This window comes from Pseudochaenichthys georgianus, unplaced genomic scaffold (assembly GCF_902827115.2).
Source record: "Pseudochaenichthys georgianus unplaced genomic scaffold, fPseGeo1.2 scaffold_442_arrow_ctg1, whole genome shotgun sequence".
Lineage (NCBI taxonomy): Eukaryota > Metazoa > Chordata > Actinopteri > Perciformes > Channichthyidae > Pseudochaenichthys > Pseudochaenichthys georgianus.
This window is the reverse complement of record NW_027263007.1, coordinates 131,293-183,792: the sequence shown is the minus strand read 5'-3', so window position 1 is coordinate 183,792 and position 52,500 is coordinate 131,293. Positions and strand designations below refer to the sequence as shown.

General features: G+C 40.8%; 1 protein-coding gene across 2 annotated transcripts; it reads right to left on the bottom strand.

Moving 5' to 3' along the window:
* Positions 1 to 13,329: 13,329 nt before the first annotated feature.
* LOC117442568 (ral guanine nucleotide dissociation stimulator-like 1) lies at positions 13,330 to 37,320 on the bottom strand. 2 transcript variants are annotated; one of them, XM_034078536.2, is made up of 17 exons: positions 37,037 to 37,320; positions 32,268 to 32,557; positions 31,207 to 31,251; positions 30,906 to 31,105; positions 30,639 to 30,790; positions 30,316 to 30,564; positions 28,455 to 28,558; positions 28,065 to 28,149; positions 26,470 to 26,541; positions 25,861 to 25,947; positions 23,564 to 23,596; positions 22,910 to 23,031; positions 21,242 to 21,331; positions 20,390 to 20,519; positions 18,030 to 18,329; positions 15,672 to 15,786; positions 13,330 to 15,585 (listed from the first exon to the last, which is right to left on the bottom strand). In XM_034078536.2, exons 1-17 carry the CDS (start codon positions 37,058 to 37,060, stop codon positions 15,446 to 15,448), a joined length of 2,238 nt encoding a protein of 745 aa, XP_033934427.1. In that variant the 5' UTR covers positions 37,061 to 37,320; the 3' UTR covers positions 13,330 to 15,445. The 2 variants fall into 2 exon arrangements, with proteins under 2 accessions (XP_033934427.1, XP_033934428.1); XM_034078537.2 differs by lacking the exon at positions 26,470 to 26,541.
* Positions 37,321 to 52,500: the final 15,180 nt, after the last annotated feature.

The window sequence follows — 52,500 nt, the reverse complement described above, 5'->3', positions numbered from 1 at the left end:
ATGTAATTTTAAAAATACATTGACGCTCACAAGAAAAGGCCCCTGGCGTGTGAAGGCCTAAGACTCAATACAAAATCATATAAATAATATCCCTCAGCTCTGTAAAGTGCCTCCATAAACATCCATCTGTTGTCATCTTGCAATTTATTTATTTATCTAAATAGTTATCACATTTCATCTTACTGTACAATCTTTAAATGTACATTATTTTTCTTGTATCATAGTATTTACGTGTATATAGACTTTTGCACAATCTTTTATTTGCATTTTATTATATACGTTGCATTGTTGGCAAAGGAGCTCAGGTCATACGATTGTCATTGCCTTTTCTAAACTGCAGCTTATGTGCATAAGACATTAAAACCTTTGAATCTTGAAAAAGACAAACAATGGCTGACAACATTAACCCGGGTGTCATGACGACAGGTGGAGTTTAGAGCTCAGACAAACAGACGGTCGCCGAACACGCAGCCAGGAAAGCATCTGCGAGTTGTAAGAAAAGACGAGTTAAGCCGGGATTCCTCTCCGACTATGTGGGTCAGTGAACCCGTGACCTCTGGGTATTCAGACCCTCTCATAATGCTGCCATGACATTCAACACAACACTGGAGTGCTGCGTGACCTTCACAGAGGAATGATGTGAATATACAGACAGCATGTAGTGTTTCACTGGACAGTAAATACGTATATTTACTCACATGAAGTACTATTTTTCATCCTTTACTTTATACATCTACTCCACTACATTTAAGGTGCGGATATTGTACTTTTAATGCCTCTACTTAATTTATTTAACCCTTGTTACTTTTGACCTAAACACATGATGCTGATGATGCAGTTCTTTACCACTATGAGTATTTTAACTTAATTCGGCACCATATTGACAACGTTAAAATGCTCTTACATTCAAACTTAATAGCCAAAACCACCCTGTAGCTATCGTGCATACGACAATAAAGCCTTTTTACCTAAAAAGGTACTATTCTGCTACTCTTCAGGTTCATATCAGTATGTTGTGCCACTGTGACATGTTTCCCTGCTTTAATGTTTGTTTTTCTCACTGCCTGTGATTTAACCTCTAATACCCAATAGGGGAATTAGCTCAAATGGTAGAGCGCTCGCTTAGCATGCGAGAGGTAGCGGGATCCATGCCCGGCGCCGTGGGACATTCTTGCCCTCCCCCAATAAACACGATTTTTATTATTTATAAAAATGAAAAAATATATATATATTTGTTTTTGTTATAAATAAACTGTGAACTTTTATGCTACGATGTATGTGATTTCAGATAGTAACTAAAACAAAAAAATCGTAGGCTACGTCAAATAAATGCATGTGTCTGTTGTGATTTGTGATTCGTCCACATGTAAGGCAAGGCAAGTTTATTTATATAGCACTTTTCAACGCAAAGTGCTTTACAAAAAAAAAAAAATGAAAGACATTTAACATTAAAAAAGAACAGCTAATAAAATAAACATTAAGGAAAAATACATGGATAAAAGTTACAGTGCAGTTTAAGATATGAATAGTTCAATTAAAAGCAGCGACAAAAAGAAAAGTCTTCAGACTGGACCAATCACAGCATCACACGCACCGCCTATTCTGGATTTGTTTATTGTGCATTCAGTAGACTCCCATTTCTGTTTGAATTACAAAATGGACATCAGAAATTGGCTCAAAAGGTCTAAGGATTTATTAAAACGAAATAGCGATGAAAGAGCTGCAGCCGATGCAGCTGCTGGCGACCTGCACCTGCCGCTGCAGCAGCGCGCCTTATGTCACGAGCTGGACCTCGGCAAACCCCGGGGCTGAGCGAGCGAGCCCGAGCCTTGACTCATCAAGGCGGCCGCCACCAACGCTGTCCTCCGAGGCTCAGCTCCTTGTGCCCCTACCGGTGCCGGGTCTGGGGGATCGATGCCCGCAATTCTCCACAAAACTTTAGGGAGGCGGTGCCGCAGTGGATAGAGCCTTGGTGTTGGGCTCAGGGGGTCACAGGTTCAAACCCCACTGCAGTCAGCATGTCGTTGTGTCCCTGAGACCCTTCACCCCAAATTGCTCCGGTGGGGATTGTCCACAGTATTGCTTTGGACATGTTATGTAATGTAATACAGTCCTCAGTAAACCCACATTTCTAAGAATCATATAACCTTCCAGAAACACTTGTGGGATTCTTGGTAGAGCTGCTTCAGAGACAGCTCGTGATTAATAGCAGCAGCAGCAGCAGCAATATGCTTACATTGAGCTCCAGCAGACGCATTGCCACAGAGAGAGACATTCTTCAGCAACAGGCAGAGAAACATGAGAGAAAGCGAGTGAGGAGAAACAGCTTCTTCAGCTTGCTGTGTTCCAACTGAATCTGTGTTATTGTCATATTCTTAAAGCTGTTCGTACACTCAAGCGCACAGCACAACATTTTAATTGTCTGGTATTTGTAACAACATTCCCTAAAAGGCACGGCTAAAGGGTCAAGTACAGTACCGACGACTAGCTAACGTTGTAGCAGAGTGGACAAGTTGCTGTTAGCTGACAGTGAGGCACGGACCCAGGGCCCCTCCTTACAGGCCACCACGCAGGCTGCATGGGGCCCCCACCCCCGCTGACACGCGAGAGTGAGAGGTGACAAGGGGAGCACGTCTGTAACCCGACACCGTTGCAATGAATCGACATCTGACCAATCACGGCTTTGATACGGCCACTAGTGCAGGTGAAGAGATGTCGGTGAAAAGACCGTTTCAGTCCGGCGCAAAAAACAAAACATGAAGAAACTAGAGCATCACTCGAAGGTGGGTTATTGTATGAGTCAAATGTACAACTTGTGAATGTTGTATAAGTCAAATTGCAATATTATTAAAACATCAGCTGCAATTCACGACATGAAGAAGGCAGTCTCTGCAGAGCATACAGGCTAATGGAGATGCAGTTATTTCCAGCATCCTTTATTTACCGTTCATTCAAGTATGTGATGCCTTTGATCTGCTGATGTACAGGAGGAAGAGTGATACACTGTCTGTCTATTGGCTTACATAACAGTTAAAGTTTACAGCCTAAAAAACATGGAGCATTTTCCCCCCTTTTATTCATTTTTATGTCAATTTGCACATTTCATGGTGACGCTCAGCCTCTCCCCTTAACTCCTAGTCATCGTCATGTCAACCACAACACAGAGAAATACTGAGAGAAATGTGTGTGTAGTTGTTGACACATTGCTGACAGAGGGAACTAGAATACAGATTTAAGAAATATCAGTTTTTGAGCATGTCATAAGCATGTTTTGTCTTGACTATATTACAACTATATTATAATAGAATAATATAGTATTTATATTATTGAATTGATTATGATTATTATGATTATTAGAATTAGTTTATTTGCATTAATTATATTGTAATCTTTTTGAGGCTAGTATTTGGCAGGAAATGCAGACTGAACGACATACATGCACATTTACCATTTACCTCACTGTATAAAAAAGTAACTGTTGATAATATTAATAATAATAATAAACAGGAATTATATTTGCAAAGTAGCCTACTTTGTTTCCAAAACATTTTTTTTCACTCCTGTCGGTTGGTGGGGGGGGGGGGGGTGCCTCATCTCACAATGTCGCTTCGGGCCCCAAGTTGGCCAGGGGCGGCCCTGCACGTACCTGTCCATCAAAGTGACCACGCCCTAATTTATGCAAACAGTTTAAGTCCTAATATAAATAAAAGGGTTGCGTTATAAAACAATTCACTCAACAATTAATAATCATTAAGGTGGAATCTAACTACCCGAATGATTTGTATTGCATCCAGGGGGTAGAAACATATTTATTTCTGCTGTAAAGTTGGGCATTTTAACATGGGGGTCTATGGAAATGCATCCTTTCTGCAGTCATCGCCTATCGGCCAATAGATGAACTGCAGTTTGGCACTTCCTTATTGGCCTCCCGGCTCTGCCCCAGAGTTTGCCGCTTGATCCTAACGTTAGAGTTTTTAAATCTGGACATTGCACTTTTGCTTCAACTATTCAAAAAGTGGTGTTAATATGTGAAACTTAACCTGTATAACAAAATGGTTAAGTATAAAAGTCTTGTCTGAAAAATACCAAAATAAAATGGAAAAATCATGTTTCCTTTCGATGCTTACTTCCAGGTCAGATACAAAAAGACGTCATCCCTGCACCACTCCTTAATATTTTCGTGTGAACAGACAAGACATGCAGAGCTGAGGAAATAGATGGGCTTTTGGTAGAAGATGAAGGGAAAAAAGCAAGACCAAGAGAGAGAAGGATGGGAAGGACAGGAAGAGCATGTGAAGGCAGGCAGCGTGATGTCCAACAGCCATGTGCTCTGGCCAGTGTGTGTGTGACAGAAAGTGTTTTACGTCACTGCATGACTCACACAGGAGGAGGCTCCACACGTACTCCATTCACACACACACACACACTAATTCATCCATGAAGGTAATGTGTGCAAGGACGTCTAAAAATAGACAAGCAGGCAGGAACATACAATGTACTTAACACACACTTGCAAACACACTCAATACTGCGAACAAGCAGAGGAATCGAGGAATCATTAAGATCTCCTCGGAAGAAAGGAGGGAATGAGGCCTCTGTGTTGAAGTCTCTCCTGATTGGCCAAAATATAGTTGAAGTCAAACAGGTGTCCATAAAGCCTCCTCTGAGAACCGGACAAAATTGTATTGCCATTTTTTATATACAACTTATAACAATGACCTATACAGAGTGGTGCAGGAATGAGTCATAAAACCCGGAAATGAGTCGGCATTTATTCACTTCCTGTTCGCTAGTCTCAAGCTTTATGGTTTTCTGAGTGTGTTTCACTTAGATGCCTGAAACAAGCTCTGTCTTTATTAAAAGCTTAAGAGGTTTTCAGGTTTTGATCTACGACAGTGTTTCTCAAACTTTTTCATACCAAGGACTTAACCAATAAAAAAACACTCGCGGACCACCTAACTCCACAAATAACCAAAATCACATCGTTTTTCTAGAACAGATTACAAATCGCCTGAAAATGGTACAAACAAGTGGCAACATGTGTGATGAAGGTGTTGCGCTGGGCTATATCAAACAATTGAAACTTGAAACTTAAGCTCACTCCATTGCGGAGATATTCCCGCGAGAGTGCGGAAAACATACATTTATTTATTTATTTCAAATGTGAAATTTTACCAATATACTCGCGGACCACTAGGGGGCGCTCACACTTTGAGAAGCACTGATCTACGACATTAAATACAAGTAAATGAGAATACTAAACGGCGAACATTGGCCACCTTTAGCTTAGCGGTGGAGACTTGTGACTGCGTTGTATAGCCTAACGTTTTACTTTTTACTTCTGGAGATTGCATTTACGCTTCAACAATTTTAAATGTGGAGATTATCACTGTGGAGAAAAGTAGAAGGATAAAATGTCCACTAATGAAAACCTTATTTTTACTTTTATAAGGATCTGCCGGAAACGCCTCCATGGGACTCCTTTGTTTACTTCCTGAACGTAGTGACATCACTACGTAACACTCGCGCTTCTATTGGCTAACGCTCCAACACATTGTACGTGATAGGCTAAGGAGCGGGACATCTCTAAGTGGTTGACCAATCACAACAGAGCCGGCCAGCTAACCAATCAGAGCAGACTGGACTCTGGTTTCAGACAGAGGGTGAAAAGAGGTGCTGCAGCACAGGCAGAGACTACATACTGATATACACCTGAACATCAGCAGGAGAGGACTCTTTAAAGTAGAGACACTACATACTGATATACACCTGAACATCAGCAAGAGAGGACTCTTTAAAGTAGAGACACTACATACTGATATACACCTGAACATCATCAGGAGAGGACTCTTTAAAGTGGAGACACTACATACTGATATACACCTGAACATCATCAGGAGAGGACTCTTTAAAGTAGAGACACTACATACTGATATACACCTGAACATCATCAGGAGAGGACTCTTTAAAGTAGAGACACTACATACTGATATACACCTGAACATCAGCAGGAGAGGACTCTTTAAAGTAGAGACACTACATACTGATATACACCTGAACATCAGCAGGAGAGGACTCTTTAAAGTAGAGACACTACATACTGATATACACCTGAACATCAGCAGGAGAGGACTCTTTAAAGTAGAGACACTACATACTGATATACACCTGAACATCAGCAGGAGAGGACTCTTTAAAGTAGAGCCACTACATACTGATATACACCTGAACATCAGCAGGAGAGGACTCTTTAAAGTAGAGACACTACATACTGATATACACCTGAACATCAGCAGGAGAGGACTCTTTAAAGTAGAGACACTACATACTGATATACACTTGATCATCAGCAGGAGAGGACTCTTTAAAGTAGAGACACTACATACTGATATACACCTGAACATCAGCAGGAGAGGACTCTTTAAAGTAGAGACACTACATACTGATATACACCTGAACATCAGCAGGAGAGGACTCTTTAAAGTAGAGACACTGCATACTGATATACACCTGAACATCAGCAGGAGAGGACTCTTTAAAGTAGAGACACTACATACTGATATACACCTGAACATCAGCAGGAGAGGACTCTTTAAAGTAGAGACACTACACACTGATATACACCTGAACATCAGCAGGAGAGGACTCTTTAAAGTAGAGACACTACATACTGATATACACCTGAACATCAGCAGGAGAGGACTCTTTAAAGTAGAGACACTACATACTGATATACACCTGAACATCAGCAGGAGAGGACTCTTTAAAGTAGAGACACTACATACTGATATACACCTGAACATCAGCAGGAGAGGACTCTTTAAAGTAGAGAAACTACATTCTGATATACACCTGAACATCAGCAGGAGAGGACTCTTTAAAGTAGAGACACTACATACTGATATACACCTGAACATCAGCAGGAGAGGACTCTTTAAAGTAGAGACACTACATACTGATATACACCTGAACATCAGCAGGAGAGGACTCTTTAAAGTAGAGACACTACATACTGATATATACCTGAACATCAGCAGGAGAGGACTCTTTAAAGTAGAGCCACTAGATACTGATATACACCTGAACATCAGCAGGAGAGGACTCTTTAAAGTAGAGACACTACATACTGATATACACCTGAACATCAGCAGGAGAGGACTCTTTAAAGTAGAGACACTACACACTGATATACACCTGAACATCAGCAGGAGAGGACTATTTAAAGTAGAGCCACTACATACTGATATACACCTGAACATCAGCAGGAGAGGACTCTTTAAAGTAGAGACACTACATACTGATATACACCTGCACATCAGCAGGAGAGGACTATTTAAAGTAGAGACACTACATACTGATATACACCTGAACATCAGCAGGAGAGGACTCTTTAAAGTAGAGACACTACATACTGATATACACCTGAACATCAGCAGGAGAGGACTCTTTAAAGTAGAGACACTACATACTGATATACACCTGAACATCAGCAGGAGAGGACTCTTTAAAGTAGAGACACTACATACTGATATACACCTGAACATCAGCAGGAGAGGACTCTTTAAAGTAGAGACACTACATACTGATATACACCTGAACTTCAGCAGAATATGTCCTCTTCAAATTAATAGCATACAAATGTTTATATAAAGGTAAGAAGTTAAAGTGTGCACATTGTACATCGCCTGTTGCTAAGCAGGCGAAGGAGTCAGTATAATGAAATAAACGTGTAGATCGTGTGAAATCCCGAGATAGAGCGATGTAACTGCACATGCTCCATATGTGTGCTTCCAGTGTGTGGCGGAGACAAAGGAAAGGTTAACAATCCTGATCAACGCCACACACCCAGAGAGGAGACCATGAATAACTCAAGTGGGAGGCGTCTATATGTGAGTTTAAATCGTTATGCAGAATGGTTATCTCCGCCTCAATGCAGACGTGTAAATGTCTGCATTGAGGCGGAGATCCAGCTCCTCGTGAATATGCACGTGTCTGCGAACATATGGCCCCGACAATCTGCCAGGAATACGTGCGGGTTCAAGAAGTCACGACCGTCACTCGCAGTGATTCAATGTTGTGTGAGTGTGAAACCAGTATGCTTCCTTCTCCGAGGTTATAAAATGCAATTTAACATCTGTTTTCAGCGCCAACAGGACCTCAAATTGGCTTTGTGAACCGCTAGTGTATGGATGCATTTATTTTCAGTATTGTTTGATAAATGTTTCACCATTCGTTGCTGTAAAATGTTAGAAAATAGCGACAAATATCCATTCCAGTTTCTCAAAGTGTATTTTTCTATCTCTTCCTTGAGGTCATGACCCTCATGTTTTTTCCTGACCTCCCTTACCTTTTGGTCTCTGATGTTTTCAAAGATTCAAAGGTTTTATTGTCATATGCACATAAGCGTAGAAATGGCACTGAAAATCTTATGACCTGAGCTTCTTTGAGATGTTTCATAACCACGCCGTGTGAGAGAAATGCATTGAGTATGATATAACATGTGTGTGGAGGTCAGTGAGTTACATCATTGTTTTCAACACCTATGACAATGTTACACATGAGCTAATGGCTGTAAAATCAATGACTACAATTGCAACGATTAGCTGAAGAGATTGAGATAATGTCTGAAGCTTTTATGTGTCTTAAAATCAGCGGTTACTAACAAGTGTCTAATAAATGAGATGAGAAGACTAAACGTCATCATACCGAACATTAGCCGCCTTTAGCTTAGCGGTGGTGACGTGCAGTCATGTGACCGTGCTGTAGTTCCTTTATAGCCCAACATTAGCCACCTTTAGCTTAGCGGTGGTGACGTGAAGTCATGTGACCGTGCTGTAGTTCCTTTATAGCCCAAAATTAGCCACCTTTAGCTTAGCGGTGGTGACGTGCAGTCATGTGACCGTGCTGTAGTTCCTTTATAGCCCAACATTAGCCACCTTTAGCTTAGCGGTGGGTGACGTGAAGTCATGTGACCGTGCTGTAGTTCCTTTATAGCCCAACATTAGCCACCTTTAGCTTAGCGGTGGTGACGTGAAGTCATGTGACCGTGCTGTAGTTCCTTTATAGCCCAACATTAGCCACCTTTAGCTTAGCGGTGGTGACGTGAAGTCATGTGACCGTGCTGTAGTTCCTTTATAGCCCAACATTAGCCACCTTTAGCTTAGCGGTGGTGACGTGAAGTCATGTGACCGTGCTGTAGTTCCTTTATAGCCCAACATTAGCCACCTTTAGCTTAGCGGTGGTGACGTGCAGTCATGTGACCGTGCTGTAGTTCCTTTATAGCCCAACATTAGCCACCTTTAGCTTAGCGGTGGTGACGTGAAGTCATGTGACCGTGCTGTAGTTCCTTTATAGCCCAACATTAGCCACCTTTAGCTTAGCGGTGGTGACGTGAAGTCATGTGACCGTGCTGTAGTTCCTTTATAGCCCAACATTAGCCACCTTTAGCTTAGCGGTGGTGACGTGCAGTCATGTGACCATGCTGTAGTTCCTTTATAGCCCAACATTAGCCACCTTTAGCTTAGTGGTGGTGACGTGAAGTCATGTGACCATGCTGTAGTTCCTTTATAGCCCAACATTAGCCACCTTTAGCTTAGCGGTGGTGACGTGAAGTCATGTGACCGTGCTGTAGTTCCTTTATAGCCCAACATTAGCCGCCTTTAGCTTAGCGGTGGTGGTGTGAAGTCATGTGACCGTGCTGTAGTTCCTTTATAGCCCAACATTAGCCACCTTTAGCTTAGCGGTGGTGACGTGAAGTCATGTGACCGAGCTGTAGTTCCTTTATAGCCCTACATTAGCCACCTTTAGCTTAGTGGTGGTGACGTGAAGTCATGTGACCGTGCTGCAGTTCCTTTATAGCCCAACATTAGCCACCTTTAGCTTAGCGGTGGTGACGTGAAGTCATGTGACCGTGCTGTAGTTCCTTTATAGCCCAACATTAGCCGCCTTTAGCTTAGCGGTGGTGGTGTGAAGTCATGTGACCGTGCTGTAGTTCCTTTATAGCCCAACATTAGCCACCTTTAGCTTAGCGGTGGTGACGTGAAGTCATGTGACCGTGCTGTAGTTCCTTTATAGCCCAACATTAGCCACCTTTAGCTTAGCGGTGGTGACGTGAAGTCATGTGACCGTGCTGTAGTTCCTTTATAGCCCAACATTAGCTTTTTACTTCCCAAATGTACACTTGTGCTTAAAAAAATCATCCCAATAGCCGCTTTCACACCAAGTACTTTGCCGTACTTAGTGCCCAGCACTTAGTTCCCCCATGGAACTAAGTACAGATCGCGTTCACACCTGAATAAGTTCCCTGATGGAAGATTACGCAAATGAAGCCGCTGACGTCACTTCTTCTTCTTCTGCTTTGGGTTTACTGGCAGGCCGCAAACCACTTCACGGCGTATACTGCCGCCCGAAGTTCCCGGCAGGAAGTCCCCGGGGTCTGCTGGGACTCCCAGCAGCTTCTACTGAAGCCTTCCGAGTAAATCGCCAGAACGCCGACACCTCCTCATCTCCACCGCTCCCATGTTTTTTTGTTGTGTTGCCATAAGTTAGTCTCTCTGCGTTGGTGCGCGGGGCTAATGCTAATGCTAATAATGCTAATGCCAGCAAATACAATGGCGGCTAAACAAAACTTTTCAGAGTTTTACGGGGCGTGGCTTGTAATTCGCCCAGCCAATCGAAATTGGTACTTCTTTCACCCCAGGATAGTCCCACCTCTCTAGCAGGCACTAAAAGTTCTCGGAACTAAGAACTCTTTTTGGTGTGATCGCAAAATTCCAGGCACTATCGGAACTAAACGGGAAAAGAACGGGGAAAAGTACTCCGGTGTGAACGCGCCTATTGGCTTTTTGTGGAGGCAGCTCTTGTGATGCTTACTTCTTGGTCCACCTTCAAAGATACACCACTACTCTATACCCTAAATCTGACGTCGTCACACCTTGTGCAAACACTGCAGAAAGAAGCCTTTGCTGTTGCAACTGATTGTAAAGACTAAGTACACTGAGCCTTGAGATTTAGATGACCTCATGAAGATCTTAATTTGACATTCATGAGGAAACAACATGTGGAAATGACTTCTGACTTCCCTCACTTTGAGAATGTGAGCAGGCGTGAACTGAAACGACTTCCTTTACACTCTGGGGTCAGCAGAGGTGAGGATCATCGATCTTATTGACAACAAAACCCCTCGTCTCATCAATCCTCGTTAGACTCCCGCTGCACCGATTTCCCGGACAAATCCAGATAAGACCTTGAACGCCTCACACATGGTTGTCTGTGCTGATGCAAAGTTAGCACTTCCGTGGGTATACATGCAGCACACACACACACACACACACGCACGCACGCACACACACACACACACACACACACACACACACACACACACAGTCGGACATCACTGGCATACATAATACATGAGAAAGTATGAGGTGCAGTGTCCTGTTTCTCCTCTAGAACTGCTGACCTGGGCATCTCTCTCTCTCACACACACACACACACACACACACACGGCAAGATCTAACCTAATGAATTCAAAGGCATATCCCTGCTGAGTGTGCGTCTACTGCAATGTGTACGCTCAATAAAGGATCCTCTTTAGGACTCTGCATTGATCACTTCCTTTATAATATTCTATTTATAAGACACAAGGTTATAACATCAGTAAATTGTGGCCATGGGGGTTTCAAGTTATGTAAGCATGTGATTGTGTCGCATGCATAACATCCAACTCCACAATACCTCTTTATTGTTTGAAACAACAATGGAGTTTACTGTGAAATATGTATAAGGAGCCATGTGTTCCGCAGAGTAAAGATATCAGTGTGAAGATGCTGCTGCCCCCTGGTGGTGTCTCTGTGTAAATACAGTTTACTGAGTCGTTAACTCTAACAGCTCTCTGGCGCCATCTGGTGGAGATAAGTATTGACTTCTACTGTGGGTTTGAGAGCATGAGGCGAACTTGGAGATGTAATTTATTGTATTACTCTTTGACGATACAACTTCAAGATGAGGACATTTTTATAAATTTAAAAGGTAATGCAAATATTGTTCCTTTTACTTAGATTTACAACAATAAGGCACAATTATTAAGAATATTCAATCAAAACCAAATTTGTGTTTGACAAATATTCTTTGGGTAAATACTACCTTGTGTTTCTTTATCACTATTTTCTTAATTTTTCAAGTATATATTTATATATACACTGTTGCCCAGGAAGTTGGAATACAATATTTGTGTACCTCTTATCGTGAAATGATTTTTGACAATGTGATTTATTCTTGATAGATAAAGTTTGTATCTTCTCAAAACGTTATGATCTATCTCTTCCAAACATATCACAGTGAAAATGAAACCATTATTAAAAGAGGAATGTGTCTGAAAACTAAAATTATTCCAACTTTATGTGCAACAGTAAATATATATATTTATTTATTTTTTGTTTTTACTCTGAATGTGTACTTTTTAAGCTATGAAAGCAGAGGTGGGAGAAGTACTCAGATATTGTACTTGAGTTAAAGTAGAAGTACTCAGATCTTGTACTTGAGTAAAAGTAGAAGTACTCAGATCTTGTACTTGAGTAAAAGTAGAAGTACCAGAGTGTAGGAATACTGTTAAAGTCCTGCATTCAAAATGTTCAAGTGAAAGTAGAAAAGTATTCTCGTCAAAATATAGTGAAAGTAGCGACAGTAAAAGTAGTCATTGTGCAGATTGTCCATTTCAGAATAATATATGTTTTAGATTCAAGTTAGACAACTAATGTCTGGGTTAGTGTTCATGACTTCATGTTTAAAGTTATCTTAATGCACACACATTTTCCGTGCTTTCCAATAGTTTAAAATAGTTGTATTCCACTGTTAAATAACCTGTTCAATACAAACATGCCACTCGTAAAAATTAAATAACATTTCTGTGAACTGATATTTGTTCAGTGAGCTTATTAGAGGATGTTCCCTGAAAGATTGTAAAATGTCAATGAAGATGTCAGACTTAGTATATTTGTTAATAACTACATACAGTGTGTGTGTGTGTGTGTGTGTGTGTGTGTGTGTGTGTGTGTGCGTGCGTGTGCGTGTGTGTGTGTGTGTGTGTGTGTGTGTTCCAAGTGAATCTGCGGCCCCCTGGTGGCCAGTGCATAAATGATGTGGCCCCCACCACCATCCGAGTTGCCCATCTGATCCAGATCTGTAAAGTAACTAAAGGTATTAAATAAATACATGTAGTGGAGTAAAAGTACACCACAAAGTAACAGAACATGGAAATACTCAAAATGTACTTAGTTACTTCCAACTTCTGATGAAAACATTTAACCCATGAGGGTGGCAGACAAAAAGGACCGATGAAGTATTTATTGGTACAGTGTGGGAATATTTACATGAAATAAGATTTTTCAAACCGTTTATTTCTTAGTTTTAATGACAGAAACTTCATTATTTGAGAAGCTGTTTCAAAGCCCCAGATCTGTTTCTCTGCAGGCTTTCGACTCAGAGGACTTTCGAGTGATCAAACTTGTGATTTTATCAAGTGTTTCTGTTCCCGTTTCTCTGCAGAAACTCCCTGCAGCGGGACGATCACTATCAGCTGTGCTACTACGGCAGTCTTGGGGTTAATTGACGTCATTGAAATGATTTTATCTGAAGGCCACGCGAGGCTTTAAAATCAAGCCATTTAAGCACCACTTACATCCAGGCTTCACAAGTCTGAATCACAACGTTAAATACAACAAACAAATCTTAAAATATTGTCATTATTTTTTTACTATTCTCAGAATTCGTCTGAAAAATTAGAACCGTAGTTATAAAATCTGTGTTAAAATAAAGTTTTTTATGTACAGTCAATAGATAGTTAAAGTGTTTTAAGATGGGGTTGTTTTTCTATACCAACATTTGTTCAGAAACCAGGGAATTCTGGGGGTTTACAGATTCATGTCTCACTTTGTACTGCTTTAGTCTGTAGTGGGTCATCTACTGTAGGCGATACACAGACTATGGAGAAGTACCTCATTCAACCCCATTTGAACACATCTGAATCATCCCTCTCAACACACAGTGAGTCGCCACAATGTGTGAATCAACAGTAGGTGCAATCAAAGTGGAAATAAATACAGAAGTTAATCTTACTATACTAACACTGAAAGCACACACTCTTATTATCTCTCATGTAGATTAGATATTTGCACGTGTAAATCCTGTTGACATCTCGTCGCAGGAATGCCGTTCCTCCAGTCGGGGAGGATGTTTCCGATGAGGTGACATGTTGGGACTCGCCGGGTACACAGTGGGTGCCTCTCACGGTTAAATGATTCCTTGCGTCCTTCACTTGTGTCGTTTCCCTACGACTAGTCCCTCCCACCAGGGAAGCATGGAGAGACGCAAGGAAACCACGAGAAGCAGGGACATGAGTTTTCACGTGAAGCCCGTTTGTGATGACGCTGCACCGCTGATCGTCTGACAGCAGCCAGATCAGTGCATGCGCTGCATCGTCCAATCAGTGAGCGATACACAGTAAAGGGGCGGGGCGAGTGTCTGAGGATTTCACAGGGGGATGGTCTGGTAGCTCCTCGATTATCGCTCCTCGATCCTCCGGCACAAATAAGGCCACTGCTGGGACGCTCCTCAAGATGGCGCAGACAAATCAACTTCCGGTGATACCGAGCCCGAGGAGCGAGGAAATGAAAAGTAAGAGAAGTGAGAAGCAGCCAGTGATCCAAAGTGAGAACGACCCTCGGATGGCACCAGGTATTTCATGTCGAGCTGCTGAGGGGCTTCATGAGTTCATCACCAGCCCTTCACACAATCTGACCCCATTCCCTTTTAACACAGGTTATTAACGGCACCGGCATTTACACAATGTTCAAGCTAGGTCACCGACACAGGCACGGTTTGCTCGAGCATTAAAGAGGCCCTGTTAGGCTTTTAGGGGTTTCCCTTTTCTGTAGTGCGTTATATAGGTTTTAGTGCATGTAAATGGTCTGCAAAGGCTAAAATCCCTGTGTATCACTAAGTAACACGCTTCTATTGGCTAGCGCTCCAACACATTGTACGTGATAGGCTAAGGGGCGGGACATCTCAAAGCGGTTGACCAATCAGAACAGAGCCGGCCAGCTAACCAATCAGAGCAGACTGGGCTCTGGTGTCAGACAGCCCCTTTAAAATCAGTCAGTGTTTGAACATGTGATCCAAATATCTCAGGAAGAGTCAAGGAATGGTTTTCTTTTTTAAGGATCCAAGTTTATTCCACAAGGAAATAAAAGATGTCCGATCCACATCATCTCCTTCATAAAGTGCGTCTGCATTATCTTCATTCCACATAAAAACCTCTTTGGTATCCAAGAAAAAAAAAAAAAAGGACAGACCATCTTAGAGAGCCCACTTTTCTTATAAAAATAATTGTTAAAAATTAATATAATTTTCAACGAGAGTCCCTTCGTCCAGGTGCAGGGTTAGCATTTCACTTAGTGTTTCGTCCCAGACTACACGTGGCCCTCAGAGGTTTCTTCTGGCCTTTTGGGTATTGGCGTAAAACAAAGTCAAAGTTTGCCGTTGTGGACATGGCGTAGAAGACGTTGGCTTTGTCCGGTATGAGCAACTCTGCAAACAGAAGCACAGGAAATCTGGTCAAAGTCAGTCTTATTTTCAGCACTTCTTTCATGGTATTTAGAAAGGAGAGTTCTGACCTCTCTCCGCGGAGATGAGCTGCGTCAGCGTGAAGTCCTGCCAGTCCATGAGCTCCAGGTGATGTTTCTCCAACGCTCTCTGGATCACGTGCGCCGTTTTATCCTGGCTCGTCAACTAGACAAATAAAAAAGAACACCGATTTAGTTTATCCTAGAGAAAGTCAATGTTAAGGAGCTTTGATGGATGCGATTTGTATACGACGTGTTAGGCTTATTTATTTTTTTAAGAAAAATCTTTCTAATTTTTAAAGTTATTGATTGATACATGTATTTCGAACAAGTAAAATAAATAATAGCAAAACTAAAAATGTTGCAGTGCATAGTCATGTAAGTGAAAAAACAACAAAGTGACATTTACAACAACAACATTAACAACATGAACAGTCCCACATCTAGTGTTTTAAAAGGAGTGAGAAGAAGTATCATTTATTTAATCTCACCCCCTTGTCCCCAATTTATTTATAATCTGTAAATAATTATCATTATTAATCTGCTTTACTTGTTGATTGACATATACACATACACACATGCATACATATACACATAGGCAAGGCAAGTTTATTTATATAGCACTTTTCAACACAAGGCAGTTCAAAGTGCTTTACAAAAAATGAAAGACATTAAGAAAATGGTATTTAAAATCAGTCATTAAAAAGAAAAGCTAATAAAATAAACATTAAAAGAAAAAATACATGGATAAAAGTTAGTGATAAAAGTTACAGTGCAGTCTAAGATATGAATAGTTCAATTAAAAGCAGCGACAAAAAGAAAAGTCTTCTTGCTGGATTTGAAAGTAGTCAGAGTTGCAGCGGACCTGCAGGTTTCTGGGAGCTTGTTCCAGATATTTGGAGCATAATAACTGAACGCTGCTTCTCCATGTTTAGTTCTGACTCTGGGGACAGAAAGCTGACCAGTCCCTGAAGACCTGAGAGATCTGTCTCTGGGGACAGAAAGCTGGCCAGTCCCTGAAGACCTGAGAGATCTGGATGGTTCATCATTTAGCAGGAGGTCAGAAATGTATTTTGGGCCTAAACCATTCAGTGCTTTATAAACCAGCAGCAGTATTTTGAAATCTATTCTTTGACACACAGGAAGCCAGTGTAAAGACTTCAGAGCAGGAGTGATGTGATCCACTTTCTTAGTGTCAGTGAGGACTCGAGCAGCGGCGTTCTGAATCAGCTGCAGCTTCCTAATAGATCTTTTAGTGAGACCTGTGAAGACACCATTGCAGTAGTCCAGTCGACTGAAGATAAAAGCATGGACAAGTTTTTCCAAATCCTGCTGTGACATTAGTCTTTTAATCCTAGATATATTCTTTAGGTGATAGTAGGCTGATTTAGTAACTGTTTTAATGTGACTGTTGAAACTCAGGTCAGAGTCCATGACTACACCTAGATTTCTGGCTTTATCTGTTGGTTTGAACATTGCAGACTGAAGCTCAGCGCTAACTTTTATACGTTCTGCCTTGGCTCCAAAAACCATTACCTCAAGTTTTATCTTTGTTTAATTGGAGAAAGTTCTGACACATCCAGTCATTGATTTGTTCAATGCACTTACTCAGTGTTTGAATTGGAGCATAGTCTCCTGGTGAAATTGGTACGTAAATGTGTGTGTCATCTGCATCGCTATGGTAACTTATTTTGTTGTTTTTCATTATCTGAGCCGGTGGTAGCATGTAGATGTTAAAGAGAAGAGGCCCAAAGATGGAGCCTTGAGGAACCCCACATGTCATATTTGTCAACTCAGATGTGTATTTACCGATAGAAACAAAGTTGTTTCTGTCCTTTGAATAGCCAACATACTGTCCTTATTGATTCAATTGTTATGTCCTTAAGGGAGATTTTTTGATTACAGTAGCAATAACATACTTTAACGTATTGTATATATTGTGCACGTTTTATTTGATATTTATTGTCATTTTATAATATCTTTAAATGCAAATGTTTACATTCAATCCTTTATTACATAGATATTTTATTTAATCTTTATTGCATATTTTAACAGTTTTCACTTAACTTCCTATGTTTATATATATATATATATATTCTAATTATTATAATATTAAAAATGAGTAATATCTGAGTTAAACTTTTTTCTTTTCAGTCTGAATATAAGTATGGTTTTATTGTTGTCTCGTGCTTTTACATTAGTTTCTTTTTGTCCTATCAGTTTTGTCTAAATGTATTTATGCTTCCTTTTTATATATATGAACTGATGGACAGCACTTTGGTTTTTAAATGTGCTATATAAATAAACTTGGATTGGAAAAAACAAAGTTGGAAAAGTCCCAACTGAAATAAGACGTTTACATTTGACCCGAATCCTTTTACGTCAAATCAGTGCTGAGTATACACTCACCAGGATGCTCTTGTACATGTTCCCGTTGCTCTGACCCAGCTCCACGCTGACCCTCACGATGCACGAGTCGTCCACCTGGCGGTTGTACAGCGGCAGCAACGTCATCGACACGGAGCGCTTGTGCTGGGAGGGGGGGGGGGGCTTCGGACGAGCACAGGTCCCACAGGGGGAGGAAGAGGAGGAGGAAGAGGAGGAAGGAGTGGATGAGCCTGGAGAGGAGGCAGCAGAGGAGCAGGCGGAGGACAAAGAGGAGCAGGGGGAGAAGGCTTCAGACACGTTGGTGCAGGAGCCATGAAAAGACTGGAGAATAGAGAAGAAAGGGGAGGGTGATTATTAATGAGGGTGATGGGAACTATTCTCCAATTACTTCTAATGTTTCATGAATTACTTCAGCAGAGAACGCATCCCAATGTGATCAGATTCACTGCACAGAGTACAAGACAACATGTCGTTTAGAGTTATTCAGTGGAGCCCATTTTCTTTTTTAAACTTCTAACATTTAGCTGAAAACCTATTTATATAATTTGGCTTATGAAATTAATGTCATATTTGTTATATGTGACCTGCTCTATCGAAAGCAGTCTCATTGACCCGAAGACACATTTTGAGTTGTATACACTGCTGGAAAGAGGAGATTCCGAGCTTTCTAATGATATCAGGATTGTTGTTGTGTTCCAAATATTAAGCGAAATATGTCACATTATATAATGACTGTCACCGAGTCATCACTTTGAGAAGAAGGCCTTCAAAGTGTCCTCTTCTCTGGAATCCATCGATCTGATTGGTTCTTAGCAAATGATCAAAATACTACGGAGGGAAGATATTTTCATTTAGATTACTGGTCTGGGGGAAGCGTGTGCGTGTGCGTGTGCGTGTGCGTGTGCGTGTGCGTGTGCCTCAGGAAAACCCTCAGGAGAAACACCGGCTGTTGTTTCGCCTGCTGTGACGTCAAGTTACTCCGTTCTCCGCTTGTATTTATGCCGAAGCTTCAAAGTTGTATTTATCTTCTGAATTTGCCGAAACAAGTTCAATATTCTGAAAGCCGAGACTTTGTTTATTTGAAATCAGATGAAAACAAACTGTCCCGGACCCTGCCGTGTTGTCCATGATCACTATACGCTTACATTCATAATTCCAGCGGAGGGAGGGGGGGCGGCGTGCGGAACAGCAGAGTGGCGAGGGAGAGCTGTCTTCTTCCTTTACAAGCTTCAAACATGTATTTATCGTTTGAATTTGGAAATAAAAGTTTCATATTCTGAAAGCCAAGACTTTGTTTATTTAAAATCAAACAAAACAACCGAACAACGAGTTTTTACACAACTCCACGTTTATTTTTAAATGAGCCGTTGCGACTTCTGACTGCTTTCGATTAGGGATGCCAGTGATTATTCGATTATTCGTGACAGTCTCCATAATCGAATATTATTTTTAAAAATCGATTTTATTTATATATTTTTTTATTATTATTTACGTTTGGTTTTTTTCTGGCTTAGTTTCAACCAAATTCGATCATCGATTATTATTCGCCATGGCTGCCGAATAATCGATGTTGATCATGGTCAGTTTCTGGCAACCCTAATTTCGATAGAGCGGGTCACATATATGTACTATATTATAACTATTATTATTTATTAAAATAATTTAAAGAAAAAATATACAATTTTGGGGGAAATCTGACTTTTATCTCAGAATTTTCTGACTTATTTTCAGTAAACTAAAAAAAAGAAATAGACATTTGGTCGGATCAAAAAAAGAAATGTCACACCGTAGAATAAGGACCACACTTGTCACACATTATTTTATTCGTATAATGTCCTGTTGATCTGTAAAGCCCACTGAGACCAATGTGTTTGTGACATTGCGCTTTGTAAATAAGATGTGATAACGGTCGAGGACGTGTTAGTTGTAGTCCTCTTCCAGGTGTGACATAAGTCCTTCAGTAATGTGGGTCAAAAAGGGCCGTTCAGAGCGTCTGTCGTTTCTACAGACGCCTGAAGCCTGGCGATTGTTTGTGATGTGTAAACAGAGGCTGTTTCTCTGAACACACGATATCATGAGATGAAGCGTGACTAACAGAGACGGCACTGTGGTGAGGACAAGACACCCACCATGTATACAGTACATCACTTCAGGGGACATTACATTGACTTACATGCATTTCCTGGAGACTTATCCTAATCTTAACCATAACCAACACATGCCTAACCCTAACCAAGTCTTCACCCTAACATTAATGATCCCCCTCATGGAGACCTCCAATTTGTCCCCATAAGGGAGGTGAGTCCCCACACGTGACTATGTAAACAGATTTAGGTCCCCACAAGTATAGTAATGCTAGACCACACACACACACAGTTTACCTGCAGCCCGATGGAGCAGGTGGAGTTTGGGCAGGACAGATCCTCCATCTCTGAGCCGCTGGACCCGGAGGAGGAGACGCTGATCTGATCGGCCGGCACCTTTTTAGAGCCGTCGCTCACTGTGAGGAGGCTGAGGAGAGAGACACCGTGAGAACCAGTCAAAGACAACAATAATAATGCTGCAAGAAAGAGCTGTGCAAACATACATCAAGTGTTGGTAACTTTTTTTCTCTTTTCTTTTTTACATCGAGTTTATTTACAATTAAAGTGTTCATAATGAAGCTTCAATGGTTTGTCTCTGTTTTTATTTAGCGTTATGACGCAGTGTATTTTTCTTGAACATAATAAAATCTTCAAATCAAGTCATCTTCAATATAAAGGTCGTTAAAGTGGATTATGAATTCACCTTTATTAATTCATTCAATTTTGAATATATATATCTCACATTTTTCCATTTTTTGATATCACCATATGGATGCCTAGATTTTTTCTTTTAATATTTGGAGTTGTATAAATATAAATATAATCCTAAGCACGACTAGGATCTAATTGTAAAAAATAATATAATACTGGTCTAGCCTCAGCTTCATCGGCAACTGTGCAGAAATATGGACTTTAAACAAAAGGGAAAATATTTAAACTATTCAGAACAGCCCAACTTTATCACAGAATACCTTTTCCTTTTACTGTGTGTAAACACTTCATACAACAAATCACACTCCTTAACAACAGATTACATGTTGCTGTAGCAACGTGAACTCTCTGCACCCACTGTGACTTTAGCGTTCAGCTGTTGTTTAAAGGTGTGTGAGTGTGTGTAGTGTACATGTTTGAGCGCAGCAGCGTACTCACGAGGAGAGTTTCTTTGTGAGCGTGCGGTGTCTCCAGGAGGTCGGAGAACACAGATCCACCGGAGGCTCCAGCTGCCTCGACAGGTCGTAGCTGGAACAAAAACATATTCATCTACTGAGGAAAATGTTCTTTTTAATGGGAACATTTTGACATTTTCATATTTATTTTTTTGTAAATAAAGTTATTTTCACTTCGCCAATTCTCTTATTATTATTATTATTATTATATCACTTAAAATTAAATACAAACACTAATCAGGAAAATCTGGGGTGACGATAGTGGCAGTAATAATTTAACAAAAGTAAAATAGTTGTTTATTTCTCACATTGTTCTTGTCCATTTTAAAACAACGTTATTAATAATAAATTGTAACTTCATGTATTATTTATTGTAAATGGACACTTCTACTATTTGGCATCGGTTCATAACTGCTCTGGTAATTATATAATGGAGGAAGGATGGCTTCTTCACGACAACGTGAGATCCTTGTTATCCACGGATAATAAAAACGATTAACTGACCAGACGCCATGACTCAGTTTAGCAGGACGCTTTGATGCTGCACCTATTCAATGGGAATGATGAAAGCACCGCGTTTATTCGTCCATATGGAGAGGTTTTATTGACAGCAGAAGAATTTTAAAACGCATAATTCAGATTACCGGTATGTAACTTTTATTGGGAATTTCAGCGGGCGTTCCCTCTGCTTGGGATCCGATCACAGGGGCATGATGGGAATATTAAACCACTTTTTATTGAAGCTCACCTCTCCACCCAACACTGAACGGGTTGTCGCGGGGAGGAGGTGCTGCCGTACTGACATTTATTGTTTATTATTGACATTTTAGTTTTAGCTGACTGGTTTTCTATTCATTTATTTGTTGTTTGTCTGTTTTTGTATGTCTGTATGTCTTCTGTCTGTGTGGGATTTTGTTTGGTATTACGGTACGTCCACACAGCAGCTTTAGACGAATCTTCCACCGCTTCTCTGCCCATTGACTTTGAATGGGGATGACGTCACTTTGTCTCGCTTTTCGCCGAACTGCATTGTGGGGGAGCGAAGCGAAGATTTCCAGGATTCAAAAGTTGAGCAATGTTCAACTTTTGAATCTGAGCTGGAAGCGCCAGCCAATCAAACACGTTTATGCAAATCTGACAGTAGAAGCGCTAGCCAATCAAAGCGCGTGTAAGCAGGGAGAACCAGACCGCAGTTCATTTCCTCATATTCCAAACAAGAAATTACGGTAGCAAATCACCCGGTTCTTTACGACCAGAACTATTAACGGGATACAAACCGGAGGAACCAGGCGTGGAGGGAGGTGGCAGAGACAGTGGGGGAAACTGGTAGGGTTTCGCTTGTTTGGGGAGTTTATATATATATATATATATATATATATATTGCTCGCATAAAATCCCCGGGGTTTTTTGCTTTGTATGTCGGGGGCGGGAGATTCATGTGATTGGTCGCAAAAAATCCCCAAGTTGTCAGACACGCCCAGCTCCAAGATTTTCAAGATTTCAAGCTGCTGTGTGGACGTACCGTTAAGCGGCATTTCCATTGTTACTCTACCTATTTTTCTATAAAGTGTAGATTTGTTTACCTACTTCTGATACATGCTGATAGAATAACTGTATGCTGTTGAAAAACCCAATAAACAAAGAAGCTCACCTCTCCAGGTCTGTGAGCAGCTTGCTTCCCCGCAGCCAGGCCGAGATTCTGGAGTGATGGGGCAGGTTGTACTGCGAGCAGGACATCTGCAGCACACGGATCTGAGACAAAACGTCAAACTCCTGCAGGGAGACAGAAGGGACAGAGGATTAAAACAGAATGAAGGGGATGTGAAGTGATCCTTAAAGAGATATGTAAATGTGTAAAAATGACACCTGGGCTCTGTTAAGTTCCTGTCTGTCATATTGCAATCTACTTGTTTATATAAAATAGCCATCACCGCAATAAACCGTATTTAATGTAGTCTTAATGTACATTATTTAATATTCTGTTCTTGTCATATTTTATTTACGTGCACTATTCTTTATTTTATTATACATGTTGCATTGTTGGCGGAGCTCAGGTCAGAAGATTTTCATGGCCATGTCTACACTGGCAATAAAACCTATGGATTTGAATTGCATTTGTTTAAACCTTTCATCATGTCCTACTGAAAAGACAAAATGTCCCCGTTTATTCTGACAATGCAAATATACCGCACACACCCAGCTCCACCACTAAGTCAGTGCTGACAGGAATGTACGCGGACACTTTGTACTTTGTTTAAAACTCAAAGTGAATACATAAAATATGGTACAAAGAGTTACCACTTACCCTTCTCCTCTTCTCAAAGTTTATGAGCCCACCCTGTCAAAAGAGAAAGAATGTATATTGAATACATAACAATGATTTATTGGATCAAGTAATAGTATAATTTGTTATCTTTTATTGTTTTTTTCCGAACATCCCTATTTATTATTAAGAGCAGTATATCTAAATGTCACTTAAAGGTGGGGTAGGTACGTTTGAGAAACCGGCTCGAGATCGCTAGAATTTGAAAATACACAAGAGGCTTCTCAATACTCAAATTTCCCCTCCTCGACTCCTCGACTCCTCGGTCCTCCGGTAGTGACCCGGAAATGAATTTCAGCGCGCCATTTTGAAGGACGTCTCATTTCTCTAAATGCACACTGAGGACCGAGGATCGAGCGTCGAGGAGGCTCTCTGGAGGAGCTATAACCGAGGATACACTGATGGTTCCTCCACGGCTCCTCAGCGGATGCATTTCCGGGAACGGTGGAGGCGTGACGCACGGCCGGACTTATCTCAGCCAATGACAGCTCTGCATGCATCCCCTGGATATTATTTGAGAACCTGCTCTCATCGCAACGCGATGTTTACAGTGAGAACAGCTGTGAGGTCCTGCAGAAAGCAGAGCAGTGTGTATAATATATATCACTCAGTATAACATGCCTACTCTCTTTATTTGCTTTAGTTTAGTAGATATCTACAAAGAGTCCATATTTTTCTAAAACCATTTAGTGCTTCACATAATAAAATACACAACGGCTGTAGCCTGATTATGCTTTAGCAGCTGTAGGTGTGTGTGTGTGTGTGGTACAGTGTGTAGGTGTGTGTTGTACAGTGCGTAGATGCGGCGGACAGACGGGTCTCAGTTGGTTTGATGTCCTTACTTTTAATACTTGCAAATACAACTTTTGGCCCGTAATTTCAATTCCCCATTTCAGCGACTAAAGAGAGGGGGGGGGGGGGGGGGGGGGGGGATATATCCAGTCTCTGATTGTGTTACGTTATTATGAGAGTGCTCTCATACTTTAAATTGCATATATTTATATAAATATATTTGTGTCTGTGTGTCCGCATCTGTAGCCTGGTATTGTCCAATGGCAATGTTCAGCTGATCCAGCAGAGATTATAAAATATGACAAAACACTCGACAGATGATGCAGCTGTTGCCACGTAATAATGAACGGACATCGCTTTAATACGACCGCTCAGAGGAGAGGAGTTCTCATTTCTTTAAACGTCTGCTGCTTCCCCTCCTCTCTCCTCGGTTCCCCTCCTCGGTCCTCCGCTCGCATCTCCTGTGGGCGGGTCTAAGTATCGAGGAGGGGAGTCGAGGAGGGGAGTCGAGGAGGGGAAATTTGAGTATTGAGAAGCCTCTACAGCCGGAGAAAATCTTCCTCACAGAGCCCCTCCTCCAACACACACGAACGAGCACATGACCAATGAGGGCACGAGAGAAGTGTGTGCCCCGATGGAAGGCTGACAGGCAGGTAGGCCGTTGTACTTTTTACAGTATCACGGCTTCTACAGATGACATATTTGTATGGATTTTTTCTCAAAGCACTTCAGATATTCATTGCTATCGGGATGTTAAGAGCATTCCATGGAATATAACAAAAAGTGTATCTCGAGCCGGTTTCTCAAATGTACCTACCCCACCTTTAAAGTTCTTTAACATGTTGTATATTTTTTTAATAGCAATACCTCCCGTGAATTCTTCAAAACAATATGATAATATAATAACACAGCTGTAATGAAGGTAATCAAAATGTCATGTTTCCAACACAACCAAATGCTACTAGAAAGCTAAAACAAGAAGGCTAATATCAAGCTAGCTGATGATAGCTAAAACGAAATGTCCTTATGTCGATTTTCTTTAGCTCTGTAAATAAGATAACATATACATTTGGTTAAACTGAGATCTTAGTCATTTAGTTAATATTGTCGGAGTAGCTAAATGAGTCGGTAACTAATAAAAACTTGACTAAACACCTGCTAAGGGTAGCTAACGTTAGCTTAGCAGAATTTTGTAGCTACCATTTTGAATCCCATTTAACTCACATAATTATCTGAAGTAAAGCTACCTTTTAGATTACATTAACATTTATGAAATTGTTGATTAATTTTCCATATTGGTTTAAATTTGAAAATGAATTGTATTTTTACTGTACACAGTATATACAAGGCATTATTATATGTAATGCCTTGTCTTTTATCTGGACCCTGAGTCTGTAATAAAGTTTTCATTCATTCATACCTAACTATTTAATGTTAACACCGTCACATATTAAACAGAGGAACTGTATTAAGGCTACATTATTTACCTCCACAGTGTCTAGCAGAGCAGTGTCCAGCATGGTGAGGACGGTCAGATATGTGCCCAGGTAAGGAACCACTCCACTGGAGGCAGTCTGCAGACACGCATGGAAGAAGGGTTAACGTTTCCTGTGTCACTGTGTGTGGTTATTTGTGTCTTTTTATTCACAGTCATTAGCTTTTTTTTATTTAATGCATTCACACAAGGCAAATCCCATTTAGCAGCACTGTGGGTTCACGTTACGGCCCAGGAGAATGTGCATATGACTCATAAAAGACCCCAGTCTGGTCTATTATTACTGTCCTATAATCCCGGTGATCTGGGGCCATTTGAAACTTGTTCAGCTCAGCGCGAGGCTAAAGATAGGTTTGGGTGTCTGCCATGCCAGACATACTCCACCCACACGGAGTGAAACCCGCTCTCTGGTGGCTTTTCACGTTGTATAATAGGGTTGCATGCGAGATTGTGAAAAGCTGAAACTAAGCCCTGCCCCAGGTTGAAAAAAAAAGAAAAGACTATCACAAGAAAAATGAACATTGTGAAAAAGCAAATGTATCACATCTGGTTCTCGGCTTCAACATATCTCAATCCTTTCTGATCCTGAGATATGGCTTACCATCTCTCTGGGGATCGGACACCTCTTCGATATCTTTGGGGAGATGTTATTTACAGCCGCCGCGCCTCCATCCTGTCGAAGTAGGTCAGACAGAACTATATTCAGTTGGAGGTGATATTTTAATTGATTTAACCTTACCAGCATATTTTTGTTTGACTGAAGGAGCATGGACAAAATGCACTTATTATACATTAACTTGGATATCCTGTTTAATTATTATCTTGTGCAATGGGAGGGAGGCCACTTTCAAGCTTTCTCTCGGAAGTCTTTGTATGTTATCTATGAAAAGCAGCGCTTAGGCTGTAAACAATGTGTGAGTCACTGAGGTTGAACAGAGAAATGCCTCCTTTGATAAAAGGGCCGCACCTGAATGATGCAACGACAGCATATTGGAAAAGGAGAAGTTAACAAAAGTGGGACATTTAGAAAGACATCCAAGTGGATATCTATGGATGGTATTTTAAAGCAATTAATACTTCTGTGCATGTGCAGATAATACCAGTCTTTCTATGATCTATTGACTTTAGAGTCCTTTCACTAGACGAGTCACCTCTGACGCCGCTGCCTTAAGAGGACTTCATAAGAGGGAACACAATGTGCTGCAGGCGTCCGGTTTCCCCTTAACTCTGTTAAACATTTCTGTAAATATTAAACTTGAAAAATGTATCTTTTGTAATGATTATAAAAAAGATAAATCCATGTGCTTAGGAGGACAATCATTCCCAGACATGGTTTCAATACGTGACATATTGAATTATTCTCTGTATGCAACAGGTGGTTAATCAGTGCTTAGATGCTAACGTAGGAAAAATATTTTCTATTGAAATATATATAGGAAGATTACCACCTCATCAGGATCGTCAGGTAGCATTTACTGTAGACTATCTACCTACATTATTTTACACAGTGAGACAATTCCACATTAACTATACAGTATCATCAGGGGTCCCCAGGCTGTTTCCCAGCTAGTGTGACACATTTATAAGACGGTTTAAAGGGTTTTATGTAAACGGCTTTTACAGTTTTTTTTCCTATAGGTCAAAACGTTCAATGTCCCTGGGTGTTTAAATCACACAGATTACAGTTCACTGATGTTATACTAGGTTAATTATACACCGTCACCGTGGGCAACACTGTTTTCTTTACTCCTTACATTGATATCTTGACAATGGCTGTAAAGATTTTTACTATTCAAACTAGGGCTGCTCAATTAATCGCTTTACGATTATGGCTTGCAACGATTACGAAAACAACGTAATCGAAATAAAACGATTATTTTTTTATTATTAAAAAAAAAATAATTCAAATTAATTATTTTTTTATTCGTTTTTCAGTTGAATTATACTTAAAGTTCAGGGTAATCAACTGTTAAAAACACTGTTCAAATGTTTTCTCTCCAATAAATTGATGCTTTCAAAGTAAATGGATAATCGTTTTTAGTAATCGTGATCTCAATTATTGACCCAAATAATCAAGATTATGATTTTTGCCATAATCGATTAGCCCTAATTCAAACTGCATTTGAAACATCCATCTCCCTTTAACCTTTTTGTGATTTGAATTACAAAGATGCATATAAACATTTTCCTTCTCACCTCCAGCAGGACCCCTCTGTTGGTCAGAACACAGTTCTCATCAGGGAAGGTTTCCCAGAGGTTATCAAACGTCGCCATGCTATCCCTACAACGAGACAACATGTATTAAATATGCAGCCATTTTGCCCAAAACTAGACATTTGAATACTATAAAACATGACCAGATGTTAATGCCTTAAAGCAACAACATGACATTATGCTTCAGTTATTGTTAACTGCGTTGTTGATGACCGTTATGTCACGAAGACATTTGCTGACTTGCTCAGTCGGGGACATTGAATTGCACTCGATGAGGGTTCAATGTCCTCATTAAAAGGACGACTATGTAGAAAACAACATAAAAGTGACGGAGGGACAGAAATGTGGCCTTTGAGACGTCTCTAAACCTACCTGTTGACGGCAGCCCAGGTCTTTCTCAGCCTGTAAACTGCATTAGACTGAAGGGCCGACAGGATGGCCTTGAGAGAGGAGAAGTTCTTCAACCGACGACAATCCTGCGGAGCAAACAACGAGCATTCAGCGGGTTCCCCCCATTCAAAATCTAATTGTATTGTTAACCATTCTTTGTGTTGGCATATGGTGACAAAGGACCAGAGGGGGGGAGTAGTGGAGTACAAATACTTCTTCACTGTACTTAAGTCAATTGTTCTGGTATCAGTACTTTACTCCACTACTTATTTTGTTTTACTTTTTAAAAAAAACACAAATACCTGTACTTTCTACTTCTTACATGTTGAACCCAAATACCTGTACTTTCTACTTCTTACATGTTGAACTCAAATACCTGTACTTTCTACTTCTTACATGTTGAACACAAATACCTGTACTTTCTACTTCTTACATGTTGAACACAAATACCTGTACTTTCTACTTCTTACATGTTGAACTCAAATACCTGTACTTTCTACTTCTTACATGTTGAACCCAAATACCTGTACTTTCTACTTCTTACATGTTGAACTCAAATACCTGTACTTTCTACTTCTTACATGTTGAACTCAAATACCTGTACTTTCTACTTCTTACATGTTGAACCCAAATACCTGTACTTTCTACTTCTTACATGTTGAACTCAAATACCTGTACTTTCTACTTCTACATGTTGAACTCAAATACCTGTACTTTCTACTTCTTACATGTTGAACTCAAATACCTGTACTTTCTACTTCTTACATGTTGAACTCAAATACCTGTACTTTCTACTTCTTACATGTTGAACACAAATACCTGTACTTTCTACTTCTTACATGTTGAACTCAAATACCTGTACTTTCTACTTCTTACATGTTGAACACAAATACCTGTACTTTCTACTTCTTACATGTTGAACTACAAATACCTGTACTTTCTACTTCTCACATGTTGAACTCAAATACCTGTACTTTCTACTTCTTACATGTTGAACACAAATACCTGTACTTTCTACTTCTTACATGTTGAACTCAAATACCTGTACTTTCTACTTCTTACATGTTGAACTCAAATACCTGTACTTTCTACTTCTTACATGTTGAACACAAATACCTGTACTTTCTACTTCTTACATGTTGAACACAAATACCTGTACTTTCTACTTCTTACATGTTGAACCCAAATACCTGTACTTTCTACTTCTTACATGTTGAACTCAAATACCTGTACTTTCTACTTCTTACATGTTGAACCCAAATACCTGTACTTTCTACTTCTTACATGTTGAACTCAAATACCTGTACTTTCTACTTCTTACATGTTGAACTCAAATACCTGTACTTTCTACTTCTTACATGTTGAACTCAAATACCTGTACTTTCTACTTCTTACATGTTGAACTCAAATACCTGTACTTTCTACTTCTTACATGTTGAACTCAAATACCTGTACTTTCTACTTCTTACATGTTGAACTCAAATACCTGTACTTTCTACTTCTTACATGTTGAACTCAAATACCTGTACTTTCTACTTCTTACATGTTGAACTCAAATATCTGTACTTTCTACTTCTTACATGTTGATATAAAGGGAGGTCAGGTACTCTTTAAAACAGCTGCTAGTTATGGGTACTTTTTACTGAAGTACACTTCAAAGCCTCTTTACTTTGACTTGAGTAAAGAAGTTTAGTCAGTACTTCTACTTTTACCAGAGTATTTATAAATACGAGTATCTGTACTTCTACTTGAGTAAATGTGTGTACTTTTGCCATCTCTGTAAAGGACTAGTCAAAGAAGTCCTATCTTTGGGTTGAGTTAAACTACGTCTTTAGCCACTAACCTGTGCTACTCTGATCCACTTCTCGATGATGCGGGCCCTCTGACCCGGTGAGGTTTGAGGCCCGTTGGAGGAAGTTGGACTGAAGTTGCCGTCTGTAGGCTGGCAGAGCAGGGACATGATGACCCGGTTAGTGACGGCGTTGAACTGCACAATGGTGGCTCGGATGGTGGGAGACATGTTTTCCTTCTTGTCTCGTTGCGACCACACGCATCCCAGACACTGGTACGGCACCACTTTGACAAACAGAGCCTGGAACGCCATGGAAACCATTCATTAGTCTTTGATTACGAATGTATGGAAATAAATTCCATCCCGTCACATACCGAGTCCATGCGGGTGAGTTGATCTGCAATGGCTGCCGCGGAGAACTCCATGAATCCACCTTGATCCGGAGAGTTCTCACATCCTGAATCTTCATCCCCAGAAGCCTCCTCCTCTTGCTCCTCATCAGCAGAACTAACATCTTTATCAGCTTCTGAAGACACACACAGAAATTAAGAAACAGTGAGCATGTCTTTACGCATTTCGTACGATGGTATCGCAAAAAGAAAGCCCCGATAATGTGTCCGTGTCATGTAATGGAGCATCACCTTCGTTCCGAAACGTCTTGAGCAGCGCCTCCGTCTGCCCGGCCAAAGAGCTAAAGTTAGGTTGGCTGCGCATGTTGTGATGAACCGCGGAACTGATCCTCAGGTGATCCAAAAGCAACCTGAGTGCCGGGTGAAGGGGAGAGTCCCTGAAGTCCTCGCTGTACTCATCCAACCATGTCTGGACAAAGGCCAAGAGAGGGCTGAGGAGGCAGAGATTCATTACTACGACACAACACCAGAGTAATATACTAAAACTACCCGGTTCAAGACCCCCGTACATTAAGGAGCATCTGTAACCCACCTGTTGTAGCATTCACTGTTGTCCAGATCTGAGGCAGCATTGTCTCTAATGGGAAGAAAAACATACTTTATTATTCTCCTCTGGCTGTTTTCTGTATATCTTTTAATTACCGTTTGCTCCTGCCCTCCCACTATCCTCACCCTGACCTTGAAACATGCCAACCGCAGTCTAAACCCACTCGGTCCATAATTGTTGTTGTTGAAAGCCTCAGGATGATGATCACCTGCTGCTAGGTACTCATTACTACATCAAAGACACGGTTGCTTTGTCAGCGACACAATGTAGAAAAAGATCCTGACGCAACTTGGTGACTCTGCGTGAGCAACAAGCACCACCCGTGTTTTTCCCAGAATGCAGCACAAAGGAGATTACTTTTCACCCGAGGCTCTTCATCACGTTCAAACATGAGCCTGTACTTTCTGATCGGAAAACCATAGAACAGGTTTAACTGTTCTAAATGTTCGCATAGTAGCAATAAAAACACACAACCAAAGCAAAGGGAAACTTGTGAAAAGTGTGCTTGAATGCACAATGTTAATTAGGGGGGACTGAAATGTGTAACTCTTACCACCGAAGGAATAGTTTGTTGCTAAGCAGCCAGTTAGGTTAGCATCTGGAAACATTTAACATACCCTTAAAAAAAAAAAACGAGTAATTTCCGGTAATTCCCTGAAAATGTACTTGTATTATAAAGTGCGCCTGTCAAGATTTGCACTCCAAGCTGTTTTGTAATCAATCAAACATTGCAGTCTCACACACACACACACACACACAGCCACACACACACACACACACAGCCACACACACACCTGATTCAAGACTGCACTTTTTTTAAGTACACTTGTCTAGTTATTTATATATACTTAGGCTAGCATTTTCAACCTCATTGGTGCTAAGCTAACCAGATGCTAGCTGTAGCTTCATATTTGCTGTATAGGCATGAGCGGTATCAATCTTCTGAACTCTTGGCAAGCCCATAAGTGTATTCCACAAAACAGTAAACTACCGATTAAGAAGAAAAGACCAGAGCAGGCACACGGTGATGTGAACATCGGTTGTACCTGTGAAAGAGCTGCTCGATAAGCTTTGAGGTACTGATGAAGGTCCTGTATGTGGAGAGGAAGATGCGGCTGTAGTCCTGCTCCTGGTTCTCAGGGTCGAGGATCTGATTCACGAGGAGGTCCAGGGTGGCAGCTTTCAGACGCCGCACCTTGCAGGTTCGGTACTGAACAAAAGCACAACATGGACCCTCCGCTGCGGGGTTTGGGGAGAAAGGGACGGGTTCTCGGCGAAGAGTAATCCCATAAATCGCGCCATCCTCGAACTCCTCGCCCCACTCCTGCACTGGGTTCTGGGGAAGGGAGATAATGATTGCTTGTAAGTGAAATTATAAAGTGTTCCCTCCTTTTTTTGAGGTCTTTTGGAGAGAGATACATACTTTCAAATGTCATGTGCCCATGAAGTGTAAGACTTTGATTTTTGGACTCATACCTCAAGAATGGACAAAAAAAAAGACGTAAGTATTAAATCTGTTGCTGGAGGCGAGTAAAAAAGCTCTTACAAGGAAGTGGTTATGACCAGATAGCCCAACGTTAAACGCATGCATGGATATTACAATGGATATTTACAAAATGGAGGGGATAACATCATCTGTCAATCACAAACTGGAACTATTTGTGTCACGATGGCGAAAGTGGACTGATTTCGTAAAACCTCATAAGCCAGATTTTATTTTTACAAACGTATGATGTTACCGTGTAGTCCTGATCGGTCCCCAATGTTCGTACTTTTTACTGTTTTTATTTTACCTTTGTGTAAAAAAGAAAAAGGCTTTTCGGACAGACAAACTTAAGATGTACAATTACTATGTCTTGAAAGAACACTGTGTAATGGTTTGCTGCCAAATGTCAATACAAAATATATTACGAAAAGAAAGAAAGTAGGACCAGCGGATTGTTTCATTAATAAACTACTCTTGCAAGAATAAAATGTGAAAAAGTCCAAGCAGGAGTGATTTCTTATAAAAACTGTACAGTATGTGCCATTCCCTGTTCTGCTCGGGTACCAAAGGTATACGTGCAATACACACTATTCTATATGTAGCAATGTTTTGGGTGAAAACATCAGGGTAAGAGGGTGGGTGGTAGAGAGCCTCCATGTCCAGGTGACCCAACACAAACAAGTGACATAACATCCCAACGAGAACCACAACAACTACGCAAAACCCGCTTACTAAGAACCACGTCTACAAATACTGCACAAACAGCTTAGTGTGTGATGGTAATAATTATCAGATCCAACAACTTCAAGTTTTGTTCCTTGCATAGTTACAATACCAAAAACAGGCTCTGGTATCTTTTTAGCTTTTGAAAAGAGCATTACCTTGGTTTGATCCACATTTAAAAGAAGCTTAAGTTCAGAGAGCTGAGTCTGAATAGTGTTAAAAACAGCCTGTAATTTAACACCAGCCTCCTGAATGGAGGGACCTGCACAGAACATCACAGTATCATCTGCATACAAATGTAAAGTAGCTTCATCCACATTTTCACCTACGCTGTTAATATATATGGAGAATAAAAGTGGTCCTAAAACAGAACCTTGTGGTACACCATTAGAAATGTTTAACCACTCAGAACACAGTCCATCAAAATGAACACGTCGGGACCTTTCAGAGAGGCTTACTGAAACCAGGCTAGATGTGCTTACTCAGGACAAGTTGGTTTTAGCCTGTGCTTGGTTTCCATTTAACAATTACACGGGCAGTGGATATTTCCTAGAACCTTATAGGTTCTTGTTTATGGACCAATACCACTACGCAGGATTAGCTTACTCCATTATTCCACTGACTTTCATTTAAAAACCTGACATTTCCCCGAATGTTATAAGTTCACATGAATGTTTATGGACAAATACAGGATTATCAAAGGTGAGCACATGAAATGCAAAACACAGCCTGAATGCCAACAAGTTCCCAGAAGTATTCCTCAGTAACCAATTAAATAAAAGCCTTGGACGCCTGTAAGCAGTTTAGCAACAAGGGTCATGATTTTGTATAGACACTGTTTTTGTTATATATTCAGACATGAGAACACACCTGGTTTGATCTCGTGGAGACGTATTTATGAGTCTCCTCCAGATCCCTCAATAGCACTAGACACGGCACCCACAATGCACCAGGGTTTATCGAGTAGGAATACTGAGCGCCTTGTTCAGGCTCTGATTATGTGAAGTACAACAGCTGTGGCGCATAAATTAAAGAGTTCCAAAGAAGCCGCCTAACAATATGTATGTAAGCTACCACCAACTCAATTATAAGGGTTACTGCTCAAAATTCAAGGAAGCAAAACTGGCTTCTCTTTCTCCTTTGCATAGTCAAATCTCCTCTCCTGCACGACAAAGCAGGTTGTGTTTCAAATTCGATGTTGTTCAATTTCATTTTTGAGACTTAATCAAATTGCACCGTTTTCCACCCTAAAAAAACGTGTTAGAAGGGTTTCAATATCTTCCGAAGATTTACTTTTAGAGCCGTGAATGTTGGTAGGGGGACGGATACAGCCGTGTACACTGCATTTAAATGATATGGACGACTTCCCGTTCCCAGGGCAACAAAAGTGCAATTCTCACATTTCTGGGAAACTAAATCTCGCAGAATCCTATTTTTTGGAATAAACATAACGTTTGGACGAAATGAAAATGAAAACCTCCATGACACTTCCAAACTTCCTGACCCAATTCGTAACTCAGCATTTCTTTATTTCAATCCCAATGCCCAAACCAAAGCCATAACAAGAACACTTCACGAGTAGCCTCGTGTTGTATAATAACATCCAGTCTTGCAAAACGTCGTCTAATCTATCTCGTTAACATGCAAATGATTCACAAAGCCATCCAGGCACCCAGGAGGGAAAACAACTCAACATTCAATATGCTCCAAAGTAGAAAATCACTCGTCTCGAAAGGGGTTTGAATTAGTCCAAACACTCCCCATGTTCTTCCATCAAAACAGTTGTTTGTATACTGTCTGAAGGTCATGCCTGCTCACAACAATGGTTTTAAATGGCGTATCCAGGGAGGACTCGCACCCTAATTTGCAAATCATTGAAATGTCTTCATGCAGAGACAGACGAGCAGCTGCACAAACCCCGTTGTCCCTCACTGGGAGCGTTTGTTTTCCCCACAGAGGAGAAACGGTGCATTGTGTCCGACTGTAACTCAGCGATGGAGGCACCGAGCACGACTGACATCCAGACCCAAAACCACAACACTCCTCCATGTTGGCATTTTGGTTTGAATGCAGAAGCAGATCACGTCTGTCTTGAATGACAGACTTGGACACAGGAAGTAAACAGTCATGGTCATGATATTCTGCAGCATGGTTTTTGCAGATCAGAGGAAAGTTCAAACGGTGGGATCTTCAAACAACAGTAAAACAAGTCTGTTAAAACACTTACTGTTTAAAAATGGGAGTTATATTGATGTTACTTCCCAAAATGAAATAAGAAAAGTCAATATTGTGCCCATAAAAACAAGGATGTATGACACATGTGTCAAACTCAAGGCCCGGGGGCCAAATCAGGGCATTGGTGGATTTAATTTCGGCCCGCAGGATAATCTCTAATTCCTATTAGATCTGGCCCGCCGGTATATTGCAGCACACCTTCCCTCCATCCTGAGGGTCTCCTCCGCTCAGAACCTGAGCCCACACATTGATGACCTTGCACCCGAGATGAGACGCCAAGTGTCTGAGCTAGCATCACAGAGCAGCACACTGAGTTCAATGGATGCTTCCTTCTGCACTTTCTCTCTCACGACAACAGGGCGTGTTTGGAGGGAAATAGTTTTGTTGAAGCTGTTGTTGGCCTGTGGGGAAATGTACTCATAAGAAATGAAGCTGCAGATAGAGCCGTGAGAAATGAATGCACCTGATTATTTAATGTTGTTTTTATAGGCAATAATTGAAGCTTTGTTAGTTCCAGGTTTAATATGTGCAATAAGTTCATTTCAATACGTTCTGCAATAAACATTGAACCAGTCCGGCCCTCGACTAGTACCCATTTTTTTATTTTGGCCCACTGTGTGTTTGAGTTTGACACCCCTGGTGTATGTAATTTATGGAAACATGATTTGGAAATATCATGCAATTTATACATCCTTTATTTAACCAGGTAAAAGACTCATTGAGATTAAAATCTGAGTGACCTGGCCAAGAAGGGCAGCATGTACAAAGTTAAAACCGATAAAACACAGACATGACAGGCAGACAGATACAGCTGTAAAACACAAATAAAATGGCACATTAGCCAGTCAATATGCGAAGTAAAACAAACTATTAAAATCATTCAAAACTGGCAACATTTAAAACGATTTTAGGAATTTAATCTGTTTTGTATTGTTTAATCTTCTGGGTGCTTCAAGAACTGCCAGATATTCATTTTGCAGTACAAACTGATGTCTGTCTCTATGTTTTAAATGTAATTATTGTACATGAGAGGCACAACATGAGGCTAGACTTGTTTGAAGCATTAGTCAAAAATACAAAAAACTGGACTGCAGATAAGACATGGGATACATTACATTACAGATGTTATTTTTTTATGTTTTTAAATATAAAGAGTGGCTGTTCTGAGTTTGTGTCTACATGGTTTATTGCACTTTTTGTAAGTCACTAAAACGTTATCATTTATTTACACCTATAACATGAGGGAATCGCTCTGATTGGCTGCATGGAAACACATTACACGACAAACAATGCTGAGACTCTATTGATTAGCGTAACTCATGTATCGATCCATTTATATTTCACAAGTATATAAGTATGTGTGTTACTCACCATTGTCAACTCCCATTTGCCCATGTCGTCCGGTATCCTAAGGAGTGTTGCTTTCCATCTCGATAGGAATTGAAGCACTTAAAATAAACGTCCAACTTCGCGAGACAGTGTCTTTATGGCTGCATGCTGATTTAATAAAAACGCTTTTTTAATATCTTGTTTGGGACTACATTAACGCGCCTGCATTAGAGTAAAAGACGCGTTACTCTGCAGAGCTTCAGCTACATCCTACAGCAGCATAGGCGTGAGGATCTGTCAGCGGGAGAGGGTTAAAGTGTTCAGACCTGTTTCTGTTCAGACTGAAACTCACCGGCTTTTATACAGGGAGGTACTCTGAGAGGGGGGGAGCCAGAGGAGGGGGGTGTGTGCGTGCGTGTGTGTGTGTGTGTACTTGTCTTTGGAAATAGCCAGAGGTGGATAAGTACTCAGGGCTTCAAAGTGTGTAAAACAGGCAGATTGGACATCTCAACAGTGTGCTCTATCTCATACCGAGTTCCCATTGAGTAAAGCCTTAGAATAACTCTAAATAACGAACATTAAATCATATGTTCATGTTAACAATATTGTATTTATTCCAGTTGAATGATTGTGATTGAAAAGCCTAAGGAGGCTGGTAAACATTGCAAAGAGGGATTTGTGTTCCTTAATAATATTCATAAACGTAACCATGTTGTAGCCGGAGAAAGGCTAAACCATATCAAAGAATACATTTATTAACTACATTATCTCATTTAGCTGTAGCTTTTATAAACAACAACAAATACGTATTGGGCAGTCATTGAACCAGGGACCCTGCCGTCGTGAGTCAACTGCTTTCCAGCTGAGCCACAGCACACACACTAAATCTTCCTGAAAACATTGACACATATGTATTCCTGTATTTATTCATTTATTTGTTTATGTTTTTATTCCTACATTTATTTATGCTTGCATCCATTTATAGGCTACTTATTGACATGTTCCAACCTATGTAAGTGAGGGTCTCTCTTGATTCCATCGTGTCACCGGGCCCGGGACAGGAAGGATAATGTGATTCTTATTATACATCCATGGGTATTATGAGTGTTGTGGTTCAACGGTTCAACCGATCTGAATCGCTTCCTGAAGCAGTCACGTGGTGTCGACAGGCAGCGAGGCTTCGTTTGTCATCGATGACGTCACTGGCCCAAAACGATACAAGCCTCGATACATGCTTCACAAAAAGCTTCGGGGATTACTCGACACACGCTCCGAGGCCTCGGCGCAATACGTAACATCACTACTGTCTTCCTATCGACTAAAACTAAATACATAATTACCCAAATCCGTGTTAAGCCATTTAAGCCAACTTTATTCTGATTAAAATTGTACTCTTCTTTTTCAAAATGTACGGTGAATAGATCTCATTTACACTAAATTCATCATAATCTCTGAGTTAAAAAAGGCAAACATTTTGAATAATTTCACAAAATGGACACCAGAAGGCTACAAAAAAGAGTGCATTATTCAAGTAGAGTACCATTTTGAGATACTTGTACTTTACTTGAGTATTTCCATTTTATTTTACTAAGTACTTCTACTCCACTACAGTTCAGAGGTACATGGTGTACTTGTACTCCACTACATGTATTTAATCAGACTTTAGTTCCACCTGGAGTAAATCCACCAGCTACCCTGCAGTCTACAAAGTACTCCAGACTAGCTGCACCTCCACCAGCTACCCTGCAGTCTACAAAGTACTTCAGACTAGCTGCACCTTTACCAGCTACCCTGCAGTCTACAAAGTACTTCAGACTAGCTGCACCTTCACCAGCTACCCTGCAGTCTACAAAGTACTTCAGACTAGCTGCACCTTCACCAGCTCTGAGAACACTTTAAAGATCAATCATTATAAAACATATCATATATATTATTCTGAAATGGACCAATCTGCACAACGACTACTTTTACTGTCGCTACTTTCACTATATTTTGATGAGAATACTTTTCTACTTTCACTTGAGGAACATTTTGAATGCAGGACTTTTACTGTAACAGAGTATTCCTACACTCTGGTACTTCTACTTTTACTCAAGCACAAGATCTGAGTACTTCTACTTTTACTCAAGTACAAGACCTGAGTACTTCTACTTTTACTCAAGAACAAGACCTGAGTACTTCTACTTTTACTCAAGTACAAGACCTGAGTACTTCTACTTTTACTCAAGAACAAGACCTGAGTACTTCTACTTTTACTCAAGTACAAGATCTGAGTACTTCTACTTTTACTCAAGATCTGAGTACTTCTACTTTTACTCAAGTACAAGATCTGAGTACTTCTACTTTTACTCAGTACAAGATCTGAGTACTTCTACTTTTACTCAAGAACAAGATCTGAGTACTTCTACTTTTACTCAAGATCAGAGTACTTCTACTTTTACTCAAGTACAAGATCAGAGTACTTCTACTTTTACTCAAGATCAGAGTACTTCTACTTTTACTCAAAAACAAGATCTGAGTACTTCTACTTTTACTCAAGTACAAGAAGAGTACTTCTTCCACCTCTGATTGTTGGATAAACAAAACGTTACCCAACATTTTAAGCAGGTAAAGTTTGTTCAGCCTCCGAACAACAGCAACAATAACGTTTCATTAAAAGCCACACACAAGAATAACAATCGTGTAATATTAAAAAACTGACAGTGGTTATTCGGCATGAAGAGTTCTTTTGATATATTATGATAGATAGTATTGCCGATAAGTTACTAGACACAACTTGTCTCAAGCTCCACTGAAGAGTCCATTCTCATTACCCATGAACTGAAGTTTGCACATCACACTTTCATTAATTTAATGTTGAGCAATTACTGGCTTCCAAACTAGTTAGTCACCAAATCATGTAGGTACGAGTCCTTCAACTGAGAAATTTATTTCTTCAGTGGATGAATGCGAAAATAATCCTCCAATGTCAAAAGCTACACACATCTGTCTGCACAGTGAAGGGTCAGTGAAGTGGGACTTTAAAATGCAGATTGCATCATCGGATGACTTCACCAGAGCATGTGTTAAGGCATCTTCCTAGAAAACATGCTTTGTTTACCTTAACGTAAAAGTATGTTTGAGGTAAAGGCATCAGCTAAGAGTCAAAGCCTGAAATAAGGACTGTGGTTTAAGAGATTTCTGAAAAAGGACTGGCAATAGACGAAAACATGACCATTAGCTAGATCAGGTCATGCTAAGGGGAAAGGCTTTTTGTAATAATGGTGAACATCAAATTGAAGTTAATAGAGCGGTGCAGGGATGACGTATTTGTGTAGGCCGACCGGAAGTGAGCATCTCCCTGGTTCATTCGACAAAAGCAAATGGGGTTTTTCCATAGGATTTTTGAATATTGCAGAAAATAAGATGTGTGGCAAAATTAAATTTATGATACTTGCACGTTTTGTTCAAGAGAATAATCTCCACATGTGAACACCACTTTAAATGTAATCTCCAGTAGTAAAAAGATAACGTTGGGCTATAAAGGAACTACAGCACGGTCACATGACTTCACCACCGCTAAGCTAAAGGTGGCTAATGTTGGGCTATAAAGGAACTACAGCACAGTCACATGACTTCACCACCGCTAAGCTAAAGGTGGTTAATGTTGGGCTATAAAGGAACTACAGCACGGTCACATGACTTCACGTCACCACCGCTAAACTAAAGGTGGCTAATGTTGGGCTATAAAGGAACTACAGCACGGTCACATGACTTCACGTCACCATCGCTAAGCTAAAGGTGGCTAATGTTGGGCTATAAAGGAACTACAGCACGGTCACATGACTTCACGTCACCACCGCTAAGCTAAAGGTGGCTAATGTTGGGCTATAAAGGAACTACAGCACGGTCACATGACTTCACGTCACCACCGCTAAGCTAAAGGTGGCTAATGTTGGGCTATAAAGGAACTACAGCACGGTCACATGACTTCACGTCACCACCGCTAAGCTAAAGGTGGCTAATGTTGGGCTATAAAGGAACTACAGCACGGTCACATGACTTCACGTCACCACCGCTAAGCTAAAGGTGGCTAATGTTGGGCTATAAAGGAACTACAGCACGGTCACATGACTTCACGTCACCACCGCTAAGCTAAAGGTGGCTAATGTTGGGCTATAAAGGAACTACAGCACGGTCACATGACTTCACGTCACCACCGCTAAGCTAGAGGCGGCTAATTTTGGGCTATAAAGGAACTACAGCACAGTCACATGACTTCATGTCACCACCGCTAAGCTAAAGGTGGCTAATGTTGGGCTATAGAGGAACTGCAGCACGGTCACATGACTTCACGTCTCCACCGCTAAGCTAGAGGTGGCTAATGTTGGGCTATAAAGGAACTACAGCACGGTCACATGACTTCACGTCACCACCGCTAAGCTAAAGGTGGCTAATGTTGGGCTATAAAGGAACTACAGCACGGTCACATGACTTCACGTCACCACCGCTAAGCTAAAGGTGGCTAATGTTGGGCTATAAAGGAACTACAGCACGGTCACATGACTTCACGTCACCACCGCTAAGCTAAAGGTGGCTAATGTTGGGCTATAAAGGAACTACAGCACGGTCACATGACTTCACGTCACCACCGCTAAGCTAAAGGTGGCTAATGTTGGGCTATAAAGGAACTACAGCACGGTCACATGACTTCACGTCACCACCGCTAAGCTAAAGGTGGCTAATGTTGGGCTATAAAGGAACTACAGCACGGTCACATGACTTCACGTCACCACCGCTAAGCTAGAGGCGGCTAATTTTGGGCTATAAAGGAACTACAGCACAGTCACATGACTTCATGTCACCACCGCTAAGCTAAAGGTGGCTAATGTTGGGCTATAGAGGAACTGCAGCACGGTCACATGACTTCACGTCTCCACCGCTAAGCTAGAGGTGGCTAATGTTGGGCTATAAAGGAACTACAGCACGGTCACATGACTTCACGTCACCACCGCTAAGCTAAAGGTGGCTAATGTTGGGCTATAAAGGAACTACAGCACGGTCACATGACTTCACGTCACCACCGCTAAGCTAAAGGTGGCTAATGTTGGGCTATAAAGGAACTACAGCACGGTCACATGACTTCACGTCACCACCTCTAAGCTAAAGGTGGCTAATGTTGGTCTATAAAGGAACTACAGCACGGTCACATGACTTCACGTCACCACCGCTAAGCTAAAGGTGGCTAATGTTGGGCTATAAAGAAACTACAGCACGGTCACATGACTTCACGTCACCACCGCTAAGCTAAAGGTGGCTAACGTTGGGCTATAAAGGAACTACAGCACGGTCACATGACTTCACGTCACCACCGCTAAGCTAAAGGTGGCTAATGTTGGGCTATAGAGGAACTACAGCACGGTCACATGACTTCACGTCACCACCGCTAAGCTAAAGGTGGCTAATGTTGGGCTAGAAGGAACTACAGCACGGTCACATGACTTCACGTCTCCACCGCTAAGCTAAAGGTGGTTAATGTTGGGCTATAAAGGAACTACAGCACGGTCACATGACTTCACGTCACCACCGCTAAGCTAAAGGCGGCTAATGTTGGGCTATAAAGGAACTACAGCACGGTCACATGACTTCACGTCACCACCGCTAAGCTAAAGGTGGCTAACGTTGGGCTATAAAGGAACTACAGCACGGTCACATGACTTCACGTCACCACCGCTAAGCTAAAGGTGGCTAATGTTGGGCTATAGAGGAACTACAGCACGGTCACATGACTTCACGTCACCACCGCTAAGCTAAAGGTGGCTAATGTTGGGCTATAAAGGAACTACAGCACGGTCACATGACTTCACGTCTCCACCGCTAAGCTAAAGGTGGTTAATGTTGGGCTATAAAGGAACTACAGCACGGTCACATGACTTCACGTCACCACCGCTAAGCTAAAGGCGGCTAATGTTGGGCTATAAAGGAACTACAGCACGGTCACATGACTTCACGTCACCACCGCTAAGCTAAAGGCGGTTAATGTTGGGCGTGATGACGTTTAGTCGTCTCATTCAGACACTTGATGGCAACCGCCATTTTTAAATTCACCAGTTGGGTATTTACTGACGTATTTTATTTTGACATTAAAATCTCTTTAGCTTGTGTCAACCAGATACCTTAATTCAGGATCTAAGCAAACCAGAAGTGCGAGAATGCTAACTTATGTACAGGTTTTAGGACTCATTCCTGCACCACTCTGTAGCCTTATAGTTTGTTGGCTTTTTTATTTCACTTAACAACAGTTCCATTTGACTTCAAATATCATATTTTGTGTTCATTTGCACATTTTTCTTTGCGAAAGAGCTCATTTTACCCTAATAAGTCCCCAAACTGTATGGAATTGAAGCACTACATCACTGGAGAAGAGTTTGCGTGGGTGTTTGTATTGCAGGCAGCAACTTAACAATCTGTCCGACTTGGTCTTTTCCAAGAAAGTGAAAACATGCATAACTTTTCTACGAAAGATGGCTCTTATTTCCTGAGCGTGGCATTTTGATTTTTGTTGTATTGCAGCTCATGTCTAGTCTATCTCTTCCCATCAGAATGCAACAGACAACAAAACATCAAATGCTTTTTATTTAGTGAAGACATGGATGTGTTGCCCAGTGAATTACTGAACTACTACCCCCATATAGATTGTGTACGCCTTACTGACGTCAAATGTTGTATTGTATTGTATACTCATTGTGAAGCTGACCGTTGAGCGGTCCGACCAAGCAAAGAGGCCGAGGCAGAGAGTTCAAATATAACCCGGCGTGGCCACTCCTTGTGGTACATGACACAGCCTCAATATTACTGTCTCATGTGAACACAGTCACCAGCCACAAGGATCCCACACACACTACCTGAAACAGAGCCTCAATACACACACACTAATCATGCCAATAAGACACAGGTGGGGGGGGAGGAGACAACACAGGGCACCAGGTGACCACAATCACCAGTAACAGCCAAGACGGGAGGGGGAACACTTGTACAATTAATGCAACTTAACGTCATGACATATACACGCTCAAACATATTATTTTCACACAATGATTAATCTCAACCTATGTCAATCTTACACAATCATAAACGCTGTCGGCGCTCTCGCTGTAACTCCCCTCTCTTTTCAGGTGGCGCCGAGGACCGACCAGCATCTGCCAGACGACATTCCAATTAATACGGTTTAATCATTTAAAGGTGGGGTAGGTAAGTTTCAGAAACCGGCTCGAGATACACTTTTTGTTATATTCCATGGAATGCTCTTAACATCCCGACAGCAATGAATATCTTAAGTGCTTTGACAACAAATCCATAAAAAAATGTCATCTGTAGAAGCCGTAATACTGTAAAAAGTACAACCAATTCCATTGGTTTTACTTTTACAGGCCTACCTGCCTGTCAGCCTTCCATCGGGGCACAAACTTACCTCGTGCCCTCATTGGTCATGTGCGCGTTCGTATGTGTTGGGGGAGGGGCTCTATAAGGAAGTAGCAGATTTTCTCCGGTTGTGTATTTTCAGATTCTAGCGATCTCGAGCCGGTTTCTCAAATGTACCTACCCCACCTTTAATAAATACCACATCAATAAATAGTATAATTTATATAGAAAATTGCAAATATGCAATGCCAAACTGTACTGTGCAAATCACGCTAATAAAGTGCTGAGTGACATTATTACTGTGCAAAAGGAAGTTGTTTCATAAAGTGCAAACCCACATGTGCAATATTACAAGGCCCGAAGCTGTCGGTCCACGGTAACGTCACACTCAGCATCATGCAGCACACGGGGTAGATGTATAATCCTTTGCATTCACAATTACCCTGAAACGACACCGGTGACGTTTGTGTTCCCGTTTCACCTCCAATCCTGAGTCATATTGAGTTTCCGTTCCCTCTGACGCCTTTAGGTGTGGTTCTTCCCCGAGGGCCTTTTATTGTTGATAGCGTTGGCATCAATTATTAGCCAACACACATTTGACACCGCTCTATCTGGGTCACACATCACACAGTTTAATTGAAGGGCATTTCCAGAGATGGTCACACAGCCTGGTCTCCTAAAAATCAAGATCCTATACGACAAAACTACATTCAAATATCTTTTAAAGTTATCACAACGACGTCCGTAATTCAAGTCCATTTAAATCCCCACATGGTCAGTGTGGAAAACATGGGGTTCTCCCCTCACTGATGGAAGTGTCATTTATAACCAAATATGTTAGTATTCAGTTGAGGGGATGCATTCATTTCTGTACAAAATCCAATGGTTGTTCAATTTAGCTTGAAACCAAAAATATCAACGTTGTGGTAAATTTGAAGTACTTTGTAGACTGCAGGGTAGCTGGTGGATTTACTCCAGGTGGAACTAAAGTCTGATTCAACACTTGATTATATTTCACATCATTCATCCAGATCTGTAAAGTAACTAAAGACATAAATATAAAATAGAAATACTCAAGTAAAGTACAAGTATCTCAAAATGGTACTCTACTTGAATAATGCACTTAGTTACACCACTAGGGGACAATAATAAGTACGACAGTAGTGGATCACCCGACACGACCGATACACTTCCAACTCTGCATGACGTCAATCGATCAAATTCTGCCTCCTATCAGAGGGACAATCTCAACGTTGGATGATTGCACTGATTGCGCCAAAAGAAAAACATTAATGATACAAAAATCAAAGCTCACAGACTCCAGATGAATCCTATCTGACATCCATTAATGAGAGGGGACATGGAAGTGTTGGCCATGAGTCCCTCCTCCTGTTGGAAAATAAAAACAAACTCTGAATATTCTGAGAATTCGGTCTCTGGATTTAGGAATTCAAAGACTTGAGAGATGGGCTGACGCACGGTGGATACAGCGCGCTGAGGAATGCAGACAGACGGTTCTTTATCAGCACAGCTCCAGAGACAAATACCTTTTACAATTCTTAGCACTCTGGAGTCACATGGCAGGGATTCGCCTTCAGGACAAAGCTCAGGGCAAAGATAGAAGTGATATCACCGACCCTTTGTTCATTGTTTCAGCTCATTTGGATATGGCTAAAGTCAAACGAAAATAAAGTGGTTTTACGCAGCCACGTTTGAACTATTACACACAATTTAACAAGCTAAATATCAATAATTTCACAGCTTTAAGCAAAGGAAATGAAGCATTTGTAGTCAGGGGCGCACCTTGCGAACGGGCAAGGCAGGCAACTGCTTGGGGCCCCGGACCAGAAGGGGGCTCCCAAAGAAGGTAGATTAAGAGGGTCCACAGCAACGACAACATGAAACACCCTTTAATTTACTGCAACGACATGTCGGGAAACCCCTCAAGGCAGCCCCGTGCATAGCCGCCTAAAATGCTGCTTCTTTTCGGGGGGGGGGGGGGGGGGGTGATGAAAAGCTGGTTCGAGGGGCCCCCAGTGAATGTTTGCCTAGGGCCCCCACATACTCTAGGATCGCCACTGCTTGTAGTACGAGGCCAGAATCCGTTAACATGTGGCAGCAGATTTAGCTCAGTGTTCTTTGACTCTGTCCAAATGTGGGCGTCTTTGGCTCAGGTTTAGCGATCGTCCACCAATCAACAGGTCTGTGGTTAGATCTCCAGCCCCCGCAGTCAAGATGCCGAAGAGTCCTTGGGCAAGATTCAACCAGAAAGTGCCCCCCAAAGCCTTTAAACCTACCTAAGTTCTCCTGCTCTACCGTTTACCTTCAGTGGCTGCCCGAATCCACTTAAATGACTCTGGTACTGGCCTAATGCCCTGTGAAGGGTTCTGGTCCTACATACACTCCAGCATATTATAACAGCAAGAGGGACTGAGGTACCCCTCAATAAAAACACGGCTTCAAAATGGTGAAAGGAGCTCCTCATTTATATCAGGACGGCAGAAAGTCTCCACATCTTCCCCAGCATACTGAAAACCCATCTGTTTTGACTGCACCAAGGCCAAAAATGAATGAACAAAAACTATATTATATATATATATATAATATATATATAGACAAGGCTATCCAACAACATCATGGGACCCAAAGAATATGAACTGCTACCATCGAATGGGAGATGCAATACAGCCAGACTGAAGCATCCTTTGTGCTCCAGTCAGTCCTCTCAGTAGACACAGAGCTGAATCCAGATCAGATCACGCTGAAGGCTCTTTGAGCATGTTTTCTCTCACTGATCGTGATGTTATGTTCAATGTTTGTCGTTTGTTTTTCATGCGTTGTGTCTTGATATGTGTTTGTTGATGTCACACATGGAGCTGCTGTGATGCAAGGAGCATTTCAGACTTGATCTGATCATTCAAGTATTATCGTATCATATCGTATATAATGTACGTAGCACTTGCAAAAGTTTGGCTTATTTTAAGCTCATGTACTTAAGTGTAAGTCTGAAAACACTCTGCTTCTGTGACGGAAACATTTCCCATCTATCCAACTATCTATCTATCTATCTATCCATCTATCCATCCATCTATCCATCCATCCAACTATCTATCTATCCATCCATCCATCCATCTATATCCATCTATCCATCTATCCATCTATCCATCCATCCATCTATCCATCTATCCATCCATCTATCCATCCATCCAACTATCTATCCATCTATCCATCTATCTATCCATCTATCTATCTATCCATCCATCTATCCATCTATCTATCCATCTATCTATCTATCCATCCATCTATCCATCCATCCATCTATCCATCTATCCATCCATCTATCCATCCATCCAACTATCTATCTATCCATCCATCCATCCATCTATCCATCCATCCATCTATCCATCTATCCATCCATCTATCCATCCATCCAACTATCTATCTATCCATCCATCCATCCATCCATCTATCCATCCATCTATCCATCCATCCAACTATCTATCCATCTATCTATCCATCTATCCATCTATCCATCCATCTATCTATCTATCTATCTATCCATCCATCTATCCATCCATCCAACTATCTATCCATCTATCTATCCATCCATCTATCTATCTATCTATCCATCCATCTATCTATCTATCCATCCATCTATCTATCTATCCATCCATCTATCCATCCATCCAACTATCTATCCATCTATCTATCCATCCATCTATCTATCTATCCATCCATCTATCTATCTATCCATCATATAAATGCAGTATGTTTACCAAATACAAAACTCTCCAGTCAAAAGAAAAGTGGTCCAACATGATCTCATTACCTTCATTACCATCTTTGGCTGTGTGTGACATACACATGCTTGAAATGCAAACACACTGAGGTATTACCCAATGGCTGTTTGACATTGTTCAGGGTTGTCACGGCCACATTTCAAGTGCATACCGAGAACTCTGAAGAGCTGCAGCCGCCCAGTGACTCAGCCACTCAGGTGCTCTCCATGGAGACTGCAGAGAGAGAGAGCCCTTCATGGCCTCTGACGCAGAAGTGCTAAGAAAACAGCATCGAGTGTGTAATCACTGTTTGACTGCAAACAACATGAAGTGAAGTCGCAGCGCCGCGGGGACACGGATGATGCTAATGAGATGAGTTGTGTCATCTAAATGATTTCCTGTGGCGGGGGGGTTGTGCAAAACTGTCTTTGCTGAAAGAACAGAAGCTTTGGGAAAGGTGTGGAGTAATGTGATGAAAAACATCTCTGTGTACCCTGAATTGTGTTCACCAAAGGTAGGGTCGGCTAGGACCCAGAGAGGGCAAAAGTACACACATCCTTTACTCAAGTAGAAGTACAGATACTCGTGTTTAAAAAGTAGAAGTACTGACTAAACTTCTTTACTCAAGTCAAAGTAAAGAGGCTTTGAAGTGTACTTCAGTAAAAAGTACCCATAACTAGCAGCTGCTTTAAAGAGTACCTGACCTCCCTTTATATTAATAGAACAATAATGTCATTGTTAGCTAATGAATGTTTCCATGCTGAACAACGGCAACATGACAACGTTTCCATTGGTCCCTCTTCTTTAGAGAAGACCAGGAAGTGATGGATACACGGATCGTGTTCCAACCAATAGGCACGCAGTGACTCTAAAGAATAATGATCACGCACCAACACACATTCAGACTAAAGGAACCAGCTGTTTGGGAAATGAGAGAAGTAGAAAGTACAGGTATTTGAGTTCAACATGTAAGAAGTAGAAAGTACAGGTATTTGGGTTCAACGTGTAAGAAGTAGAAAGTACAGGTATTTGAGTTCAACATGTAAGAAGTAGAAAGTACAGGTATTTGTGTTCAACATGTAAGAAGTAGAAAGTACAGGTATTTGAGTTCAACATGTAAGAAGTAGAAAGTACAGGTATTTGGGTTCAACGTGTAAGAAGTAGAAAGTACAGGTATTTGAGTTCAACATGTAAGAAGTAGAAAGTACAGGTATTTGAGTTCAACATGTGAGAAGTAGAAAGTACAGGTATTTGGGTTCAACGTGTAAGAAGTAGAAAGTACAGGTATTTGGGTTCAACGTGTAAGAAGTAGAAAGTACAGGTATTTGGGTTCAACGTGTAAGAAGTAGAAAGTACAGGTATTTGAGTTCAACATGTGAGAAGTAGAAAGTACAGGTATTTGAGTTCAACATGTAAGAAGTAGAAAGTACAGGTATTTGAGTTCAACATGTGAGAAGTAGAAAGTACAGGTATTTGGGTTCAACGTGTAAGAAGTAGAAAGTACAGGTATTTGGGTTCAACGTGTAAGAAGTAGAAAGTACAGGTATTTGAGTTCAACATGTAAGAAGTAGAAAGTACAGGTATTTGAGTTCAACATGTGAGAAGTAGAAAGTACAGGTATTTGGGTTCAACATGTAAGAAGTAGAAAGTACAGGTATTTGAGTTCAACATGTAGAAGTAGAAAGTACAGGTATTTGGGTTCAACAGTGTAAGAAGTAGAAAGTACAGGTATTTGGGTTCAACGTGTAAGAAGTAGAAAGTACAGGTATTTGAGTTCAACATGTAAGAAGTAGAAAGTACAGGTATTTGAGTTCAACATGTAAGAAGTAGAAAGTACAGGTATTTGTGTTCAACATGTGAGAAGTAGAAAGTACAGGTATTTGGGTTCAACATGTAAGAAGTAGAAAGTACAGGTTTTTGTGTTTTTTAAAAAGTAAAACAAAATAAGTAGTGGAGTAAAGTACTGATACCAGAACAATTGACTTAAGTACAGTAACGAAGTATTTGTACTCCACTACTCCCCCCCTCTGGTCCTTTGTCACCATATGCCAACACAAAGAATGGTTAACAATACAATTAGATTTTGAATGGGGGGAACCCGCTGAATGCTCGTTGTTTGCTCCGCAGGATTGTCGTCGGTTGAAGAACTTCTCCTCTCTCAAGGCCATCCTGTCGGCCCTTCAGTCTAATGCAGTTTACAGGCTGAGAAAGACCTGGGCTGCCGTCAACAGGTAGGGTTAGAGACGTCTCAAAGGCCACATTTCTGTCCCTCTGTCACTTTTATGTTGTTTTCTACATAGTCGTCCTTTTAATGAGGACATTGAACCCTCATCGAGTGCAATTCAATGTCCCCGACTGAGCAAGTCAGCACATGTCTTGGTGACATAACGGTCATCAACAACGCAGTTAACAATAACTGAAGCATAACTTCATGTTGTTGCTTTAAGGCAAATGATGGATACACGGATCGTGTTCAAATCAAAAGGCACGCAATGACTCTGAATAATAATGATCACGCCACAAAACACACATTCAGACTAAAGGAACCAGCTGTTTGGGAAATGAGAGAAGTAGAAAGTACAGGTATTTGAGTTCAACATGAGAGAAGTAGAAAGTACAGGTATTTGTGTTCAACATGTGAGAAGTAGAAAGTACAGGTATTTGAGTTCAACATGTAAGAAGTAGAAAGTACAGGTATTTGGGTTCAACATGTGAGAAGTAGAAAGTACAGGTATTTGAGTTCAACATGTAAGAAGTAGAAAGTACAGGTATTTGAGTTCAACATGTGAGAAGTAGAAAGTACAGGTATTTGAGTTCAACATGTAAGAAGTAGAAAGTACAGGTATTTGAGTTCAACATGTAAGAAGTAGAAAGTACAGGTATTTGAGTTCAACATGTAAGAAGTAGAAAGTACAGGTATTTGAGTTCAACATGTGAGAAGTAGAAAGTACAGGTATTTGAGTTCAACATGTGAGAAGTAGAAAGTACAGGTATTTGAGTTCAACATGTAAGAAGTAGAAAGTACAGGTATTTGAGTTCAACATGTAAGAAGTAGAAAGTACAGGTATTTGAGTTCAACATGTGAGAAGTAGAAAGTACAGGTATTTGAGTTCAACATGTGAGAAGTAGAAAGTACAGGTATTTATGTTCAACATGTAAGAAGTAGAAAGTACAGGTATTTGAGTTCAACATGTAAGAAGTAGAAAGTACAGGTATTTGGGTTCAACGTGTGAGAAGTAGAAAGTACAGGTATTTGTGTTCAACATGTAAGAAGTAGAAAGTACAGGTATTTGTGTTCAACATGTAAGAAGTAGAAAGTACAGGTATTTGTGTTCAACATGTAAGAAGTAGAAAGTACAGGTATTTGAGTTCAACATGTAAGAAGTAGAAAGTACAGGTATTTGGGTTCAACGTGTAAGAAGTAGAAAGTACAGGTATTTGAGTTCAACATGTAAGAAGTAGAAAGTACAGGTATTTGAGTTCAACATGTGAGAAGTAGAAAGTACAGGTATTTGAGTTCAACATGTAAGAAGTAGAAAGTACAGGTATTTGTGTTCAACATGTGAGAAGTAGAAAGTACAGGTATTTGGGTTCAACATGTAAGAAGTAGAAAGTACAGGTATTTGGGTTCAACATGTGAGAAGTAGAAAGTACAGGTATTTGGGTTCAACATGTAAGAAGTAGAAAGTACAGGTATTTGGGTTCAACATGTGAGAAGTAGAAAGTACAGGTATTTGGGTTCAACATGTAAGAAGTAGAAAGTACAGGTATTTGAGTTCAACATGTGAGAAGTAGAAAGTACAGGTATTTGAGTTCAACATGTGAGAAGTAGAAAGTACAGGTATTTATGTTCAACATGTGAGAAGTAGAAAGTACAGGTATTTGAGTTCAACATGTAAGAAGTAGAAAGTACAGGTATTTGGGTTCAACGTGTGAGAAGTAGAAAGTACAGGTATTTGTGTTCAACATGTAAGAAGTAGAAAGTACAGGTATTTGTGTTCAACATGTAAGAAGTAGAAAGTACAGGTATTTGAGTTCAACATGTAAGAAGTAGAAAGTACAGGTATTTGAGTTCAACATGTGAGAAGTAGAAAGTACAGGTATTTGAGTTCAACATGTAAGAAGTAGAAAGTACAGGTATTTGTGTTCAACATGTGAGAAGTAGAAAGTACAGGTATTTGGGTTCAACATGTAAGAAGTAGAAAGTACAGGTATTTGGGTTCAACATGTGAGAAGTAGAAAGTACAGGTATTTGGGTTCAACATGTAAGAAGTAGAAAGTACAGGTATTTGGGTTCAACATGTGAGAAGTAGAAAGTACAGGTAT

Coding starts and splice junctions, on each gene's coding strand:
- LOC117442568 (XM_034078536.2), bottom strand. CDS start 37,060: ATGGGCAAATGGGAGTTGACAATG. Junction 30,565..30,638: donor AACTCACCCGCATGGACTCG/GTATGTGACGGG, acceptor ATGGCGTTCCAG/GCTCTGTTTGTCAAAGTGGT. Junction 15,586..15,671: donor GCTCATCTCCGCGGAGAGAG/GTCAGAACTCTC, acceptor TTCTGTTTGCAG/AGTTGCTCATACCGGACAAA.